Consider the following 71460-nt stretch of genomic DNA (forward strand, 5'->3'; position numbering starts at 1 on the left):
AAATGGGAAAGGGTCCCACATGTACAAAAATATTTATAGCAGCACTCTTTGTGGTGGTCAAGAACTGGAAATCAAGGGGATGTCCATCAATTGGGGAATGGCTGAATAAATTATGGTATATGAATGTAATGGAGTACTATTGTGCCATAAGAAATGATGAACAAGAAGACTTCAGAGAGGCCTGGAAGGACTTATATGACCTGATGCTGAGTGAAAGGAGCAGAACCAGGAGAACTTTGTGCACAGCAACGACCACAGTGTGCGAGAGTTTTTTCTGGTGGACTTGGAATTTCGTAATAACGCAAAAACTTCTTATAAAAAAAAAAATAATAATCCCAAAGGTGGTTCTCAGGGCAAAATGCCTTCCACACTCAGAGAAAGAAATATGGAAGTCATTCACAAAATGTAGCAGATTATGTTTGTGTATGTGTATGTGTTTGTGTATCATGTTTTGATTTGTTATATGATTTCTTCCATTTATTTTAGTTCAACTACATAACATGACTATAGTGAAAATGTACTCAATAGGAAAGTATATGTAGAACCTATACAGAATTGTATGCTGTCGTGGGGAGGGAGGGGGGTAGTGGGGGGTAGGTGTGGGGGGGATAAAATCTCAATTGTATGGCAGTGATTGTTAAACATTAAAAAATAATAATAATAATAAAAAAGAAAATCATAAGATTTATAACTGGAAGAGACCATAGAGATAGCCCATTCTGACCTCCTAATTTTACATATAGGAAAACTAAGGCCCCAAGACTATTAGTGCCCTTTCCAACATCAAACAATTACTAAGCGGCAAAGATAGAATTTGAACCTAGGTCCTCTGAGTACAAATCTACATCAAGCTGAACTGAAGCTGGAAAGGTAGAGTAAGCATATGGGAACCACATTGCGGAAAATACTGAATGCCAGGCAGAGAAGCTTGAATGTTACATCTTAGGTAATAGGGAGCCAATGAAGATTTTTGAGCAAAGGAACGATATGGAAAACGATTACTTTGGCTGATGATGAAAGATAGATTTGAGGAGGAAGACAATAAAGTCAGGAAGACCGTACCTGTCAGGATACTGTTGCAATGGTTAAGTAAGGCAGATGTAAGGATGGTGGCCCAAGTAATAAAGTTGTGGGGGGGAGGGCAGAGCCAATGGAGGAGATGTTGCAGAGAAGAAAGGTATGAGCCAAACCACAGTCAGTAACTCAAGAGCCAAGGTGAATTAGACTGGATGTCCTGAGAGCCAGGCTCACCTGGTCCAATTTTGATTTATTATATTCAACTTAGCAAACATTTATTAGTCATCTCCTACACAAGAGGCACAGTGGGGTCTCTTGAGAGATGCATCCCACGCTGCCAACAAGACCACCAGGCCCTCCTGGAATCCTGCTGGCACCAAAAGGAACTGAATTCCCCAAACCAGTTTTGCTATGGTGCTGTCTGGAGTCCTAGGCTCCATGACCTGATCTGGCTCTTGCTTGTAGTTTACCAGCAGCTCTTCCCAGTCCTGGCAGTAACTGGAGTTTCTCTTCAGGAGAAGCTGGGATCTTACCTAAAAACTGCCATTCTTGATTCTCTGACACTCACACTGGGTCTGTCAGCTTCCCTGACTCAGCTTCCCCCAGACATTGTGCAGGGCCCTGCCTTACCCAGAGATATTCTGAGGTCTGATTCTAGCACAAAGGCTGGGAAATATACCCCAAAGACTGATTTCATCAATCTGATCCCTCTGAGGGCTGACTGTTGAACCACAGATTGCCCAAGGCACAATAGACCTTAAAGGGCATGCAGACAACCCATACCTGGGCAAATCTTCTCCCTACAGTATTCCTGACCAGCTTCCACTTGAATACCTCCAAACGTAGTTCACTATCTACTCTACTTTCCAGCTACTGCTACCCCACCTCTTTCCTCTGGACCACCACCTGCCTCTCTGAGAATTAACTACCCAGAACTTTCCCTGGGCAGCTATGTGATGTGATGGTAGACATTCCAGATACATGAGGAATGAGGGCCAAGAATGAACTTGAATATGAGCCCATCTGCATGGATAGGTCCACACAGGTTCTAGATGAGGGAGGCCTACAAGCATGGACCTGTAGTGATATGAAAGCCAAGACTGCAGCATGACCTCTAGAGGTCTGTTTCCATCTAATTTGCCATTTGTTGAATAAGCAAGATGGTCTTTAAGGTCCTTCCAAACTCTAGCATTCTTTTCTGAGGGCCCTCTCAGTTCTGACATTTTGTGTTGTAAGGGCCCTCCCAACTCTGACATCCTGTGTTCTAAGTCCCCTCCAACTCTGACATGTATTCTAAGGCTCTCCCAGCTCTGACATCCTGTGCTCTAAGGCCCTCCTAGCTCTGACATCCTGTGTTCTAAGGCCCTCCCAGCTAAAACATTCTATGGACCACCACAATCTAAAGGACAAAAACAGTCTAATCACCTCGATGACCAATTGTCACTTCAAAGGACAGCAGGGAATGTGCTTCCCTCCTCTTGACAAAGAGATGATAGACAGTAGGTGTGAATGGAGGCCTACATCGTCAGGCAGGGCTAGCAGGTTGTTTTCCTTAACTAGGTCGATTTTAGGGGATGGCAAACAGGGTTAAGGGCAGGGAGGGAACGTCACTGGGAAACAACGGACAAAGAAATGAGTAAGACATTTAAAAAAGGAAAAAAATTGTTTACTCCAGCAGTTCTCCAGGTGAACTACTAACAAGGATCAGGCCTGCAGATCTCACTCTCATTAAGTATGGAGAGCAGGGAAATTCATAATTTGGCATCAGGCACTGAATGCAATGTTTGCCTTTTTGTCACAGTCAGAACCCAAGTGTCTGCTCACAGTGTAAGCAGGTCTACTTCTAACAAAGAAAACGAAGAAACTTCAGGGAGGCCTCTCCATACCCCAGGTGATCAGAAAGAATGAAGCAGTCTTTAAAACAACCACAAAGCACCTTAAGGTGAAAACCAGGGCGAAGGGGAATGTCCCTCCAGGGAAGGACATCCTGGAGCCCTGGGGCTTGGCAGCTCTAACCCATTCAGTAAGGGCCAGAAGAGGAGATGAGCAGAGTCTGGAGGGAGCTGTGTAAAGACCTGATAAAGCAGAGAGAACTGCTGGGCTACAAGCCCTTCTTGAGACTTGTGAAAGAAACCAAGACATAGTCCCGTGAACACAGAGGTCCCAGGGCAAAGCAGCTTCATACAGCTGCTTCATACAGACTGAATCTCTCTCTCTCTCTCTCTTTCTCCTCACATACACGCACGCACACGCACACACACGCACACACACACAGCAGAATCCAGGTCGTTATCCAGTGCAGTGTGAAAACAAATTATAAAACACCAAAGAAGCAAGTCTGAAAATCTGTTACCATTTATCCAACTTTTTATGTAAATTAATAATATTAATAGCACCGAGGCTGCCAGTTCTCCAAACAGACATATACAAACAGGAGAACATTTCATATGTACACGGTCATTAAGTTATTAATTAGGTTCTTTATAAAACTCTCTACATTAGTGTCTGGGGTCCCAGGACAGGGTAGTTGCTGGGTAGTTGCAGTCACAGCCCTGCTGGGGCTGATCAGTCTGGCTGGGGGGGCTCTCCTTCCTTTGGAGAGAGGGCCCAGCTTTGGGAGTGCCAATGAGGAGCGAGTGCATTCAGTAGTCTCTGTAGTGTGTTCACTCGTTGTCTTAGAGGCCCCTGGGGACGGAGAGACCAGATGACTCCCTAGGGTGGCCTAGTTACAGGTGGACCTGACTTTCGGCCCTGAGTTCATGCTCTTGGCCTGGGCCAGTCAGGTTCCTCAGTGAAGCCTAAGGAGCAGAATGTGGGCCTCCGGGCGGCATCTCATGTTCCTAGAGGATGCTGGCCAGTTCTGTAGAGTCCGTGTCAGAGCAGCCTGAACTTCCCGCTTCTTCCCTATATGGGCAGGATAGAACAATGAGGTGGGGGATCATAGAAAATGTTCCCAGTGCCCCCGGCCTCACCTCTCCTTCCAAGAGATATGTTCTTGACCGTAAAGAAGGGTTACCTACTACTCCCTAGGCTGACCTCAGACAGATGAGGCCACAGAAGGGATTGTCCTTGTTCCCAGGAGCCTGAGATTTAGCAAGTGTCTGTGTGTGTAGAGGATATAGGTGCCTTTATCGGGCACTGGAGGCCTGCTACAATCCCCCTCCAATCTAGGGTCATACTACTCTCCCTCTCTGTCTGCCAAGAAAACCAAAAATGGGGTCACAAAGGATTGGACATGACTGAAATGATCGAACCAAAACAACGGGGCTTCTCTTTCTGGTGAGGGATATATTCAAGGAATGGAGGTGATAGTAAAAAAAAGATACTGACAAAAATTAAAAAGAAATATTTGTTGAATTATTGGTGCTAATGGCAAAACAGAATGATTTTTAGCACAGGTGTGGGTAAGCTGTGGCCTTGAGGCCTCTAGGTCCTCAAACGTGGCCCTCTGACCAACCAAACTTTACAGGACAAATCCCCTTAATGAAAGGATTTGTTCTGTAAAACTTGGACTCAGTCAACAGGCCATACCCGAGGACCCAGAAGGTCACGTATCCTTGAGGCTGCAGGTTCTCCACCCCTGATTTAGGAGAAAGGACTTTAGAATTGGAATCAAGAGAACTGGATTTGACTCTTAAAAGCTATACAGGCAGGAACAAGTCATTTTCCCTTTTTTGAACCTCAATTTTCTCATCTGTAAAGTGGAGATAAGAATTGTTCTGACTATTAACCCAACAGGGATTTTTGGGAGGAAAGCAGCTTTGAAAACTTCAAGTGCAGAAGAGCGGATTGCTATTCTCTTTAGATTTGTCCTCTGGCCCCCCCTACCCTCCCTGCTCACCCAGCTGCCCATGGCTGCCCATGGTCCACCCACCAACCCAGTGTAGGCTCTTACCTGATCACCTGCAAGGCCTTCTTGTTCTCCCGGCGTTTCTCCTCGTCAATAGGATACAGCTTGAAGACAAACAGCCCCAAAAGGATGAGGCCGATGGGCACAACAGTCACCAAAATCTTCAGAGTGAACTTGACGGCCTGAGGCTGGGAACAGCCCCTGGTCAGATAGCCTGCGAAGCTGGAGAAAGATGGGAGGCAGAAAGGTAAATGCCGAGAGCTCTTCTGGCCTCATTCAGCCCCACCTGCAAACTCCTCTCCCCAAAGAAGGGAGCCTTAAGCCAGTCACCCCAGGGATTCACTCACTCACTCGAGGCTGAGAGTGGAGATGCCCAGGGAGATGCCAGAGGCAAATTTGGTGAAGAAGACATAGAAGGAAAAGAAAATGGGCTCATGTCCCCTGGCACTGGGCTGCTTGAGATGGAAATCATCAATCACATCAGGCAGCATGGACCTACAAGGACAAGGATGCTGGTGAGAACCACGATGATTCCTGCTTCGATAACAACGTGACGTTTACAAATAACTTTCTCTAGCAACAACGCTATAAAACCTCCATGCTACAGAGCACGGAATTTGAGGCCCAGGGAGTGACTTGGTCCAAGCTTACACAGCCAGTAAGTGGCATAGACTTCTTGAACTCAGGTCTCCAGAATTTGGAAATTTCACTGTATCTACTCCAGACCTTTTATTTTACAGAAAAGGAAAATGAGGCCTACAGAAGGAGAAAGTCCTTTTTTTGCGGGGGAGAAGTAGAGAGGGGAGTTGGAGGGGTACAGAATACTCCCTCTCTTTTCATATGCAGGTATTAGGTGTTACAAATTCACAGAATGTTAGATGTGGAAGTTTACATGTATATCACCTTACCGACCATCCAACCTAACAATACCTCCTACCTTCACAGGCTTCTCATTTTACATGTAAGGCAGTTAAGACTTGGGGGATCCTAGAGGACTATACTTTGAGAGTTAGAAGGGACCTCAGAGGGTTATGGGCCATGACTCTATCTCCTCCCTCCCATTTCACAGATAAGGGAGCAAAGGTTCATGGGGATCAAAAAACCAATCATTGACCTAAAGATTTAGAACTGGAAGTCTCCTTAGAGAACATCGAGTCTAAACTCCCATTTTATTGAAGTGGAAACTGAGACCCAGAGAGGTTCAGCAATTTGCCGAAGGCAAAAAAGAAAAAAAGTGTTCTTTCAAAGCATCCCTGAAATTCTAACTTACCAAGGCAGGAGGAAGGCAGCAGCCACACTGACGCCAGCAGCCACTGCTACCACATAGGTGACGATCAGGTTACTTTCCATCAGGGCAACCAAGATGAGGAAGGGAACAGCAGACTGGGGGTGGGAGTCCAGGGTCAGTGAGTATAGTCTGATCCCTTCCCCCCCATACTCCCAGCTCCCACCTACCTCCTCCCCACTTTAGCACATTCTGCTTCCCTGGTCTGCAAGGTCCTCTCTCCTGCCTCTTCCCCGCACTGAGATCCTCCGATCCTTTAAAGCCCAACTCAGCTGCCACCTCCCCAGGCAGCCCTTTTATACAATGGGGCCCTCCATCACTGCCCCCTCACTTACTGAGATACCAAGGTACACAGCCATCTTCTTCCCAAACCGAGTTAGGAACCATTGCCAAATGGGGATGGTAAGGGTGGCTGAGAGCTGGGGACAGGGGGAAAGACAAGTGCAGGGTGAGCTGAGGGGTGGCTCCAGAGCCAGAAGGCCATATATCTGACAGGCACACATGCGCTCTTGGGTAAGAAAGGAAAGGTTGGGAGAGAGCTGAGACCTCCAGCTGATTTGGGAGAAGTGGGGCAGGGTCCAGGCTAGTAATCTCAGTTCACTTTACTATAGCAGCACTTTATAGTTCAGAATCTCTTGTGTGACATAGGTACTGCAGGTCCCATTTTACAGATGAGAAGATGGAGGCCCAAATTGGGGAAGAGACTGGTCTAAAGCTACAGAGCCAGTCAGTATCACAGCTAGAATTCAAACCCAGGTCTTTCCTTACTGGACTATAGGCAGGACTCAGACCTGCCTATAAACCCCTTGAATAACCTGAATTTTACAGAGGAAACAGGGTGGGGTCAGGGGGAGGGAATAAAATCACCCACCATCACTGTATATTCTAGTAAATTAAGCCAAGAATATGCATTTATCCTGTGAACTCAGATATATTTGCCTGTAAACTTCCTCCCCATCAAGAAGATACATCTCCACACCCCCCAACAGTGTTGGGGCACAGTTCATGAATGCCTATGCCTGGGGGCATAGCCCTGGGGTGGTGAGACCTGGGCTATAGAAGCAGCTGAAATAAAACATTTCATAACATATTATAGAAACAAGAGTCATTATTTAGATACATCTGAGTGCCTATGCCTGGGTCTCCTCTACTCCTCCCAAATTATTGGTCCTAGGACCCAGATGAGTACAGATACACACACACACACACACACACACACACACACACACACACACACACACACACACACACACACACAGTGTGGTTTTCTCATTCCCACCTCTGCCTGCCTGCTAGAGGCAGGAATAAAGGATTCCCTGTTTTCCCTGTTTTCCCTGTTTTCTGATCCTCTGGGCCCCTGGCCCCCTCCCCCTGCAGGCCTGCCCACCAGTCACAGCCAGCTCTCCTCCTCCCTGCCCTCCTCCCCCAGAGTCCTGGCCTGGCTCTCCCTGCAGCACCCCTGTGTAGGACCCACCATGATAGCCAGGAGCAGATTCTGAAACTCATTCCGGAAGCCCAGGGTATAGGTGCAGAACAAAGCAAAGTTGCCTTCCACAAGCTGGTATGGGAGAGAAGGATACCCTGAGTAGCCAGTCCTTCATCTCCCAATGCTACCCCCTCCCACATGAAGCCCCACCCGCAGGGCTCTGAGTATCTTAAGCTCCAACTCTCCTTGTACTTCTGAGAGTTGCCCTGGGGGGGCCTTCCTTCTCTGGTCACTCCTCCCTTCCTCCCTCCATCCCTCCTCCCATAGTCTTACCATGAAGGCTAGGGAGGTAAACAAAAAACCTGCGATGAGCTTGATATAGGGGCCGTGGTTCATGACCAGCCGGAGCCCTTGGAAAAAAGAAGGGGGCTGCTCCTGCTGCTTCTCACAGGGCTCTGTAGTCCAAAAGGGGGATGGAAGAAAGTGGTAAGGGGGGGCGGGGGGTGCTAAACAACAAGCCCCAGGCCTCCATTCTCCACTTCCACAGTGCAAAGGCATCAGCCCCCATACAGGCAGCCCAGATGCTCCTCAGCCAAGGTCCTGGCAGCACCTGCCGAGCACCTCGAGGCCAAGGGTACGGGGCAGAGGCTTCTTTTCTCCTCTCTTGCTCCAGGCCAAAGGGAAGAGGCCAGCCAGGCCCCCTTTTCTCTGTACTTCTGCCTGTGTGTACCGACCCAGACCACCCAGGACAAAGGGAGGGCCTCAGGGGAGCCAGCTCTAAAGCTTTGATCTTCTCCCCAAGTTTTGGGGGCCTAGAAACCAAGGCCAGAGCACAGTCTCAATCCTTGGGAAAGGGGGAGAAATAAGAAGCTCTGCTGGATGCCAGGGGGTGAAGGAGGGCATCTCCTAAGATTCTGAAACTTTGGGCCTAGAACGATACTGAGATTTGGAGCTGATCTTAGATCATCTAATCTAATTGCCTCATTTTAGAAATGAGGAAACTGAAGCCCAAGGGAAAAAGAACTTGCCCAGGATCAGCAAGTTAACTCCAAAGTCAGGCCTGAATCTTAGATACCATCTAATCCAACTGCCTACGTTTGTAAGGAGTGAGACCAGAGACCAAGAGAAGGGAGGACACTAGCCCAAGGTCACAAAAGGATTAATGGTAGGGGCTGGGACTAGGTCATTAGTGTCATCTGGGTTCAATCCACAGGCTTCCAGAGGTCAAGGGCCCCAGGCACCACGTTTTCATTCCTTCATCCCTGACCCATGCCTCTTCCCCTCTGTCCACGGCCCAACCCCCTTACCTCTGTGCTCCTGCACACCCAAGGACAAGATGACAGCACAGAGGACATAGATGGAGGCGATGACCCCAGCAGCCAGCATATAGGCATTCTTCTGTAGAGGAGAGGAAACATGGGAGAGGAGGTGAGGCAAGCCCCTGAGCAGATCAGCCCTTTCCAAGCTATGCAAAGGATGATAAATTCTGGAAACAGAGCATGGAGAGAGGGGGAAGGGGAAAGTTGTATGGGGGGGGAGTTAGTGGGCCAGGAAATGCTGGAAGTACAAAAAAAATGAAAGATGGAGGGGGATATAGAGAGGGAGGAAAAAGAGATGAAGGGAGGGAAGGAGGGAAAGAAAAAGAGGAAGAAAGAAGGAGGGGGAGAGGGAGGAAGAAGGAGGGGAAGAGAAGAGAGGGACAAAGGGGAGGGGGAGGAAGGAAGAGGGGTAGATGAAGAGGGGAGAGGGAGAGAGAGAGAGAGAGGAAGCTGAGGGGGTGAATGAGGGAGAGGGAGGGAGAGAGGGATAGGAAAGAAGGAAAGGGAGAAAGAGAGAGAGAGGAAGAAGGAGAGAGAGAAGGAAGGGGAAAAGGAGGAAAAGGGAGTGAGGGAGAGGAAGAAGTAGGAGAATTAAAACAACGGTTTGAACAGTGGGCTGTTATTCCAGAAGAACCATAACACACTAGAACTAGAAGAAACCAAAGCATTGAAAGACATTTCAGGAATCCCCAACAGCAGTCTGATCAGGAATCCCCTCTCATCTGGAACAAGAGGCCATTCGAATCCTCTCTAAGCTCTGGTCAAAGTTCTCAGCCTGGAGTATGCCAGGCCATGCTGGCCCCCTTCTGCCTTGGGTGAACTCCTCCACCGTGGGGGGATCTCCACTGCGGTGAGGGATCCGGTCTGCTGAAGTCTTCATCCCCCTCTTCTCCCTTCCTGCCCCCCCCTCCCAGCTCCTGACTCTGCACTCCCAGACCTCACCACCATGTGCCTGTCTCCCCAGTACTTCCCAATGCTCTCCTGGTTTGTGTTCCCCTTAAATGGTAGTAAGCTCTTTGAGGGCAGGGACTGTCTTTGAGATAAGCTTCTCTTTCTAGCTGGCAGCAGGACTGTGTAGGAGAAGGAGCACTACATTTGGATTCAAAAGTCCTGGGTTCAAATTCCATCTCCTCTTTTTTGAATAATCACAGTTGGAAAGTTATTTAATATAGATAGATAGACAGATAGATATAGATATAACTGTGAGACCTTGGATAAGTCATGTGATCTCACTCGTCCCCTCTGAAGGATGATGGGGTTGGACTACATGATCTCTAAGGTCCCTTTTAGCTCTAAAGCCCATGATCCTATTATCCCAGCTGGTGATCTTGAGTAGGTAGCATTTCACTGCTCTAAGCCTGTTTCCTTATCTGTAAAATGGAAATGACAATCCTTTGCCACTACTACCCCTCCTCCCCAAGCTGGCTTTGTAACCATAAAGCAGTGTACTACAGGTAAGCTAGGGCATCTAGGTGACACAGTGGATAGAGTACTGGGCTTGGAATCAGGAAGACTCACCTTCTTGAGTTCAAATCTAGCCTCTGACACTCACTAGCTGTGTGACTCTGGACAAGTCACTGAACCCTGTTTGCCTCAGTTTCCTCATTTGCAAAAATGAGCTGGAGAAGGAAATGGCAAACCACTCCAGTATCTTTACCAAGAAAACCCCAAATGGTGTCATAGATAGTAGAACACTACTGAAGACTGAACAACAACACAGGTGAGCTATGATTATCGTCAGTTCCACTGAGGCCCCTAATACCTGGGGTCTCAAGCTAAGTCTTGGATCCTGGGAGAGCCTTGGGGGGTCTCACCGTATCACTCAGGGAGCTGGTAGCCTGTGTCTGATTCACCTCCTCCATGACTATATCAGGATCTTGAATACATGGAGTGTCTACTTTGCCCACAATCTGCCCCTGAATGGCAGTGCCCAGCACTGTACCAAGCACTTCCACAGTCATCCCTGGTGACAAAAAAAAAAAAAAAAAGCAGAGGTGGTTAATGAGGCCCATCCAGGAAAAGGGAACCCCACAGGGCAAAGGGCAAGAATAAAACTTTTCCTAGAGCTCATATTCCCTATCCCACCCTAGGGAAAGGCAAGGAACTGGATCAGATGGACTTGGGAGGGGCAGATCTGAGTCGTCTGTCCCCCACCCTCCTTTGGGTAAGGGGCACTGATTTACATGAACGGACCTTGAGCTTAGTGATATGAGATACAGCTAAAGACAGAAAGAACTTACGGTATGCTGTGGCTGAATCCCGTTCACTCTGTTCTGTGCTGATAAACATGGTAAGGGCTGAGTAGGGGACATGGAAACACTGAAAGAGAAAACCTGAGGTCAGTCAATTTCCACTGGGCATGGTAATGCCCACTGGCCCCAAACAGAGTAACTTTCTTCCAGGCAGGTAGGCTTCTGATAGCAATCACATGCCTTCTTGGGCTTTCTCTTATCCAGGCCATACAGCCCCAGTCTCTTGGGTGGGTCCTTGTATGGTATAGTACCAAGCACTCTCCTCCATTTGCTTCTCCTCTCATCAATACCCTTTCTAAAATATGGCTCAGGGAACTGATCCCAATGCACCCGATGTGATCCAGCTTCCCAGACAGATGTAGCCCAGTCGGGGACAACAGGAAGGCAGCAGCACCAGCTGGGGCAGCCTTCTTGCTTCTCTCCAGAGCTCCTTCATGCCAACATCTAAGGGAACTTCTCAAAAGAGGCCAACTGAAGACAGCTCAGGTAGCAGAAAGAGCACAGGCTTAGGAACCCCAACACCTGGGCTATCTCACCTCTGCTATGGGCTGATCTGTGTGATTGAGGGGCCATTTTCTCCTCTCCGGGCCTGTTTTCTCCTTTCCAAAAGGAAGGCTTTGGACCAGATGATCTTTAAGAGACCTGGTTTCAATACCCTGAGGCCAGCTAAGTGAGAGAATCCCGGAGGGCAGGGTGGTAGGGTGGTCTCTGGGATTCAGGTCACTTTGACTTACCGTCACCAACGTCTCAAAGAGGCAGTAGAAGACCAGGTACCACAAAGCCTGGTTCCTGGGAAAATCAGGCACAAACCAGATGAGAAAATAGGCAATCACAGCCAGTGGAGTGGAAAAGATTATCCTTGGGGGAGAAAGCAGGGAATTTGGTAAGGACAGTGAGTGAGGGAAGAGCAAAGTCCTTCTATTCCATCCACCTTCCTCACCACCCTATAAGCTTAGCACTGACGATACCCATCCCTCCCTCTGTCCCTAAAGAAAAGTCAGAGGTCTTCCCTCATGCACCCTAGGCTAGGGTGGAAGGGGATATATTTCTCTAAATCTGAACATCCCAGAGTACAAGTCGAGGAAGCCCTAAGTAATGGTACGAAGAACACCTGATTAGAAGAACAAGATCAAGGGTTGACACCACTTGGCTGTATGACCTTAGGAAACTCAGTTTACCAGTCTGGGCCTCAGTTTCCCTATCTGTAAAAAAGAGGAGGATTGAAGTAGCCAATCTCTAAGGTTCTTTCCAGCTCTAAATCCTCTTATGCACTTGGCTAGAGTATGGAATGGGGCTTAAGGCTAGATCATAATCCGGAGGGGGTGGAGAAGAATTTGGGTGTTAAAAAAACAAATTGCTGAATTTATATAGCGCTTGAAGGGTTACAAAGCTCTTTCCTCACAAAAACCCTGTGAAACTGTATAGTATAGGCTAGAGAGCCCTAGATTTGGGATCAGGAGATGGACACTGCTTCTTTCCTGGTTTTTCTTTGCCAACTCATCTAACTGTGATATCCCAGCCTGATCAGCCTTAGGCCCCTCACTGAAGAATCCCAGGGAATGTAGATTCTTTAAGCTGAGATGATAGGCAGTAGGGGAAGGCCCTGACAGGCTGATATTTTTAGGGAGGACTTTGGGAGAGAGATGCTACCTAGCAAAGGTGCAAATGGAAAACATGTCTTCCAAGTTGGGTCCTGCCCACTTGATTCCTCAGTTCCTATATGAACAATATTGCTAGGCCAGCACTGCTCTCCCCCAGGGAGCTAGAAAGGTGGGAGGGTAGCCGGCCTAGACCTCCTGGAGCAGGGAGACCAGGATGCAGCAGACTTGTCCCACAGGTAGCTCCTGCCTTTCTTACAATTCTCAAGAGTGTGGGATTAACTTTGCCCTTCTGGGGATAGGTGGGTCTTCTGAGGGGGGGTAAGGGGTGTCAGTTACCTCCTCACCACAGGGAAACCCCAACCAGTATGGTGGGAAGATAGCTGAGGTTGGGCACTTGGGCTAGGAGGAAGGCAGGTTAAGGGACTACCACTGTCTCAGTCTGCCTGCCAACCAAGGAAATTCAGCTGTAGACAGAACACCAGGGAATTGTGAGATCCTTAAGAATGTGCTCATTGACCATCAGTCTTCCAAGAATTTCAAAGGCCTGGAGTAAGGGTCTCAGGACAACTCTTTCCTATTCTAGAATTGTGACTGTGATAATAAATCACTTCTCTCTGAGCCTGTTTCCCCACCTGTCAAATCCTTGGCTTTAAAGATGGTAGGTAAGTGTTCCCTTTCTAGAGATACCTCCTCCTTGTGACTTCCTCTCCAGACTGGTGAATGCCTAGCTTGGACCAGTATTTCATGCTGGGGCCCCAACCACACTCAACTCACTGTCTATACTTCACCTCCTTGCCAGCTGGGTACCCTCCCCTTCCTTCCCACCTTCTGTGGTTTTCCCTTTTTAGAATCTAAGTTCCTAGAGTGCTTGGCACCTACTAAGCAATTACTGACTTTTTATATATCTCTTCCCTCCTTTCACTGATGAGGAGGCCCTGGGGGAAGGGTCTGGACTCAAGGTCACACAGGTGATAAATAGAGCAGAATTCAGACTCCAAACCTAGTGCTCTTTCAACGATCCTTTCCCCACTGCACTGGTCAGCCAAAAAATTAAGAACATATTAAGTACCTACTGTGTGCTTTATTGTTATATGACTATTACTACTACTGCCACCGTACTATCACTACCACCACCACTACTACTGCCACCACTACTACAACTAGTTACGCACTGTGCTAGGTGCTAAGGATACAAAAACAGAACGGAAAGAGGTCCTGTCCTCAGGGAGCTTCTATTCTATCTGGGAAGACATCGTGTACACAAAATCAACACAAGATCATTTGGGTGAAGGGAAGGGGCACCTCGCTGGGTGAGGGGCAGAGCAGGAAAGTCCTCTCCAAACCTGAAAGCGCTATAGAGTTGTCTTAGTGTGGGGAGGAGGGGAGAGGGTGACATGTGCCCAGGGAAGCATCAACAGAAAGGAGCTGGCCCATTCTTAGCACCAAGGGATACTTCTCAAGCCTTGCCAGGACAGAGCCCTGCAGGGTAATCCCGGGCTTCTTCCTGGGCATGGGCATGGGCATGGGCTGAGGCTGGCACTCACTCCCCTACACACCCTGCCCCTCCCCCCTTTGCAAGCATCCACCCAGACTCCTTCCAGGGATATGGAGAGAGCCCAGAGCAAGCAGGAACCTCTGGCTGGTTGGCACGGCTTCAAGCCTGGCCACAGTGGCAGAGGAGTTTAACTGGGAGTAACCCCTGACCTCGCCCAGCTTGGGGACCAGCCCCTGACACACCCAGCTTCACCATTGGCTGGGCTGGGTGGGGAGATGCCTAGGGGCTGAACCACACCTCCTTCTTACCGGCCCATCCTGAGTCATGGCCAACCCGGTTTAGAGCCGGCTTCCCAATCTCCCTCCACCAGTGCCCCCTCCCCAGCTCCTGCCCAGCCCTGGCTCTGGCCCAAACACAGCCTGGCCAAATCACGAGATCATGGGATTTCTTGAGCTAGAAGGGACAGATCACTGAGTACAACCCTTTCCTCTTAGACAGAAGTAAAGTAAGACTTTCACAAGGGAAGTGACTTGCCTAAGGTCCCACAGCTGGGAGGTGTTGGCGGTGAGATTTTTCAGCCTCAAAACAGATCTCCTGACTCCCCTTCCCAGCCACAGGCCAGGCCTGGCCAAAGCCTGGGAGGACAAGAAGTCAGGGAGGAGGGGGCAGCGGAAGCAGGTGAAGAATGACCAGTATAAGAAAAATAAACGCCCCCAAAGTGTGCTCATCCTGGGGGGGTCTGGATCAAAGACTCTTGTCCTCAGACCTGGCCCAGAGTTGGGGCAACTGCTTGGGAAAGGAAGCCAGGCCAGGGGCGGGAAGGGCTGGCCAGACTTTTGAAGGCAGGAGGGCTAGGTGGGGGGTCCCAAGAGCCGTCTGACCCAACCAAACAGGAGGCACACCCTGCACCGCCCCCCCAAGCTCCAGGCAGGATGTCCTGTAGAGAATCATGCCCCTCCTCCTCCAACCTGTCCAGCAGTCTGTTCATTCAAGGATCATAAGATTTTAGCATTTGAAAGGACAAAAATTTAACTTGGTCCAAACCCCTCTTTTTTAGAGAGAAGGAAACCAAGGTGGGGAGGGTGGGGGGGAACGTTTTGTCCAAGGTCACAAAGGTGGTAAATGTCAGAGATAAGATTTGAACCCACGACCTCTGATGCCAAATCTAGGGTTCCTTTCACTTTTCTAGGCTTATCCAGGTCACCTCCTGGTGCAGGACACCCACACCCTGTTCTTTGCCACCTCCCTCCTCCATTCCTCAACCAATCAGGCAATAGATTAAAGCTCTTTCAGAAAAATCCTGGGGGCTGCCCATCTGGTCCTTCACTCCCTGGCATCAACCCCAAGTGCCCAGGACTTTGTTGCATACTGGTCAATAAGCAAAAAAGGGCAAGTAGGGTCAGTTAGAAGGGGAAGAACCTGAGTAGAAAGGGACCTCTTCCCCCAGACTGAAGTCCTCCTAAGCCTATGAAGAGAGCTTAGCCAAGTAGGTCTCCCCCTCCCCTTCCACATATCACAGAGGGCCAGGGGACTCTGGGGAGAAAAAGACCAGAGCACTTGGGATCATCACTTTTGGGGCTCAGGAATGCCCCAGGAATAAGAACAGGAAGACTGAATCTAAATATTATTTGGACAGAGGAGAATGCCCCAGATAATGCTGGGGTACATGCCTGGAGGACAAGCCTTAGATTACTAGCCAAGTAAGTAAAAAAGGGAAATCAGTAGGGCCTAAGTCCCAGGCACCATGCCAAGTCTGCTTGGAAGAGGACATCCTGGCTGGACTCCTATGCCAACCACAGGGGAATGACCAGGAGCTCCTTGTGAACAAGCAGAGGGGAGGCCAGGGATTGGTATTACAGGTCCTAGACCAGGGTGACAACATCCCCTAGCTGCCTAGGTCAAGCTCAGGTCAGCCCCAGGACCAGCTCCTGCGTCACGTTTCCCCACAATGACACCTGTAACCTTGGAACTTGGTTCAGCAGCACAGGCAACAGGTACACAGGCTGTTCTATGAGATTAGAGCCAGTGGGGGAAAGGGCAACAACTTAAGCACTGGGGAGGAGGGCTGGGGGGGAAAGGAAGGGGCAGGGCTAGAGGGGACAGGGAAGAGCGCTGTCTAAGGTATTTCTTACCAGGGCATCAGGCGTCCCAGGCGACTCCAGGAAGATTTGCTGATGCAAAATCCTACCAAGGGGTCAGTGATGGCATCCCAGGCACGGCCCACAAACAGAATGATGGAAGCAGAGAAGGGGTCCACCTGAACAAGGTTGGGGGAGAGACCATGAGAAAGGAAAGAACTGAGGTCAAGTGACCACCCTAAGCCTCTGAAGGCAAGCACAGAAGGCTAGAAAGCATCTCAGAGAGGGCTCTCAACCCTTTTTATATTGTGACCTCTTTGGCAGTCTGGTAAAGCCTTTAGGTCCCTTTCAGAATTATGTTTTCAAATATATAAAATGCAAAATATAATAAGGAAACCAATTATACTGAAATATGATTTATCAATTTTTTTAAACAAGTTCACAGATTCCAGGTGAAGAGCCTCTGATCTATTCCGATACTCTCACTTTGGAGATAGGGAAACTGAGGACTAGCAGGGACAATGACATATTGAAAATCACAGTGGCAGTTCATTTACTACTTTGCCATCTCATAAAGATGTGCAACTCATCTGTCTTCTTTGGATGGCCCTGCCCTGAAGTGTCCACCAGCAGCAGGAACAGGGCCCATGGTAGAGGTTGTGGCTTAAGAGAAAAAGCCTTGGCCTGGTGTTCAGGAAAGCAGATTGGATTTCAAATATAAAGACCAGGGTTCTAAGTTCACTGACTCCTTGTATGACCTTGGGAAAGTCACATAATCCCTCCAAACCTCTGCTTTCCCGTCTAGAAAGCCCAAGAGCCCCTCTCTGTCTGGAAGGCCTAGGGATACAGACTTTCAAGTTGAGCACCAGTCCCAGGTCTATGTGATGCCAGACAACCAGCCAGACCAGCCCTCAGCCTAGAAATTTTAGCAGGTTTACCTTTCCCTATAGCCAGTCAAACTGGATCCCCTCCACATTCTGCCTCAGTAACATTACTCCTTTCTCTCCCTATTCCCACAGTCACCACTCTGGTCTAGGCCCCAATCGTAGACCACCATCTGAAGCCAAAGGTTCTGTCTGGAGTCCATGCATAGATTTCTGGGGGCCTGTGAACTAGGAATGAGAAATAAATATATATTTCTTTTCACTAACCTTTAACTTCAATTTAGCATTTCCTTCAATGATTTAAAAACATGATTCTGAGGAGAAGTCCATAGGCTTCACCACACTGGTGAAAGTGAAGTATCCCTGACCTAGATTGGTACAATTTGTGTTGTTACTGACTTGTTTCTGACTCTCTGAGACCCCATTTGGGGTTTTCTTGACAAAGATACTGGAGTGGATTGCCATTTCCTTCTCCAGCTCATTTTACAGATGAGGAAACTGAGGCAAGCAAGGTTAAGTGACTTGCCCAAGATCACATAGCTAGTAAGTATCTGTGGTCACCTTAGAACTCAGAGCATCAGACCTGGAGTCAGGAAGACCTACTACGCCTCCTATCTGCCCTACTAGTATGTTTCGTCCTTTGTTGCCAAAGAAGACCGTGCCATCAGAGAAATAATGACATGACTTGCACTTGGCTTTTGTTTTGAGTGAGGGAGGACTGTGCAGGTCACCAGGCTCACTTCTCCTCCAGAGCCATCTGAATCCAGTGACCAGATATTCATCAGGATGACTGGAGATGACCCAGGATGAGGCAGTTGGGGGTAAGTGACTTGCCCAAGGTCATACAGCTAGTGAGTGTCAAGTGTCTGAGGTGAGATTTGAACTTGGGTCCTCCTGACTCCTGCACTGGTGCTCTATCCACTGCACCACCTAGCTGCCCCCCCCCCCCCACTAGTACTACTACTAACAAGTAAAAATGATCGATTAATTGGTTGATTGATTAAGAATAGTAATCATAATAGGATTTAAATGTAGAATGGGAAGAGATCTTAAAGGTTTCCTCACCCACTCCCATAATTTTACAGCTGAGGCCCAGAGAGATAAAGTAACTTGCCTAATGTCACACAGGGATGAAGTGGTAGAGTTGGGTTTCAAACGCAGGTCCTATAACTCCAAATTCAACTGGGCCAGAAGCATTTTTTAAAGTGTCTACTATATGCCAGGCACTGTGTTGGGCATTCCAAAAAATGAAATAATTTCTGTCCGTGAAAAGATTATTCAAAGGAAATCTATCCTCTCTAGTACACATCATCACATTCAAGGGTGTGCTGATAAACGTTTAACAAGCAGTTGGGCGGGGCGCAACATACATGCAGGACATACTTTTAAGTTTAATTTGCTTTACTAACATTTTCTCCATCTTTCTTAAACCTAGACAATCAACAAGCTAATAAATCAAGTCCTGATTTGGGGCATTTATCAATTTCCAAAATATGAAAGCTCACCTTGGAAATTTAATAATCAGCTCTAAGAGACAGCTTAAGCTGGCTCTAGTACACCCCTGTTAGAAATCACCTTTACAGAACCTAAATCCCATTTGCTCCAAACAGCTTTATGTGTTAGGTCATGGAGAGAATGAACCTGGGGATGAGCTGGTTCAGGAAATTCCCACTGGAGAAACTTCCTATACTAATGCAAACAGGCTTGGGCTCTGCAAGTGATAATCCTAGGTAGTTACCTTGGAATGATTCAGTCTAAAACTGTTAGCATGGCTCTCTTTCCCTACTCTGCCATGTTGTATCAGCCCCAAACAAAATAGGCAGAACAAGTATTAGTATCCCCATTTTACAGAACTGGAAACTAAGGCTCCCAGTGTCAGAGACACCTGAAGTATACACATCCATTAAGGGAGGCTGGGTGGCATATAATGAGTAAAGTGCTGGATTTGCTGAGTTCAAATCTTGGTTTGGCCACTGACTCATTGTGTGACCCTAGGCAAGTCATTTCTGGAGCTCAGATATTCATCTGTAAAACTGGGGGGCTGGCTTCTGAGATTCCTTCTAGCTATAGATCTCTGGTTCTCTGGTCTGCTCACGCACCAACCTAATGAAGCTTTCTGACTCTCCTAACACCTTACGTATCATTACTAGAATGGCTCTATGGAATTTTATGGTTTGCAAAGCATTTTCCTTATACCAGCCAAGAGAGGTAGGTGGCATGAGGGGTAGCTATTTCTTTAGAGAGATGGGGGAAGTAGAGGGGAAGGGAAGAAATAAACGTTTATATGGTGCTTCTATGTGCTGAGTGTAGTGTAAGCCTTACTAGAAAAGAACTTACTAAAAAACCTTCAATAGCTCCCCACTGCCTGGTATTCAAGGTTCTCTATAACCTGGTCCCACTTTAGCTGTGTCCAAGGAGAATACAATGCACGAAGGGGTAGGGAACCTGAGGTCTCAAGGTCACATGTGGGATACAAATGATACCTTGTGCTCCAGCCAGGCTGACTGGTCCTCACTGTCTGAGTACATCCGTTCTCCCCCTTCCCCTCCCCCCATACTCCCTAACTCCAGGCTTTGGCTCTCTTCACTTAACCTCTTCTCTATCATCCTCTATGATCACATCTGCCTTCAAGTGCCTCCTTTTCCAAGAAACTTGCCCAGGAAGCTCCCAGTGATTTCCTCCTTCTCTGTCCTCTTATAGCCCTTATGTGGAAGACAGTCCTGGCCTGAAGTCATGATTTCAAGCCCGGGAGAGCTAGGTGAGCTTGGGTAAATCACTTCCTTCTGTGAGCCCAGTTTCTTCATCTGAAGAATGAAAGAAAACAATATTTCCAGCATCCCCTCCATTACAGGGCTGAAAACCTTAAAAAAATGAGTCCTTAAGAAAAACCCCACTACAGAAATGAGAGCTTTTACTGGCTATAATAACAGTCATTATGACCTGGTTTTCTCTTCCCACCTGGACTGTTCCTGTATGACAATAACCATTTCTTACACTTCATTGACAGCACCCAAGAACTCCTGATGTAGGAATTTTCTCCTTCCAACAGCCCCTCACCACTTCACTGACTGGGACAACAGAAGAAAATGAAGAAACTAGTTATGGCACTCAGAGGTTAAGAGACCTTCCTAAGATCACTCAGCTAGTGGGGGATGGAGGGGGATTTGAAATCAGGTCTTTATATTTGCAAAGGACCCATGATGAAAAATGTTATCTATCTCCAGAGAGAGCTGATGAACTCTGAATGTAGATTGAAGCCCATTTTTTCCACTTTATATTTCTCGGTTTTTTGTGTGTTATTTTTTTGCACCATGGCTAATATAGAATTAAGTTTTGCATGACTTCATATCACATTACTTGCCTTTGCAGTGTATGGGGAAGGAACAGGAGGGAGTCCTACCCTAAATAACCTTCTAGCCTTCTTCAGAGTTAGGTAGGACAGTGGGGCTAGATGGCTCAGTGGATAGAGCACTGGGCCTAGAGTGAGGAAGACTTCTCTTTTCGAGTTTAAATTTACTAATTTATCTTTCACTAGCTGTGTGACCTCAGTTCTTCATCTGTAAAATAAGCTGGAGAAGGAAATGGCTAACCATTCCAGGATCTTTACCAAGAGTTGGACACAACTGAACAACAACGCATAGAACAACTACAAAGATAGTACAATGAATGGAGCGCTAAACCTGGAATTAGGAAGACCTGAGTTCAAATGCTCCATTAGTTGTGTGATCTTCAGCCTCAGTAGAGGGTATATCCCCATTCTGTAATATGGGGATAATAATAGCAACTATGTCCCAGGGCTGTTGTGAGGATCAAATAAAATAATGTTTGTAAGATGTTTTTGCAAACCCTAAAGTACTGTTACTGTTTGCTGTCATTATTAAGATTATCATTATCTCGCACTCTTCAAAACTTAAGGTATCTCTGTCCCCTCTACAATTCCTACACTTTCCCATTTCTGTCCTCCCATAGATAGTCCCTAGGCTTGGAATTCCTTCTCCTGTCCTTTTCTGTCAGTCTTATCTGGGCTTTAAAGAGTTAGCTCCAAGCTTCCTGGAAGGAGATACAATTCAATATAATCCTCACTTTTCACCTTAAGAATCCTTCTGTTATTTTCAGTCATTTGTAACTCTACATGACCTCATTTAGGGTTTTCTTGGCAAAGATACTGGAGTGGTCTGCCATTTCCTTCTCCAGCTCATTTTACAAATGAGGAAACTGAGGCAAATTGGGTTAAGTGACTTGCCCAGGGTCACACATCTAGTTTTGAACTCAGGAAAATGAGTCTTCCTGACTCCAGGTCCCAGCGATCTATTACTATATGGTGGTGATGATGGTGATGGTGGTGGTGGTGGTGGTGGTGGTGGTGGTTTGTCCTTCCACTGCAACACCTAGCTGCCCAAAGAATGCTTAGTTTTTTCCAAAACTCATTTCCAATGCCACCAGGAGGTCTTCCCTGCTTTTCCCACCAGAGCTGGTGTCTCTCCCTTAAATTAGCTCGTATATATCTGGCATTTACTTTCTATCAAACTGGCTGCTTCCTCAGATAGGACGGAAATACTAGAGATCGAAGACTGCTTCTGTTTTGCTGCTGCATACCCAAGGCATAGCACAGTGCTGGCCTCTGAAGAAGGTGCTTAAATATTGATGAAGTCATAGTAGAAAGAGAAGCAGACTGGGAGGTAGAAATCCTGGGGGCTGGAGCTGGGGTGGGGGTTCATTCTGGATCTGCCCCTTACAGCTGCGTGACCCTCAGCCAAGTGTTTTTCCTCCCAGAATTTCAGCTTTCTTCACTTATAGAATTGAACTAATAATCTTATCCAACATCTATCAAGGAAAAGAAACCACTCTGCAAATGTTAAATCGCCACCCAAATGGAGTTGTCCTGAGCCCCTCCCTCTCCTAGCTCTTGGTGTAGAGTTCTCCGGTCAAGGCTCCCAGCCTGGCCTTTTCTCTAGAATCTGTAAACATCTGATTGCCACCTGATGTCTGAAATTGAATTGCTGGGCTCTGAACTCCCTGAGGACAGGACTTAATCTTTCAGTTTGTCCTCCCCTTAGGGGTTCAATAAATCCTTGCTGAACCCACTTCAGCTTGGCTTCTTCCTTCCTTCCTCTCTCTGCCTCAGTTTCCTATCTGAAACACAGGCCCAAGAGCCACTGAGAAGAAAGCACTTTTTAGAATAAGTTATCTGCCCCTTTAGCTGGGTTTCTGAAGTAGAGAGGTCCCTGTGGCTTCCTCTGCTTGAGAAAAAAGGGTCAGTCATCCCCCAAGCAACGTCCCATCATCTTCTGGGGAAATCAACTCAACTTCACATTCTGCCTTTCCTCAGAAGACTAAGCAAAGCATTCCCAGAAGAGGCAGTACCCCTGCCAGGAGCATGGAGGATGGGCTAGGTTGGGCCTGGCACCAAATGCAGCTTGGATGGGCTCCGGCACTACTGCCCTCTCAGAGTTTCAGTGCTCCAGTTCCCAGCCTCCTCTCCCCACTGGAGGTGGGGGGAAAGGGGTCAAACTCACCCTTCCCCATTGTGCTAACAGCCACTCCCTGAAAATCCCATGCCAAGGACCCTGCTTGCCCCTAAGCCAGGGACACAGTGTGCCCATCTCTTCTTGGAACAAACTGATCAACCGCTACCAACAAGCAGGTTTCCCTCTGCTGACCCCCTCCTCACCAGGCCCACACTTATCCCTACTCCCTTACACCCCCTGCTTCCTTTCACCAATGGCAATTGGAGGGAGGAACCATTTGTAGTCATCCCATCCTCTTTCCACCACCACTCCCATCTTCATCTGTGCTTGCCTTTAGAACAAGAATAACCAAGGGCCAGGAAGCCCTCTCTCACATTATTTTTGCGGGGATAGGGTCTTCCAATTGCCAAGCATCCAGGACTCAGAAAGACCTGAGTCTGAATCCTCCATCAGACACTAGCTATGAGATCCTAGGCAAGTCACTTAACCCTGCTCAGCCCATGTCTTTCTCTTTAAAATGGAGGTAATAGCAGCATCTACCTCCCAAGGTTGTTGTGAGAATCAAATGAGATGACACACATAGTACTTTACAGCCTTAAAGTGTTACAGACATTTTAAAATCAGCAGTTGAAAGAAGGCTCTGTCCCTGACTGGCTTTATGACTTTAGACAACTCCCTTACGGTCTCTGGGTCTCAATTCTCCATCTGTCAGTAGACCGTAACATCTTAAGACAACCTAGGTTCATGATCCCTCCTAGCTCTGACATTCTATGTTCTAAAGTCCTTGCCACCTCTAATATCCTGTGCTCTCATGAGCCTCCCAGCTCTCTGACCTTCAGAGAAAAGGAACAGGGAAAGGGAGGGCACAGGGCAGGCCCATCACTTTAGAGTCCATGGTACCCAGGACCACCCTAGAGCCAAGAGCACTCACCTGAGCCACATCCAGCAGGTAAATCTGGAGGAAGAAGCCCAGAGCACAGCCCGTGATCTGGTAGGGAGCGCCCCCCACAGCATAGCAGAGCTTACTGCAGACGGTCAACTTCTTGGCCCTATCCTTCTGTAAGGGAGAGGAAGCAGTTCAATGGGGTTTGTCCAGCAAGTACCCATCAGACCCTATGTTCCCTGCCCCCCTCCCCAGGGTCAGCAAGCTGCCTTTGCACAATCCCTCCCCCAGTCCAACAAGCTCTGGTTTTCCATCCCCTCCCTTCTCCCATTCACAGCCAGGACACTCCTCACTTTGAGGAGAGACAAGGAAAGAAATGTTCACTTCTAGAGATTGGGGGAAGGGAGAAGAGGAATGGTAAATAACAGGAAAAGAGGTAGGAAGGAAAGAGATGTGATTTTTACTTATCTCCACTCCTAAGCAGGGTCTTTAACTTTTGGGCTAACCTAAGGGTTCTTCTCCCCCCATACCCTATCCCCTAGGCCAAGAACAGGCGCTAGCCAGATGAACACACTCTATGGTATAAGGGAAACAGAGCAAGTTCCAGCAGCCCAACCAGTCCTTTGCCTAGCACTGTCACAACTTGAAAATGCTCTTCAAAGCATTTGGGACCTGGGCCCAACCCCACCCCCACCCACTAACCCAGGACCAGATCCCATTCACCATTATCTTAAATAGACCTGTCTATAAGGGCTGAGGGGAAGCCTGGCCCAGGGCCTCAGCCCTATAAGCCTAGGCTTACAGCTGCTTCCTTCCATCTGGTCAGTCAAGGTCTCTACAGCCCCTAGCAAGGGGTGGGGGTTGGGCTGGTGCCCAAGAACAAAAATCCACCCCAAGTCTCCAGGAACCTCTAGGGCCCAGGGACTTCGCAGGGAATGGGGGAGGGTGCAGAGTTCCCCAGAGTTGGAATGGATGATGTTCTCTAGTCTGTCGTAAGTGGTCATTAAGAACTGTTCCCAACACTAGGAGCCCTAGCTCAGCCCCTCAAGCTACCTTGAGATCTCCTGTTTAGGCTTCCCTGCTAGGATTTCTAGGAAGGCAAAGGCTTGGTCTCATCTAAACTACAGCTGTCCACTATCCTTAGTGGGAACTTAATAAATGCTTGTTGAACTGAATGACATTGGGCTCTTCCTGCTTCAACCTGCCCTCCCCCCCTCTCCTTCAGAGAGCTCAAACCTTGAATTTTGTAGCCAGGTCAGCCACCAGCTCTCACTCTAGTCTGTGGGTAGGTTACTTTCTATCCCTGGACTTCAGTTTCCACCTCTGCAAATGAACTGAATGGCCTCCAATTTGACTATATGAGGGCACGGATGGCTTGACTAAATTCTTTCCCAGGTTTTGGCGCACAGTAGGCACTTAAACTGAAACTATAAGGTCTTTTCCAACCCTGAGCTTTGAAAGGGGGTGGTGGGGGTGGTGATGGTGATGGAATGGCGTGTTGAGACGAGACCACAGGGGCAGAAAACTAGGATTACTCATCATGGGCGGATTAATAGCTGAGGTGGGAGCCCCTTCAGAGGAGTAATTAATAAAATTAGAAGGTAAAGACAGTCATCTCAGAATTCCAGTCCAACTTCCCTGCCAGCTCTCCCAAGCAGTTGGGGGTGGGAGGTGGCGAGCGGTCCTGCCCAAGACCCTCTGCCCCAGCAAACCTAGGCTCCAAGCAGCTCCTAGAAGGGAGGAGGGAAGGGGCTGGAGGGGGCCGCAGGGGGCAGACAAGAGACAGATGCCCGGCCTAGCCCAACCCAAGGCACAGTAGTCCGCTTCTAAAATTAATTCGAGAGCCCCAGGAATGGGCGGATACTGGGAGTGGTGGAGACACCACCCAGCCTCGGCAGGAGAGAGGGACGGGAGGTAGGACAAGGCAGCCTCAGGGTCTGAGCTGAGCGGCTGCGGGCTGTGCGTCCCAATCACCCGGACTGGATAGGACAGTGCGTCCCAACAGCCCAGACTCTGCAACCCCACAACTTTCCCAGGACACAGATATGAGCAGGCAGGAGCCAGAGCAGCCTCTGAGCATCCCCAGCCCCCTCCAGATGGAGTAGGGGAGCTAGTGGAGCTAAGCTAAGCCTTCCCCTCCATCTCTGCTCCATCCCTCCGTTGTTCTGCTACGCTCGGCACGACTCAGCCTTGTCCCCTTTAAGAACGGCGCCTCTGTTCTTCTTATGAATGAACTCGGCTGAGAAGGGAAGGCCGAATCCCAGGTCCTGGAATCTCGATTCTGGGTCCTATATGCCCAATTGGTGGCTACAGGGCTTCGAGAGCCGGGATGTGAGTCACTCACCACCACATGGAGCTGGAAGCCGGCCGGCCACGTTACTCCAGAAAAGAGAGGAAGAAGGAGTGGGGTGGAGTTGTTCTCCTGCTCCAGCCCCCTGCCTCCCCCAGCTGGAACGAAACCAGGACCCCCAACCTGACGCCACCGTATCTGCCCCCTCTTCCCCCGGTACCCCACTCAACCCTGAGCCTCCGGAGAGTAGACAGGCCCCCTCTGGTTCCTTCTACTAATCATTCTTCCTTTTGGGTAGCTCTGTGCTCACTCTGCCAGCCACGTCCGACCTCTTCCCTAAGCAGTCCACCGAAAAGCTGAGGACTCTTTCTACATCCTTGGCCCCGAGATGGAACCTGCCCTCCTCCCCATCCTGCTCTAAGAATCATGCTCTCGCCTCTCTAACTCTGTGCCCCCTCCCCGAGACCTCCTCCAGCCCTTTAGTGTCCCATAATTCTATCCCCCCACACCTCCTTATCATCCCTATCTCCAGACTTATGCTTTCCACCTGTACTCCCCCTTCCACCGCAGCCCCTTAAGCTGAAGCTGATCCCTTTTCCCTGAACCCTTCCCCTCTTGTTCTTATCGACCCTAAATTTATTCTGCCCCGCTCCATATATTCTTCCCCAGGTCCACAGCCACCACCACCTGCTCCCCTTTCTCCTAACGAAAATCTCTGCCCCTTTCTCGCTGTGCTGTACGTCTCCAATTCTCTCAGCTCTGTGTCCCGTGATTCTGTCCCCCAGATACGGGGCTCCCCATCCTCCAGCTTCGGGCCTCCAGGCTCCCCTAGACTTCTACCCTTTCCATCGTCTGTTCCTCGTATGTCCCCCCCCTTCCGCAACGTGTCCCTCACAACTGCCACCACATGCCACTCTATCCCTCCAGCTATTTGCCACCCCCGAACCTGTGATCCTCTAACCCTGAGCCGCCGTCATCCTTGCCTCAGTCACTCAACACCATCCTCCATCCCTACTGTGCCCTCCTCACCTGAGTCCGGCCATTCTCCTCGCCCCGGAGGATGCCCGGGGGTAGCAGCCCGGTGGCTGAACCGCTCTCTGCGCCCTTGCCTTTGGCCATGGCCAGGATCAAGCAGCGCTGAGGCTCCTGGGGCCGCGCTCGGCTTTGAATGAAACGCAAGGGGAAGCAAAGCGCCAGGCGGCGGAGCCGGCAAAGAGCTCTCTGCCGCCGGCTTTCTTTCTTTCTTTTTCCCCCGCCTGCTTATGAGTGAATGTGTGTGTGCGTGTGCGTCCGCGTGTGTGCTTCCCTACCCCGCCTCCCCTTGGTCTTTTCCCGACTTTCCCTCCTCCGCCTCCTTCTCCCTTCTTAAGGACCTGGCTCTCAGGTCCGCCCCCCTGCCAATCATCGAGTCCTGCCTCCGGCTCCGCCCCGGGCACTGGCCCGACCTGGCTCGCGGATCCCGGATCTCTTACGATGCCCGCAGCTCCTGGGCAGATTCTTAGCACACTTCCTGGCTCCTTTTGTCCTTCCTTCACCTGGTGCCTGAGGGAGCTTGCACCCAACGCTGAGGAGCCGTCCAGTGCCGGGTGCGAGAGCTGCACCACAGTTCTATTATTCTTCCCTGGGAGAAAAAGGACCTTGGTGTCCGAGTTCTGAGAATCCCATTCGCAGTCTTGAGGCCAAAGGAAGGGCCCCCTTCAGAGCCCAGGCTGCTCCCTAGGGCAGCTGCCACGATCCTCGGGCATCTCCTGGAACAGCGGGTCACTCACCCTCCATTTGAGCTTCCTAGGCCTGATCTCCTCAGCCCCGCGGAGCCACTCTCCAAGCTTTTACAGCATTAAGTGTCTGCTAAATAAGATCTGAGCTGAAATTCGGCCTCAGACACTTACAGTGTGACCCTGGGCAAGTCCTGTAACTCCTATTTGCCTCAACTCCTCTTCTGTAAAATGGGGACACTGGAGAATGAAATGGCAAACAAATCCAAGGGGTCACTGAGAGTCAGACGGGGCTGAACAACCCCAAAAAACAAGTGCTAGGCCCCACGAAGACCAGAGGAAAACTAGCCCTTGCCCTCTGGAGTTAATAGAATACATACATTCTATTGGGGGATACTATATGGAAATAGGCTTATACATGATAATGTGAGAGGGAGTGAAAGAGCCCCTGCCCCAGGAGTTTAAATCCTGCGGAGGGATACTCTATGGAAATTAGAGATAATGGGGAAGTGAGAGGGCAATTATAGCTCTGTGGAACTAGAAGACTGAACTTATTAAAGAACTGGTACAAAGCCATCTTAATTAGCATGTTTATAAAATCAAATCCCTGGTCTGAAACAACCATCCCCAAACTGGAGATTGAGAGAGAGATTTGAAGTCGGAACGAAGAGACTTCTGGGTGCTTTTGCTGCCTCAGAGTCTAATCAAATGTTCAACCATACTGATAAAAACAATCACATCTTTGTTATAAGCAGGGGACATCTAGGCAACGTCAAACAACCGATATCGATAGAGATCTGTTTTGAAAATCAATAACCTCTAGAATTAATGTAGTGATTTCGTTTTAAAAGAAATGTACATAGATTGTCTCATTTGAGCCTCACAACAGTCTGAGGATGTAAGGACTACTTTGCCAGTCCCTGAATAAGCAGCTCTGTACCTCCTGTAACGGCTCCCAGGAGCGCCCCTAAAGACTGGCGCAGCTGAGCTGAGGTAACTCTGCACGGATCACTCACACTCAGGTTGGCCCATTTTTAGCCCCACTTAGCCCCGTTGTCTACTCCAAAAGGAAACAGTTGCTGGTATGGCAGCTGCGTCCTTCGTCATCATGTAGTAGGGATCGAGACACCTGGGAACAGCAATCCTGGGGGTCAAGGGGCCTAAGTTTGAGTCTAAGCTCTGCCACTTTCCAGTCCTGTGGTATTTGGCAATGCCTCCCCTATTCGAGCCTCAGTTTTCTTCTTTCGTGTGTTTGCTTTTTGTTTTTTTTTTCATTAATTTATTTGTTTTCAGTTTTCAACAATCACTTGAGCCTCAGTTTTCTAATCTGAAAAATGAAGGGGGGGAGGGAGGAGTGTGCCTAAGTCTCTTTCTGTTCTAAATCCTATGATTCCATGACCATTTTGGATTTTCCCAGTTTCCTCAAATGCATTATCCTCCAGGAAAACTCCCGGAAACGCCCTCTGTTAAGAGCTTTACTCCTTCCACCTAATTTGCACTTGGTTAGAAACTCCCTACTACGCTCTCTAATGATAGAAACCTTAGACAAACCTCCCCCAACATGATCCCCTGCTTATAGCCAGTGCTTGGTAAATATTTGTGGAATGTGCAAAGGTATGAAAAAATGAATGAGTGAATCTGTGAAATGGGAGTAATTCTCAAACCGCTTTCCTTACAGATTGTGTTCAAAGTGGGTTTTTTAAAAAATCTGTTAAATACCATCAAAATAGGAACTAATGCTAAATACTAAGCCTTCTTCCTTCTCTGTCTCCTCTGCAGCCAGCACAGAAGCTTTTACTAATTAGTACATCTTGAGAAGAACTCAGAAGGGAGTGGGATCAGAAGACGTGTTCTAGTTCTGGTAGCTATGTAACTTTGAGTAACTTATTTCTCTTCTCTAGATCTGTTTCCTTATCTGGAAAATGAAGGGGTTGGACAATATGATATCAAAGGTTCCTTTCAGCTCTGGCATGCTATGCCTTAATGTTCTTTGCTAGTTCTGACATTCTGTGTTATCAAGTCTTCCCTAGCTCCAGCTCTGCCATGCTCTGTTCTAAGCTTCATTCCAGCTCTGACATTCTATGTTCTGAGCTCCTTCCCAGGGTCCAAAATTCTGCGTTCTGAGGTTTCCTTGTTTTTTAACATTCTAAGACCTTTGCAGCACTGAGAGTCTATGTAACAAGGTCCCTCTCACATCTGATGTTTTGTGTCCCAAGGTCCCTCTCAGCTCTAATGTTTTGTGTTCTGAGGAACTTCTCAGTTCTGATGTTCTGTATTCTAAGGTCCCTTCCAGCTCTGACATTATGTCTTAAAGGCCCTTCCAATTTCACCATTCTATTTTTTGTTCTCCAGAACCCTTTGAGCTCCTGGTGGCAATTTATTGCCCCCAGAAGAGTAAACATGGAAGACCTTCAAATTTCCTAACGTAAAAAGTAATCCATTTTGTACATTGCTAAAAGACACTCACCCCTCCTCACCTCTCCCCAAAAGGGAAGAAAGCCCTACATACTATAAGATTATAATAAAAATGAGCTTCATTTCTTCAAGTTTTTATCTTTAAAAATTATGACAGTTCTCCCTTCCCCTGACCTTAACTTCTCCTTCCTCTTCCCTTCTAGATACCTGACAGTGGTGTCCACCTGCCTTTGAGTACTCAGGACAGCTGCTACAATTTCTTGGCTCTGGAGGGGTCTCATTCCTTCTCACCTAATCCCCAGCCCTGCCCATTAGGACACTGGAAGAAACACTGACTGTGAGAACAGAGCCTTATGAGTTCAACCAAGGAGAATTTATTATATCCCAGCCATATCCCTCTATGTTCCATGCATGATGCTAGGCCCAGGGCAGACAGAAACAAAAGTGTAACAAAGTAAACGTAAGACTAAGCCAGATAAATACAAAGTGATTGGGGGAAGGGTGAAGAAAAGGGTCCTTGGAAGAAAAGGGTGTTTTTGAGTGGAGTTTTTAAAGGGTCAAGGGGTTCCAAGAGGTAAGAGGAAGGAACATTCCAGGAATGTGGGACACAGGCAGTAGTCAATCAGGCCAAAAGCATCTACTATATGCCAAGTGCCCGGGATGCAAAGAGAGGCAAAAGACAGTCCCTGCCTTTGTCAAGGGGCTTACAATCTAAGGGAGAGGGGAAAGGACAACATGCAAATATATACAAAATGAGCTATATACAGGATAAATAGGAAATCATTAAGAGAGGGAAGGAGTTGGAATTAAGAGAGGTTGAGGAAATCTTTATTTAGAAGGTGGGATTTTCATTGGAACTTAAAGGAAGCCAGAGAGGTTGGTAGGTGGAGTGTAGAAGGAAGTATTTCAGGCCGGAGGGATATACAAGGAAAACGCCTTTGGTGGAAAGATGGAGTGTCCCATTCATGGATCAGTGTCACTGGATCCAATTCACTTGCATGTGATGGCATCACTTCCCTAATGTCACGGTCCTCTTCAAGAAGGAAGGACAAACAATGGGTAAGAAGACTGGCAAAGATGGAGGGGGCTAGGTTAGGAAGGTCTTTGAATGCCAAACAGGATTTTGTATTTTCTACTGGGGACAAGAGGGAGCCACTGGACTTTATTGAGTAGGCCTGTGTGTGACATAATCAGACTGTGCTTTAGGAAAATCACTTTGGTGGGTTGAATAGGGGTATGTGTGTGACATGTTCAGATGTGTTTTAGGGAAATCACCTTGTTGGCTGAATGGAGAATGGACTACAGTGAGAAGCTTGAGGCAGGCAGAGCCAATATCAGGTTATTGTTACTGCAATAATCTAGGTGTGAGGTGATGAGGGCTTGCTCTGGGATGGTGGCAGTGTCGGAGGAGAGAAGAAGAGAGGCATATATATTAAAGTGAGGCTGCAAAGGTGAAATCAACGGGCTTTAGCAACAGCTTAAATATGGGGATAGAGGGTTGAGACACAGTAGGGAGTCCAGGATGACTCCTAGGTTGGGAGCCCAAGGGCCTGGGAAGGTGTTGCCCTCTATAATTATAAAGGAAGTAGGAAAGGAAATGTTTAGGGGAAAAATAAATTCTATTTTACTTATGCAGTTGCAGATGTAAGATTGGAGGTCAGCAGAGAGCTTGGGGTGGGATTGATAGATTTGAAAATCATCGGCATAGAGATAGTAATTAAGGGAGCTGATGAAATTCACCCTAGGATAAATGCAGAAGAGAAGAAGGCCTTGGACAAAACCCTGAGATTTAGAGATTTAGATCCTCCTATTGGAGGATTTGGTGAAGGAGGTAGAGAAGAAACAGTTAGATGAATAGGAGAACCAGGAGAGCGTAGTATCCTGGAAACCTAAAGAGAAGAGAGTAGTGAGGAGGACAGTGATCAGCAGAGAGGACGAAGGAGAATGAGGACTGAGGAAAGCTTGAGGGGAGACACACTGCAAACAATTAGGTAGAAACAAGATGAAAGCAGAATAAATTAGAGATAGACCTCCAAGGGAAGGTACCAACATTGAGTGCAATCAGGAAAGGCTTCTTGAAATGGGGAGAATTTCAGCTGAGTCTTAAAGGAAGGCAGGGACAGCAGAATGCAGAGATGAGGAAGGAGAGCATTCCAGGCCTAGAGGAGAGCAGGGGAAACTCTTAAGATCAGGAAATGGAGTTTTATGTGCAAGGGCCAACAAGGAGGCCAGTATTAGTGAGTCAACAGAGTATGTTCTCGATGAGAGCTGGGGGGAGAGAGAAGAAAGGTAGAAGAAGAAGACTTGGAAAGCGGCCAGGTCATAAAGGGCTTTAAAAGTCAAATAGTGGGTTTTGTTTTTGATTCTATTTTGATAAGGAGTCACTGGAGTTTATTGACTAGGAGAGTAACATGGTCAGAATTGTGATTTAGGAAGGTCAATTTGACAGCTAAGTGGAGAATGAACTAAAGCGAGGAGAGACTTGAGGGGGGAAACCAACCAACAGGATATTGTAATAATCCAAATATGAGGTAGATGAGGATTTAGACCTGGGTAGAGAGAAGGGGATATATACATGAGAAGTTATGAAAATAGAAATAGTAGGACTTGGCAAATTATTAGTTATTGGGGAAAGAGAAAGAGAGGGGAGGGAGAGAGAGAGAGGGAGAGAGAGAGAGAGGAGAGAGAGAGAGAGAGAGAGAGAGAGAGAGAGAGAGAGAGAGAGAGAGAGAGATCAAGAATGACACCTAGGTTGAGAGCCTAGGAGGATGGTAGTATCCTCAACAGAAACAGGAACTTGGGAAGAGAGGAGGTTTTGGGGAAAAGATAATGAGTTCAGATTTAAACATGTTGAGTTTAAAATGCTTACAACATATCCAGTTCAAACTGTCCAATAAACAGTTGGAGAGTACCATTGCTGTTTATCCTTCACAGTTGGAAATTAGAGACTGGAAGTCAAGAAAAGAGGTAAGGGCTGGAAAAATAGATCCGAGAATCATCAGTTTAGAGTTAAAATTGAATTCATGGAAACTGATAAGGTTACCAAGTGAAATAGTATGCAGGGGTGGGAACCTGTGGCCTTGAGGCCACATGTGGACCTCTAGGTCCTCAAGTGTGGCCCTTTGACTGAATCCAAACTTCACAGAATAAATTCCCTTAATAAATTATTTGTTCTGTAAACTTGAACTTGATCAAAGCGTGCTAGAAGGCCACACGTGGTCTTGAGGCTAAAGGTTTCCCATTCCTGGGAGGCAGATGAGAAGAATATGCAGGACATAGCCTATGGGCATAACCTGAGGGAAGATCCAGCAAAGTGGACTGAAGAATCAGATGGTTAGGAGGAGGACCAGGAGGGAGCAGTGTCACCAAAACCTAGAGAGACAAAAGTAATAAAGAGAGAGGGCGATCAACAGTGTCAAAGAGAGCAGAGTTCCAGAAGGGGGAGGATCGAGAAAAGGCCCTTGGAGAATGGTAATTCAGAGATCGTTGGGAACTTTGGAGAAAGTAGTTTCAGGTGAATGATGAGGTCAGAGCCCAGACTGCAGAGGATCTCACTGGAAGCAAGGAAGTGGAAGCATCCATTGGGAATATCTTTAAATGACAGGGGAATTTATGTTTTATCTTAGAGGCAAGGAGGGGCTACTTCTTGGAACAGGAGGAATAGCACGAAAGAGTGACATGAGCCATACCTTGTGCTTTAGGAATATCAATTTGAAAGCTTTGTGGAGGATGGATTGGAAAAGCAGGGAAACTAATTCCAGGGCTATTGAAATAATGCAGGCCGGAGCCGAATACGGCCTGGACCAGTGTGGTTATTGGTATGAATGGAAAGAAGGCTACAAAAGAGAATCAACAAGGTTTAGATATATGGGATGGGGGTGGGGGTGGGGACAGAGTTGAGGGTGAGGGAGATTATAAATCTGGGTGGCTAGAACAATGATAATCACTCAATAAAAATGGAGGAGGGGGTTGATTTAAGGGAAAAGACAATAAGTTTGTCTTTTGGAAATGCTGAAAATAAGATACCTATGGGACACCCAGATGGAGATATCTAGGAGGCAGTGGGAGATAGGGACCTGAAGGTTCAGGAAAGAGTGCTAGATATGCACGTTTGGGAATCATCTGCATAGACATGCATTGAATTGATGGAAATTGATGAGATTCTCCAAGGAGAGTAGAGTGAGAGAAGAGGACCCAATCCCAGCTGTAAGGCACCTCCTGATATAAGGAAATGGGCAAGGAGTTGTCAGGAATCCTTTGTGTATCTGCACCTTCAGTGAGGATCCTAACATCTCAGAAGTGGAAAGGACCCGAGAGAGGGTTTACCTGCATGTTGTCCACAAGGTCTCTGACAGATGGATGTCCTCCGAGTCTCTGCTTGAAGCCGTCCAGTCCTAGTGAGATGGCCATTTCATAATATTCTGCTGTGGGACTCATAGGATTTTCATCAAGCACTACTACGTGCCAGGCATGGGGTAGAAAGAAAGGATATGTGTGTGTATGCATGCATACATGTGTGTACACACATATATACACATGTGCATATGTACAGGTATATATCTGTGTATATACATATGCATATGTATTTGTCTTCTTCATACATAGTTGTTCGCATGTTGTCTCCTCCACTAGACTGGGAGTTCCTTGAGAGCAAGGACTGTCTGTCTATCATACACACACACACACACACACACACACACACACACACACACACACACACACACACGTTCTGTTTTTGCCAAGTTGTTTTAATCATGTCCAACTCTTTGTTCTTCTTGACCCCAATTGGGGTTTTCTTAGCAAAGATACTAGAGTGGTTTGCCATTTCCTTCTCCAGCTAATTTTGCAATGAGGAAGCTGAGGCAAATGGGGCTAAGTGACTTACCTGGGATCACACAGCTATTAAGTGTCTGAAGCTGTATTTGAACTCATGACAATGAGTCTTCCTGATCCAGGCTCAGCATTCTGTCCACTGTGCCAGCTACCATATATATGTGTGTATATATGTGTATATATACATATATATGTATATATATATGTAGGTATGTATATGCCTATGTGTGTATACACACATACATATATATCTATATATCCTCATCTATACACGCATATACATATATCTATATCTATACACACATACATGCACACCATATCATGCTGCCTCCCTTGTTGTGAGGCTGAAATAAGAGAATATATGCAAAGTATTCTGTAAACTTTAAAGAGATATATAAATGTCAGTCGTTGTTATTAAGTTGCTTTGTTGATGATGAAAGAAGCTAGATCAGGAAGTTCAAATCCAGCCCCAGACATTTACTAGTTATGTAAGGCAAGTATCTGGGCAAGATACTTAACCTCTGCCTGCCTCAATTTCCTCATCTATAAAAAGGAAATAATAAAAGCACCTACCTCCCAGGGTTGTTGTGAGGATACAGTGAGATACTATTTGCAAAGCCCTTTCCACGCCTTAAAGTGCCATATAATCGGTAGTGATTATTATTGTGCAAACCACGTAAGGCATACTTCCTCACAGGAGAAGGCTATAAGAAGCCATGTGCTTCTGCTCCACTGCCAACCTCCCAGAAACACTAACTCAGTCTTCGAGGCTCCCAGAAGGTGAGCTATCAGTGAGATGGGGCAACTCAGCTTCATACTCAAAGCAAGAGAGGTCCTAGTGCAATTGCATCAGCCCCAAGTAGGTCAGTTGAGGCTAAACACAGAGGTTGGGAGAATTTCCCTGAATTCCCTGGCTGCACTCGAGGTTATTCATCAGTCAGACTGGGCTCCTTCTACATGCACAGGTTCCAAAGAGTCTTGGCCACCTAGCCTGCATCACTTTCCTCAACTGGACCATGAGCCATATAGGAGCATGACTCTGTTTTACCTAAATTACGTGTGTCAGTCCATGCTTCATATCCTACCCACCCACCCACCCCTCCCTCCCTCCCTCTATCCATCCATCCACCCATCCATACCTCCATCCATCTACCCATCCATCCACTCATCCACCTCTCCATCCATCCATTCACCCCTCCACCCATCCACTCCTCCCTCCATCCATCCATTCATCCACTCATCCACCTCTCCACCCTTCCATTCATCCATCCATCCACCCACCCATCCATCCATACATCCATACATCCAGACCTGCTCAGATCAGGTATTTTGCCATGTGACACATGCCTTGCTGCTACTCATTCTCTCCCCTTCCCCCTTTCGCCTCTCACTCTAGAAACAATAATAAAATCTATACTCCCAAAGCTGCTGGAAAAGTCATGACAATTGATTACTTTATAACCCTCTTTATAATCTCTGTGAGCATATGAGTGCCTAGACCAAAGCTCCTTTCCCTGGCCACCACACTATATTTGTGTTGTATCTCCTTATTAGAACATCATTTTCTTGAGAGTAGAGATTATAGTTCACTTTCTTATTTCTATTCTCAGTGCCTGGCACACAGTAGGTGCTTAACAAAAGCTGATTGGAAGATCTGTTGTCTCCTCAGTGGCTAGTACAGCATCCTGCACACCGCAGGTGCTTAATGCCCTCTTTGTTAAATTATATTGAATTGAATGCATCCCAGTCATTCCCTCTAGATTATCCTTTCATTCATTCAACAAATATTCAGGGAACCTACTATGCGCAAAGGTCCTCTGGATGTGAGGCCACAGAAGGATGAATAAGACCCAGTCTTCGTCTGTCCCCAGGGAGCCCACATTTCAGTAGGGGAGATGAGACATAAATAACACCAGATGATCCTGGGCCAGGAAGGACCCATAAGAGAAATAGAAACTGAGTGCCGAAGAAAATGGTTGTAGTGTTGGCCCAAGAACCCTAGATTCAGACTCAGAAACCCTGGGTTCCCATTTTGGTTGGGTTACTTTGTGACCTGAGAAACTGTGGTCAAGTCCCTTTTCTCTGTCTCTGGATCTCAGTTTCTTCCTTTGTAGAGCTGAATTAGATGACCTCTAATTTGAAGTCTTATGCGCTGCTGTGTTGTCTCTCCCTGGGATGGATTGGGGGGGGGGGGAGGTGGAGGGGGGAGAAGGAGATAACTGAAGTCTTCTACCAGAAGGGAAAGGATCCCGGAAGAAAGTGTGAAGAGTTAGAAAAGTGACAAAGACTACATTACAGCCTTGGGTTAATCCTTCCTCACATTTGCATGCTTTAAAGTTGTCCAGGCACCTTTTATGAAGGTCTTCTTTGAGGCTAGTGCAGCAGATATTATTATGCCCATTTTACAGATGAGTACCCTGAGGCTCAATAAGGTTTGGTCACTTGCCCAGGGTCATACAGTCAGTAATCAATCTTCCATATAATCTGCATATATCTACAAGGTGTTTTTTCCCTATTGGAATATAATCTCTGTATCCTCAGTACCTGTTACATGTTGTTGTTGAGCTGCTTTCGATTCTTCGTGACCCTCCACGAGATTTTCTTGGCAAAGATACTGGAGTGGTCTGCCATTTTCTTCTCTAATGTGTCCCCATTTTACAGATGAGAAACTGAGGCAAATAAAGGTTAAGTGACTTGCCCAGGGTCATATAGCTAGTACATGTCTGAGATTGGATGTGAACTCAGATCTTCCAGACTCCCGGCCTAGTGCTTTATCCACTGTACCAACTAGCTGACCTCACCTGGCACAGGGTAAATAAGTACTTGTTGGTTGATATAGTCAAAAAGTGGTAGAAGCAACATCGAAACCCAGCTAGCTGCTTCCTTAGTTCTAATTATGTTTAATAGTTAAGTTCTAATAGTTTTAAAATGTACTAAGACTTTTGGGACATCCCTTATTGTCTCATTTATCCTCACAACTACCCTGGGAGCTAGGTACTATTATTATCCCTGTTTTACAAGTGGGGAGACTGAGGTAGAGAGAGCATAAGTGACTTGCCCAGGGTTACACAGCTAATAAGGGTCTGAGGCTGAGGCTAGGAGCCCCTCACTCTATCCACTGCACCATTCTCCTCTCCAGACAGGTTTTCCCTTTTTTTGAGCCCAAATCCATCTTCCCCTTATGCCTACCCATTGTTTCTATTTCTGCTACCCACGACTAAACAAAACTAGAATAATCCCTTTTTTCTACAAGAGCTCTTCAGACACCTGAAGACATCATTCTTTCTTTCCTTATGGAGACTTCCCTTTTCTAAGGCTAAACCTGCTCCAATCCTTCGGGCTCCAATCCTCGGATGGCGTGGTCTCCAGTCCCCTCCCCATCCTCGTCACTCTCCTCTGGACTCCAGCTCTGGCTTGTCAGTGACCCTGGACACATTATTCCAGATAGGGCCTGACCATAGCGAAACACAATGGGCCCATTATTCCCTGGGGTCTGGACAGTAGGCTTTTCATGAATACTGCCTAAGGTTCACTGAGCTGTTTTGGCTGCTGGGGTCACACTGTTGGCTCAGAGTGTCTTTGTGGTCATTAACTGCAAACCCCTTATTCCCATGCACTGCTGGCCAGCATTATCTCAACAGCCCACCCCCACCCTGAACAGCATCGAATGTCTAAACCTAGGCTCAGGAGAGATACAGCTGTGGCTTGGGGGAGGAGGGCAGTCTCTAAGGTTGGGTCTCCCAACAGAATACAGAAAATAGGAAAAAAGGAGGAGCTGAGGCCTGAGGCAACATTACGCACAACTAGAGATTTAAACCTGATTACAATAAGCTGCTAAAAATAAAATAAAACAAAATAAAAATGAATAAACAAAGGAAAAAGAATCTGGTATATTATAGGTATATTATAGATAACTACTTGGTCCAAATTTAGAGAAAAATAGGTTTAAAAAAGTCACTTGTATCCCAAAGTCAAATGGTCATAAGCCTAAAAAGAGTTCTTAGAAGAACTTAAAAAGGAATTCAAAAATCAAGTAAGAAAGATCAAGAAAAAATTAGGGGAAAAAATATAAGCAACCTAAGAAATTATGAAAAAAAAAAGTTAACTAACTGACCAGAAATTATAATAAGTATCCCAGGTTGGAATGGTTTTAGAGATGGGCTAAGTGACAGATTTACACCTGTCACCTGAACCTGAGGCCAGGAATGCTTGTTCTCACAAGGTCGACTGCCAGGAAATGTTTTTTTCAACCACAGCAACTCATGGACATCTGTCCAGAGATGACAGCAGGGTCTTTGACTTAGCTGCCCTGGTTAAGGTAGCTAGGTGGCCTAGTAGATAGAGTGATAGACCTGAAGTCAGAAAAATCTGAGTTCAAATCCAGCCTCAGATCCTTATGAGCTGGGTAACCCTGGGAAAGTCACTTATGCTCTCTCTACCTCAGTTTCCTCATATGTAAAAATAGAGATGATAACATCACCTGTCTCTCAGAGGATGAAATGAGACAATAAAGGGTGTCCCCAAAAGCATTAGTAGTTTTAAGCATTTAACATTTTTAAACTATTAAACTTTACAAGCCTTAAAGTATTCTATGAATGCTAGCTATAATGATCATTATTGCTTCTCCCACAGGGAACAAATCAGAGATGCTTGAAGTTTTTCAGCACATGGCATCTCAATGGTTTTGGCCCCATATTTCCAACCTGTTTTGACCACTCTTTCTCTTTATTCTGTTTTTCAGCTTGTTGGCTCTCCTTTCTGGACATCACGTCATTGACATGTTTGATAAACATATTCTTTGCATCACAATCCAATTCACTGACAAAAAAACATTCAAAGTCAAGCCCTGTGGCTGACCTCTAGAAACCTCCCCAACAGGCTTGGAGATGGGGCATTAATCAAGACATTTTGGGGCAGGATTTGGCAGTCCACTCATTTATTCACCACAAATTTTGTCTAGCACATATTAGATGTGACCGGAACTGTGCAATCACTATTGCCTTCACAAAGTTTCTGTTCTGTTGGCAGAAAACAACACACATGCATATACATAAGTAAGCATAAAATCTATACAACATAAATTCAAAGTCATTTTTGGGGAAGGGCACTAGCAAGTGGGGGATTAAGAAAGGTAAAAACTAGTAGGGGGCCCTTGAAGTGAGATTTAAAGGAAGCTAGGGATTCTAAGCTAGGTGGCACAGTGGAATCAGGAAGACTGGGCTTCTTGAGTTCAATCTGGCACAAGACCCTTACTAGCTATGTGACCCTGGGCAAATCACTTCACTCTGTTTGCCTCAGTTTCCTCTTCTGTAAAATAAGCTAGAAAAAAATGGCAAACCACCCCAGTATCTTTGCCAAGAAAACCCCCAGCGGGGGAGGAGTCAAACATGACTGAACAATAACTGGACACCAGATTTGGTGGTGACGAGGGTATATTCTAGGGAGATAGGAGATGAAGTGTTGTGTATAAGCAAGTTAGACTAGACTGTAGTCTTAGCTAGACTATAGCATGGATGTGTAGTGTACCAGAGTCTCAAAAAGGAAGCTCGAGCCAAGTTGTCAAGAACTTTAAATGCTCAACTAGAGAATTTATATTTTGTTCTGGAAACCACGGGAAGCCATCAAAGCTTATTTAGTGACTTGATATAGTCCCATAGATCTAAGCTTTAGGTATATCAATTTAGCATCTGTGTGCATGACAGATTGGACAGGAGAGAGTTTGGAGGCAGAGGGACCAATGAGGAGGCTCCTGCAAGAGTCTAAGCAGAGATAATAAGGTCCTGAAGAAAAGCTGTGGCCCTGGGAGAGGAGACAAATCAGTTGGATAGATGCAAGTAGCACTCAATAAATGCATATTGATTGACTGACTGAAAGGGATATAGGAGGTAAAATCAACACAATTTGGTAACTGATTGAATAGGGAGAGTGAAAGAGAATGGAAAACAGGCTAACTCTAAGGTTTTGAACCTCCACCCAGGTTCAAACACCAGGGCATCTAACTGGATGATGGTGTCCTTGCTGGAAATAGGAAAGTTAGGAAGAGGAGGTAGATTTAGGGCAAAAGAAAATGAGCTCCATAGTATTGTGCTATAGGAAATGATGAGCAGGAGGATTTCAGAAAAACCTGGATTTACATGACCTGATGCTGAGTGAAGTGAGCAGAACCAGAAGAACATTGTACACAGTAACGGCAACATTGTGCAATGATTAACTTTGATTGACTTAGCTCTTCTCAGCAATACAATGATCTAAGACAATTCCAAAAGACTCACGATGGAAAATGCTGTCTACATACAGAGAAAGAGCTATGGAGTCTGAATGCAGATTGAAACATACTATTTTCACTTTTTTTGATGCTTTTTCTTCCTCGAGGTTTTCCCCTTCTGTTCTGATTCTTCTTTCACAACATGAATAATTCAGAAATATGATCAATATGATTGTACATATATAATCTATATCAGATTGCTTGCTATCTTGGGAAGGGAGAGGGGAGGGACAGAGGAAGAAAAAAATGGAACTCAAAATCTTATAAAAGTGAATGTTGGGAGGGGCGGAGCAAAGATGGCAGAGTAGAAAGACACACATACACATAGCTCCGAACCCACAACACACAGAACGGCTAGAGGGGACCAACTCACGGTGAATTCTGCACCCAGAGGCCACGGAATATTGGAGCGAGGGAGATTTCTGTTCCGGAGAGACCTGCAAACCTCTCGTGGGGGGTCCTTCGCTCTGCGGACTGGGCGCTGGGACTGGGAGCAGAGGGCAGCCCTGCAGTGGCCGTGACACCGTGAGGAAAAGATCCGAGCGGGCTACGGGGACGGGATCTCCAGCGGCCACGTGGGTCCCTCCACCCACAGAGGGACCTGCAAACCTCTCGCAAAAGGTCCATCGCGCTGCAGACACAGAGCCCAGCCCAGACCTGCGGTGGCCACGCCTCCGAAAGGTACAGATCCGAGCAGGCTTCAGGGACGGGATCTCCAGTGGCGGCACAAGCCCCTCCACCCACAGGTGACGGGGGTCAGTGAGAGAGTCTCTTTGGCGGGTCGAGAGGGGAGTGGGGTGCCCCCATGGCTCGGGCCCCCCCGGGAGATAGAAGCTGAGAGGCGGCGGCAGATAGGGTCTCCCCAAACGGGCGGGAGCCTGGATCCATTGTGGAAGGTCTGTACATAAACCCCCTGAGGGAACGGAGCCTGAGAGGCGGCCCTGCCCCAACCTGACCACCTGAACTTAATTCTCACACTGAATAGCAGCCCTGCCCCCGCCAAAAGCCCTAAGGCGGGAAGCAGCATTTGAATCTCAGTCCCCAAACGCTGGCTGGGAGGACCAGGAGGCGAGGTGGGTGTGAGGAGAATATTCAGAGGTCAAGTCACTGGCTGGGGAGAATGCCCAGAAAAGGGAAAAGAAATAAAACTATTTGAAGGCTACTTTCTTGGAGAACAGACATTTCCTCCCTTCCTTTCTGATGAGGAAGAACAATGCTTACCATCAGGCAAAGACACAGAAATCAAGGATTCTGTGTCCCAGCCCACCCAATGGGCTCAGGCCATGGAAGAGCTCAAAAAGAATTTTGAAAATCAAGTTAGAGAGGTGGAGGAAAAACTGGGAAGAGAAATGAGAGGGATGAAAGAGAAGCATGAAAAGCAGATCAGCTCCCTGCTAAAGGAGACCCAAAAAAATGTTGAAGAAATTAACACCTTGAAAACTAGCCTAACTCAATTGGCAAAAGAGGTTCAAAAAGCCAATGAGGAGAAGAATGCTTTCAAAAGCAGAATTAGCCAAATGGAAAAGGAGATTCAAAAGCTCACTGAAGAAAATAGTTCTTTCAAAACTAGAATGGCACAGATGGACGCTAGGGACTTTGTGAGAAAGACAGATATCACAGAACATAGCGAGAAGATTGGAAAAATGGAAGATAATGTGAAATATCTTATTGGAAAAACAACTGACCTGGAAAATAGATTCAGGAGAGACAATGTAAAAATTCTGGGACTACCTGAAAACCATGATCAAAAGAAGAGTCTAGACATCATCTTCCATGAAATTATCAAGGAAAACTGCCCTGAGATTCTAGAACCAGAGGGCAAAATAAATATTCAAGGAATCCACAGAACACTGCCTGAAAGAGATCCAAAAAGAGAAACTCCTAGGAACATTGTGGCCAAATTCCAGAATTCCCAGGTGAAAGAGAAAATATTGTAAGCAGCTAGAAAGAAACAATTCAAGTATTGTGGAAATACAATCAGGATAACACAAGATCTATCACCCTCTACATTAAGGGATCGAAGGGAATGGAATAGGATATTCCAGAAGTCAAAGGAACTAGGACTAAAACCAAGAATCACCTACCCAGCAAAACTGAGTATAATACTTCAGGAGAAAAAATGGTCTTTCAATGAAATAGAGGATTTTCAAATTTTCTTGATGAAAAGACCAGAGCTGAAAAGAAAATTTGACTTTCAAACACAAGAATGAAGAGAACCATGAAAAGGTGAACAGCAAAGAGAAGTCATAAGGGACTTACTAAAGTTGAACTGTTTACATTCCTACATGGAAAGACAATATTTGTAACTCTTGAAACTTTTCAGTATCTGGGTACTGGGTGGGAGTACACACACACACACATGCACACACGCACACATACATAGAGACAGAGTGCACAGAGTGAATTGAAGAGGATGGGATCATATCTTAAAAAAAAAATGAAATCAAGCAGTGAGAGAGAAATATTGGGAGGAGAAAGGGAGAAATTGAATGGGGCAAATTATCTCTCATAAAAGAGGCAAGCAAAAGACTTATTAGTGGAGGGATAAAGAGGGGAGGCGAGAGAAAAACATGAGGTCTACTCTCATCACATTCCACTGAAGGAAAGAATAAAATGCACACTGATTTTGATAGGAAAACCTATCTCACAATACAGGAGAGTGGGGGACAAGGGCACAAGCAGGGTGGGGGGGAGGATAGAGGGGAGGACATGGGGAGGAGAATGCAATCCGAGGTCGACACTCATGGGGAGGGAAAGGATCATAAGAGAATAGAAGTAATGGGGGACAGGATAGGATGGAGGGAAATATAGTTAGTCCTATACAACACAACTAGTATGGAAATCATTTGCAAAACTACACAGATTTGGCCTATATTGAATTGCTTGTCTTCCAAAGGGAAGGGGTGGAGAGGGAGGGAGCTAAAGAAGTTGGAACTCAAAGTGTTAGGATCAACTGTAATGTTCTTACCACTAGGAAATAAGAAATACAGGTTAAGGGGTAAAGAAAGCTATCTGGCCCTACAGGACAAAAGAGAAGACGGAGACAAGGGCAGAGAGGGAGGATAGAAGAGAGAGTAGATTGGTCACAGGGGCAATTAGAATGCTTGGGTTTGGGGGGGGGGAGGGGATAAAAGGGGAGAAAATTTGTAACCCAAAATTTTGTGAAAATAAATGTTAAAAGTTAAATTAAAAAAAAATAAAAGTGAATGTTGGAAACTATCTTCACATGTAATTAGAAAAAAATGAAATACTCTTAAGTAGAAAAAAAGAAAATTAGTTCCATTGTATATATTTTGAGTTTGAGATATTTTTGTTGCTTAGTTGTATCTGACCCTTCATGATCCTGTTTGGAATTTTCCTGGCAAAGATATTGCCATTTCCTTCTCCAGTTCATTTTACAGATGAGGAAACTGAGGCAAATAGGGGTAATGACTTGCCCAGAGTTACACAACTAGTAAGTGTCTGCAGCCAGATCTGAATTCAGAAAGATGAATCTTCCTAACTTCAGCTCTGAACTCTGTTCATTGTGCCAACCTAGATGCTTGACTTATTCTGTAGAGAGTTGGAAGCTGGGATTTGAGCTTGAGGAAAAAGTAGGGCCAGATATATAGATCTAGGAGTCATCTGTAAAAAGATGAAAAACATTGAGGCATTCTTATCTAGTACACATCACTCTCTTTTCCAGAATGATCAATCATGAACAGTGGTATGCTGGTGAATGTTTAAAAACCAGCTTTCTGGAGAAGGAAGGGGGTGGCAGTGTATGCACAACACAAATTTGTTTAATCTGCATTATTAACATATCTTCTACCAATTTCTTAAGCCTAGACAAGCAACAAAACCCTAAAACAAGCCCTGATTTGTAGTGTTTGCTGATTTGCTCTCACAGAACATTTAACAATTGGCTGTCAAGAAGCAATTAGAACCACCTCCGGCACACCCCTGAGAGACTTCATCAAATACCTTGATAAAATCAAGATATGTGAATGTGGCTGCTTCTATGCCAAACAGAAATTTTCCATAACCCTCTAGTGTATTTAATCCTGAGAATTCTTTTCTGAAAAAACAAGAGTGGGAGAATTACAGCATGTGTGAGATGGAAGGAATTCCAAAGTCAGCTTGTCCAACTTTGACCTCAACAGAAACCCCTTTTATAACGTCTCTAACACATGCACATCCATCTAGTCTCCCCTCGAAGAACTACCATGATGGAGAATTACACCCTGAGGTAACCTATTCCACTTTTGGAAAGTTTTGATTGTTTGGAAGGGTTTCCTTAAATAGATTTCAATCTGCCTCGTATGATTAGAGGATTTACAGTTGGAAGAGCCTTAGAGATTATATAATCCAGAGGTTCTTAAAGGGTATGCTTCAGCCAGTCCTAAACTGTCTAATACTAGCACATGTAACCCTGTGGAAGTTTCCTAACTCTCCCAAAAGGTGTCATGATTCCTCATAGCAAAGAATAACATTGTGCTTTGGTTGGTTACAGAAAGTCCTTTCTAATTCAATTCCAGCCTCCTTTTGGAGCATGGATTACACGTTACTTCCCTACACGCTCTACTATCTCACCAAACTGACTCACTTAAACTTAACAGTTCATCTATCAGGGAAAGAAGTGAATAGAATGACCAATCTAGTTCCTAGGACCTTTCCAAGAGTTTGGATTCTTGAGTCATAGAACCATATAGTCCCTGAGTCCCCAGGAAGGGGTTTGAGAATATCCATTTTTAGAGTTGGCAGAGGTCTGAGAACATAGGATATTAGAACGCAGAATATGGAATGTTAAAACTTAGAACATAGAACTTAGAATGTTAGTGATAGAAGGGATCTTAGAACCCAAAATATTCGAGCCAAAAGAGTCTTAGAAATCATTATACCCAAACTCCTTTTTTTTAGAGTCAAGAAAACTGGTGGGGAAACCAAAGTTCAGGGAAAAGGAGAACTTGCCCAAGCTCACACAGAGTAACAGAATTGTTTGCCATCTTTCAAGGCAGTCTGATCTTTAACTCTTATCACCATACCTCACCTCATCTGTCCCCACCTCCAGCTACCTGTGATCACCACTGATACAGGACCATTGTCTGTAGTTCATTGCCATCACCTTTGCTTCCTCCAAGGACACCTAGACCTTAGAGACGGTAGCCCTGGGGAAGCTTCTTGGAGCAATCTTTGATCTGAGCCTATCTTTCCCATCTTTTCTTTCAAAGTGAATCAGTAAGGATGTGGATGAGGAAACAGGGCTGCTTAGCCTAGAGTTGGATTTGTGGAGCTCTGTAGGTATGTGAAAGAGCATGAATATACATGCAAGATAAGTAAGACAGTTCCTGACTCCAAGGAACTTACATTATAGTGAGGGGGAGGAGGGGAGAGGGGAACAACACTTAAAAGACATAAAAGGGGTATGCTCAGGGGTCTGGTGTGGAGATGGCTGAGAAATGTCATGAATGACTGGTGCTCGGCGTTAGAAGGAGAAAGCTAACTTATCAGAACCCAGTGTCCCATAGGCAAAGTCCAAGGTTCAGGTGGGGTGTGGGGAAAGCTAAGGAGGGTAACAAAGATGGTGGAAGTACATATGGCAGGGTTTGCACAAGGGTAGGAAGTCAGAAGGAAAGGGAGCCCTTTACCCCCAGTGTCTGGCAGGTCTTTGGCTCCTTATATATACCTGTAAGTGTCTGTCTGAAGGAGTCTGGCCATAGGTCCTGCTCAGAGTTATGTTCTTTAGACCAATACAATCAGATGCCTTCAGGGAACTCTGCCTTAGGAGGTTGTGAATCAGTCAGTTGACCAAGTACTTATTAGGCATCTATTTTTTTTTTTTATTTTTTTTTTTTATTATTTTTTTAATGTTTAACAATCACTGCCATACAATTGCGATTTTATCCCTCCCCACCCACCCCCCACTACCTCCCTCCCTCCCCACGACTGCATACAATTCTGTATAGATTCTACATATACTTTCTTATTGAGTATATTTTCACTATAGTCATGCTATGTAGTCAGACTAAGATAAACGAAAGAATCCGTATAACAAATCAGAACATGATACACAAACAGGTACACATACACAAACATGATCTGCTACATTATGTGAATGACTTCCATATTTCTCTCTCTGAGTGTGGAAGGCATTTTGCCTTGAGGTCCACCATTGGGATTTTTTTTTTTTCAGAAGTTCTTGTGTTATTACAAAAATCTAAGTCTACCAGAAAAAACTCTCACACACTGTGGTTGTTGCTGTGCATAAAGTTCTCCTGGTTCTGCTCCTTTCACTCAGCATCAGGTCATATAAGTCCTTCCAGGCCTCTCTGAAGTCTTCTTGTTCATCATTTCTTATGGCACAATAGTACTCCATTACATTCATATACCATAATTTATTCAGCCATTCCCCAATTGATGGACATCCCCCTGACTTCCAGTTTTTGGCAACTACATAGAGTGCTGCTATAAATATTTTTGTACATGTGGGACCCTTTCCCATTTTTATGATCTCTTGGGGATATAGTCCTAGTAGCGATATTGCTGGGTCAAAGGGTATGCACATTTTTGTAGCCCTTTGGGCATAGTTCCAAATTGCTCTCCAGAATGGTTGGATGCACTCACAGCTCCACCAACAATGAATTTAGGCATCAATTTTATGCCAAAAATTGTGCTAGGACTTGGGGATGCTGACATAAAAGTGAATTTGAGCTGTCTCAATATTCAAACACTCAAATGTATCTGTGATGCTATCAAGTTGGGAATTGCTTCCAATGAGGCAGGTCATGCAGATCACAACTCTACCCATGTCTGCCCATTCTGTGTGACTCTTATCTATCTCCTCCCATCAGTTTGCCACAGGAGATCCATCCAACGTGGTCCATCCAACGTGCTCCAGGTTTTCCTCATTTCCCCTGGCCATCTTGAAGGTATCAGTGGAATGTTCTGATGGTCCACCTACCACCTCTCACCCTCTATGAGGAATGCAAGTCTATAAAAAATAAATACAAACTAATTGGGGGGGAGGGGGAAGATCAGGAAAGGTTCCATGTAGACAATGGTACTTAGATTGAGTTTTGAAGAGAAAGAAGGATTTCAAGAGGTGAAAGTGAAAAGAGAGTGGATTCCAGGCATGGGGGATACTCAGTACGAAGGCTTGGAGAGGGAAGTCCATGGAAGATGGAACAGCAAGAAGGCCAGTCTGGCTGGACACCAGTGAGGTCCTCATTAATGTTTAAGCCAGACTTGGATACTATCCTTTGAGTAGGAACTCGGTCTTATTTTAGAGGATCACCGGATTTGGAGTTGGAAGGGACCATGGAAGCTATCTAGCGCAGGCCCTGATTTTATAAATGAAGAAACTGAGGCACAGAGTAACAGAGCTGGGATTTAAGTCCAGGTTCTCTGACTCCAAATCCAGGGTTTTTTCCATGTCAACACCCTCCTATCTCCCACAAGCTGAGCACAAGACCTTGGGCAGAGAAGGAAGTGATATAGAGGGGAAAGCCTTGGACAAAGAGTTCAGGAGATCTGAGCTCAAGCCCACACTTTGCATCTGCATGACCTTGGTTGGGCAAGTCTGTCTCTTCTCCTCTCAGGGCTTCAGTTTCATCATTTGTAAAAACAAAGGGGTTGGACTAAATGATTTCCAAGGTCTTTCCAGCTCTAAAAACCATACGGTCTTTATATACTTTGAGCTTCTCAGTAATCTTCTGAGGTCTGTTGTACAAATACCATTATTCCTATTTTACAAGTAAGAAAAGGGAGACAGAAAAGTGAAATGACTTTTCCAGAGTCACACAGCAAGTAAATTGTGAAATCAGATTTAAACCCAGATCTTCTGACTCCAAATCTAGTGGCCTTTCCACCATATAGTTCTCAGTACCTGACACCTAGTAGGTACCTAATAAATGCTTGTTGACTGTTGACTGACTAGGCTTCAGTTACTTAAAAAATGTTAGTTGAATTGAAGGCAGAGGAAAAGGAGAAGGGGAAAAGAGAGAAGATGGAGATTAAAAGTTGAGAAAAAAGAGGGAAAGAGGGATGATGGGGAAACTTCTGGAGAGAAGGAAGTTGAAATGGGTAAAGAAGGAATTGATAGGAGAGGTGGCTATTAATAAGTGACCTAGAAGAGTCCTTACATGGGAAGTGCTGCCTCCTGAGGGCTCTCCATAGTTCCAGCTTGGAGGTTAGGAAATCCTGGGATAGAGGACCCTTCAGCTTACAAACATCCTCCCTGAGAAGCCCAAGGAGTCAAAAAGACCTTCCCGAGGAGTCGGTACAAAGCTGGCTGGGAGATCTTTGACTAAGTCAGGCCCAGTGCCCTCAGGCCCTTCTGGGTTGGGCTGGGCAGAGCCCTGGCAGGCTCAGGAATAACCCATGGAAGATGGCTCTCATCTCCTCCTAAACAAGAACTGCAAAAGCTGGCACTGCCTTCATAGCTGAGCCACAGCGTCTCCAGGTTGGCCTCTAGAGATTCCAATACCCTGACCACATCAGATGCAACTCTGGAGAATGGCTCAAGACAAATCCCTGCTGGGAGCTGAGAAGGCACCATGGCCAGCTGGCCCAGTTCAGCCTTGGCTCTAGCCTTTGGCCAAGAGAGCTCTAGCTTGGGGTAGGCCATTTGGCAGGAAAGTGAAAAGGTTAGGATGGGTCAGACTCTCCCTGGACAGTCCTGAGAACAAGGCTACCAGTCATTGCCTAAATACCCCCAAGAGGCTCGGCTCAGATCCTTGATGAGATCTAGGCAGGGGAGCAGAGAGAAAAAAAGGGCAGGGAGGTTTCTTCTCTGACCCCTTGCAGTTTCTCCCTTCCCTAAGATCTTCTGAGAGTGGGAAGAAGCCTGTCTCTTTTCCCTTCCCATCTGAGACATCTTGCTTGTTTCCGTAGTCTGTCCCCAAGACCTGAGATTTCCTGGGGTTTTTTTAGTTCTTGTCACCTCCAAGTAAAATTCCTTCATTCACTAAATCATTTCTTAGGAATGATATAAAGAAGACTAAATTTGGAGTCACAGAGTCTGAGCTCAAATCCCAACACTGCTATTTGTTGGCTATGGAGTCTCCAAGTAGCCCCATCTTCCTGTTACGGCTTAGCTTCCCTATCTGTAATATGGGGGAATTAGGCTAACTGGACCTTTGCCCTTCAAAAATCCCATCATTGTTCACTTGCTCAGTTATTCATTTGATACAAATTTTTTAAAAATTTATTAAGCACCTACTGTGTGCTGGGACCTTGTACACAGAGCCTTGAAAAACACAAGGTTTAAGATCAGTCAATCAATAAGCATTTTAAGTGTAGATATTAAGTGGCAGCATTGTGCTAAGTGTTGAGGATGCAAAGACAGAAGTGGACAAAAGTTTCTGCTCTCAAAGAGTTTCTATTCCAATGAGGGAGACAATGTATAAGTATATTCAGAATATATGCCAGATGAATATATAAGGTCCTTTTCAGAGGACACAGTAGCTGGGGATATGGTCCCTGTTCCTAATCTTGAGAAGCCCCCAGTCTAATCCTAGCATTTCATGGAAGTCTAGATCCTTAGAGTTGGGAGGGACCTCAGAGGTCATGCAGTCCACCCTTCCAAGAATTCTTTACAACATAATCATAGCCTATAAAGACTTCCAGTGAGGTGGAACCCACTACTTCCCAAAGGAATACACTCTACTTTGGGACAGTTGATTGTTAGGAAGTTGATTGCTAGGAGAAATTTGCCTGTTGGTAGCATCCAATCAATTCAAATTTATTAAGCACCTACTCTGTGCAAGGCACTGAGGATGGAGAGACAAAAAAACTGAATAGTCTGCGCTTACACGTTCCATCCATTGCTCCTAGTTCTGACTTCTGGAGACATACAGAAGACTCTTTCCCTATATATTAGCCTTCTAAATACTTGAAGATGATTGTCCTGCTTCCCCTCCCCAATACACACACACACACACACACACACACACACACACACACACACACACACACTTTCAGTCTTCTTTCCTCTAACCTAAATCTTTAATTTTTTCCACTGATCCTCTTGTGACATGAAATGAAGGCCCTTCCCCATCCTGGTCAGCCTTCTCTGCAGAACACCTTCCAGCTTCTCAGTATTCTCTTCCTAAACTGTAGAGTCCAGTACTGAGCACCATTCTCCAGTCTGTCATCTCAGCAAAGAGGTAGGACTACTACCTTACCCTTTCTTCTGATGTCCACATATAGTTTTGTAAGTTGGCTGATCCTCTTCAGCCTTGGTGGACATTTTTCTCTCCTCCGAAGTGGATTTGTTTCTCCTTCCAGACAAATTATATGCTTGAGTGAATATCCACTCTTCCTACGCTGACTTTCCCTGTAGAATTTTCTTCCAATGGAATTCCAACTATCCTTTATCTGAACCCTTGAAATGAATTCCCCCCAGGTTTAGGGTGCATATCACACCATACCTGACTTTCCTCTCCTTCTGTATCACAAAATCTAAGATGGAGCCAGCATTCCCCTATTTCCTCCTCAAAGTTCCAATCACTCTCCCCCACCTCCCACCTCCATCCCACAGTGTCAATCACTCCCCCTCACCTCCCATCTCCATCCCAAGGCTCTAATCACTTCCACTACAACAACCTACTCTACTCTGTTGGTGAGAATCACACCCAAAATAGAATTTACCTTTGTTGGTTCCTCCACTTTTATTTTTTTTACTCAACCTATGATTTCAGTTGTCATTGGGAGGTCCCAGTGAGGAACTCTCTTTACTAATGCCAATCAGCACCTTCCCCAAAGCTCTTGGAGAGTTGCCTAGAAGATTGAGAAGTTAGGGTTCTTACCTAGGGTCACTTACATATTAGAGGCAGCATTTGAACTCAGGTCTATCTGGCTCCAAAACCTAGCTCTGTGTCCACTATGCCATGTGGATGCCTTCCTATACCTTTAAAAGGATGACATCATCAAAGAAAGCCAAGAATTTCTCTGATTTGGAGGTAATGAATGCAGGAGGAATTACCAAGATTGAACAGACAAGAGTTGGTAACTGATTAGGAAAGGCAGTGGAAAGAGGAATCAAATAACCAGAATTTTGGCCACAAGAGGCTGAGCAAATGGCGAAACCATTGATTGGGGCAGAAAAAGTCAATGGGGCTGCTCAGTTGCTCAGTGGATCAAGTGCCAGGCCTGGAGTCAGGAAGACTCATCCTCCTGTGTTCAAATCTGGCCTCAGATATTTACTAGCTATATGATCCTGGGCAAGTCACTTACCCCTATTTACTTCAGTTTTCTCTTCTGTAAAGTGAGCTGGAGAAGGAAATGGCAAACCACTCCAGTATCTTTTACAAAGAACCACCCCCCCAATAGGGGGGTCATAAAATGTCTGCCATGACTGAAAACATCCAAACAATCACAATAAGAACATGCCTACAATTCCACATCTCTTGCCAGGCTTGGATCTGTTTTCTGAACTATGACTGTAGTTAACAATGACATTTTCACTTCCATCTCTGCCTCTGGTATTCTTCACCCAAATGCCCTCTACCTGGCTTTCTCTCTGGTTCTGGATTAGCTCACCTGAGTGAACTGTATACTGTATATGCTACCCTGCTCCACCCTCTTTTACCTCTCTTATTCCCCTTAGATAAAGCCTATTCCCCCGCACCATGCCAGATTCCACTTGTGTCTTATCCCATCATGTTAAAGCAGTATCTGTTGGATGGAATTTCCTTCCTCCTGTCAGGATTTCAACCTCTAGCTTAGCTGGCTTATTTCCCACACCTCATAAATTTATGCATAGACATTGAAGGATCTACATTTTATTACCGACTCCTCTCTTTATTGCTGAATTTGTTTCCTGTTAATTTCCGAGTACCTCACCACTATTCTTTCTACAGTGTCTGATGGTCTCTATGGTGTCTGTCTAGCTGGATACACTTGAGCAGTTTGCTTCCTTCCCTTTCCTTTTCCATTTAAAGCTCTTTTGAGTAAATTTGTGTGATACAAAGCAAATACACTTTTACTAGTCTTTTTTTTTTGCTTTAAAGAATTTAAATTTTTCTCTATTACATGTAAAAGCATTTTTATATACAATTTTTGTGTTCCAAGCTCCCTCCATCCCCTTTCCTGTCCTTAAGAAGGCAAGCACTTAGCAAAGATTATACATGTTCAGTCATGCAACACTTATTTTCATCTTAGCCATGTTGCAGAAGAGAACACAGACAAAAAACAAGAAAAATAAAGAAAGCAAAAAACTTGTTTTGATCTGCGTTCAGACTCCATCAGTTCTTTCTCTGGAGATGGATAGCAGTTTTCATCATAAGTCCTTCAGAATTGTCATGATCATTGAATAGCTAAGTCATTCACAGCTGATCATCCTTACAACATTGCTGCTACTACGTACAATGATCTCCTGGCTCTGTTTACTTCACTTTGCATTTGTGTAAGTCTTCTCAGGTTTTTCTGAAATGATTCTGCCTCTCATTTCTTACAGCACAATAGTATTCCATTACATTCATATACCACAACATGTTCAGACATTCCTCAATTGATGGATATCCTCTCTATCTCCAGTTCTTTGCCACCAAAAAAAAAAAAAGAACTGCTATAAATATTTTTGTACATATGGGTCATTTTTCCTTTTCTTTATTCTCTTTGGGATATAGCTCAAGTACTGGTATTGCTGGGTCAAAGGGTACGTACAGTTTTATAGCCCTTTGGGCATAGTTCCAAATTACTCTCCAGAATGGTTGGATCAGTTCACAATTCCACCAGCAGTGCATTACTGTCATTTCCCACATCCACTCCAAAATCCAACATTTTCCTTTTTTTTTGTTATATTAGCCACTCTAATAGGTATGAGCTGGTACTTCAGAGTTGTTTTAATTTTCATTTCTCTAATCAATAGTGATTAAGAGCATTTTTATATGATTATAGATAGCTTTGATTTCTTCTTCTGAAAACTGCCTATTCACATCCTTTGACCATTTATCAATTGGGGAATGTTCTTAGTCCTTCTTCGATGCAGCTATTTAACTGAGGTATTCCTGGCTCTCATGACAAGCACCCATCCACTTTTCATGCTACCTCAACTTCAATCACACAAGTGATGAGAATATCACTGGTATTCCTATTCACATGGAGGAAGAAAGCAAAGAAGGGCATTCCCAGTATAGGCAATATCTTCGGTAAAAACCAGGAAGCAAGTCAATACAAAACATGTTGCGGGACACCAGGTAGTTGAGTTTGGACAGAACACAGAGTATGAATTCTATGTGTCCAAGCTCAGCATTCTCTCTCCTTTCTTCCTACCTCTGCATAACCTATCCCCCACATCCAGAATGTTCTTCCTTTTTACTTCCATCTCATAGAATCCTTTCTTCCTTCAAGACTTAGCATGTCCTCATAAAGACTTCCCTGATTTTTCTTCCTCTTCAAATTATTTCGTATGTACATATTTGCACACACTTCATATCACTGACACATGTGTGGGAGAATACAAGTTTCTGGGTGAGGGTGAAGAGAGACGTTCCTTTTTTTTTCTTTGTATGTCCAATGCACAGCATAGTATCTTGGACAGCTAAGTGGCACAGTGGACAGAGCGGTAGGCCTGTAGTCAGAAAGACCAGAGTTCAAATCCTGCCTCAAATTCTCACAAGTTTCATGACCCTGAGCAAGTCTGACTCAGTTTCCTCAGTGGCAAAAGAGAAATAATAATAGCATCTGCCTCCTAGGATTGTTGCAAGGATCAACTGAGAAAATATTTACAAAACGTTTTGTACAATGCTTTCCACATAGTAGACACTTAATAAATGCTTGTTCTCTCCTCCCTTGGACTTAGGAGGCATTTAATAAAGGTTTACTACATTGAAAAGCATGGTACCTTTGTTGTCCATTGCCTAAAAGACCTTGATCAAGTTACTCAATTTCTCTGGGCTTCAGTTTCCTCATCTGTAAAATGAGGAAGCTGGTTTCAATAGCCTCTGACCATTCCTTGTAGCTCCATGAACCTGTAAAATGAATTAAATAGTATGAGATAAGGCTGGAAAAGTAGAACAGTCCCAGTTTGTGCCAGTAGTACTATATATCTCTACTTTTTCCCTCTGGAGGGCTTCATATTGCAAAGGTAGTAAGGTACCATTGAAGATTTCTTAAGAGAAAACTGATAGGACATAAGGAAGATAATGTATAAAGTAGAGGCAGTAAAACCTATATAAAGAAACTCTTGAAATAATCCATTTGGGTGGCAATTAAGAGCCCATACTAGTTTGAAGGCTGTGAGATTAAAGACGAAGGAATGAATGCTAGGGGGATTGCAGAGGTAGAATGCACAAGACTTAGTAACTGATTGGATAGAAAAGGTGGTGAAAAGGATAAAAAAAAAATCAACTGAATTTGGGAGCCTGGTTAAATGGCAAGAATGCCACAGGAGGAAAAGTTTGGGTGGGTGGGTGGGGATAATTTGCTTAGTTTGGAGTGTATTGAATTTGAGATCTTTGTGGGACATCCAAGTAAAGATGTCTATAAAATGAGGGGGTTGGCTAAGATGACCCCCAAGGTCCCTTGCAGCTCCATCATCTTTTGACAGGTGGTTAGAGATGTGTCTGGAGCTTAGGAGAAGGGTCCCTGTTATCTGCAGAGAGGTGTGAGAGCTAGGGAGCTTGCTGCCTAAGGGAGCAAGATTGCTAAAGGAGATAGTAGAGATGGAACAGAAGGCAGGACCAAGGACAGAACCTTGGAGAAGGCCAGCAGTCATGGAGAGAGAAAAGGTGGCAAGCTGCTCTTTCAGCCACTTAGCTAATTTCTCAAGTCAATTTGATATATATTTATTAAGCACCTATTATATACATGGTACCATACTTGGTGTCTGGGATACAAAGCTATGCAGCCCCTGTTCTCAAGGAGCTTCCAGATGCATGGAGGGTACTTGCCTGGAGCACAAGAGATACCAAAGAATCCGAGCTCCAGAGCTAGAAAAACCTCAAAGATCTTATAGTCCATCTCTCTCTCTCCCTCACACCCCCTGCCAGCCTTATTTTGCAGATGAGGAAACTGAGGCCAAGGAAGATGGAAGTGACTTAGCCAGGGTCATAAACTATAAGTGTCAGAGGCAAAATTCAAGTCCCAATATTTAAGACTCCAAGTCTAGCTATCTCTCCACTCCAACATCCTACCTAGCAGAAGGTGATTGAAAAGGAGGAGAGGAAACAACTATAAGCAATTTGACGGGGAGAAGAGGATTAGAGGAAGCTTCATAGAGGAGGTAGCACCTGAACTGAATCTTATTGGAGAAAGAGAAGGAATTCACCAGGTAGAGATTAGGAGAGCAAATTCTGGCCAGGGCAGATGAGAGCCAGCAGACTGTGTGAATTCACAGAGGCAGAGAAGATAAGACAAAATCAGAGAACAGCCAGTAATTTCATTTGGCTGGAACACACAGTGCATGAAATGGAGTAAAGCAAAATTCTTCTGGAAAGATCGGTTAGAGCCAAGTGGTAGAGGGCCTTAAATACTCAGTCTTGGAATGTATGTTTTGTCCTCTGGCCAACAAGCCACCCAAGGTTGTGAAAAGGTCAGACATGCTTTAGGGAGATTATTGAGGGGAGGGGGTGGCACATGCTAATAATTTCCTGCTGGGGTGGCTAAGGCTGGTGGATCATTTGAGCTGGGAAGTTCTGAGCCTCAGTAGGGCTAAAGCTGATTTGGGCTCTGTACTGTGTAGCACCCAGAAGGGAAATCCCCCAGCGTGGGCCACCAGTCTGTCTGAGGAGTGAACCAACACAGGTCAGTGGGAAACAGAGCAGACCAAAGTTTCAGTGCAGATCAGCATGGGGATCGGGACATGAGTAGCTATTGAATTTCTAGCCTGGGTGGGACCACCTCCAGTTGCCAAAGAAGGAAAGGTTATTTTAGCACTTGTGAAGAAAAATGGATTGGAAAGAAGAGGAGAAATTTGAGGCAGGAAGACCAATTTAGGAGCAATTACAATTAGCCAAGTAAGAGATGATCAGGGTTTGGAATGGGATAGGAGCGGCATAAGGATAAAGGTGGGAATGAATCACAGCAATAGAGAAGGGAGCATTGGCAGGACTTAGTCAATCATTCACTTACTCATTCCATCCATTCATTCATTCCCTCACTCCCTCATTCCTTCACTTGCTCACTTTCACACCCATCCATTGTGTTCATTCATTGGCTCATTCATTCATTTCCTGGCTCAGCCGGTTGGTCAAGTCAGTCCTTTACTGAGTCAATCAGTCACTGGACTGTATCCTGTGTAGCCAGAGAACAAGCCCCTTCCTGCAAGAACAGTTCTTTACTATGTAGGACAGGCCTACAGAGTAATCTCTAGGGGTAAGTGGGCTGGGGGCGTGGATTGATGCTGACTTAAACCTTAGAGTTCACTTTACTCCATGCTGTTGAGGGCACTGATTCCCCTGGGAGGGAGCCTGAAATAAATGGTAGTGAGGAATTTTGGGGGTGGGGAGCACTAGTAAAATTCTGAGGTTCACGTATGTCCCATTTACCCATTCCTTCCATCCTGCCCTTGGGATTCCCTAAAGGTTCACTCTGGGAGGATGATTTCATCTTTGGGGGTAAGACTCCAAGTATGGCTCACCAGAGCTCCTAGATGCCAAATTCCTCAGGGATGGTCTTAAGCCAGGTACTTTCAGGAACAGTCCTACAAGAGGGTCAGTGGAGATGGGGGTAGATTTAGGTTAGACCAAAGAGTGAATTTCCTGAAAGCACAGTGACCCTATAGCCTTTCCCTGGCAGGGGCAATGCTCATTCACAAAAGCTGTTCAGGAGATGGCAGTTGAGCACTACGGAACTCTTCACATCCCAGTGGAGGAGAAGTTGGGGTGGGAAGAGTCTGGAGGTCATCACCTAAGAACGGAATCATTGATGCATAGCTGAAAGGGACCAGAAGAATCATCTAGTTTGACCTCCCTAGTTAACAGGGGCAGTCAAACCAGTTCTTTACTGAGTTACTCAGTCACTGTATGATGAGGAAACTGAGACTTGGAAAAGTGATTTCCAAAAGATCACAGAAGTAGGAAGGAGCCGAGCTCAAATTTGAACTCTGGTCTCTGACCCAGGGCTCTTCCCATTGAACACTGTTTTGACTAATCATGGTTATTCTTCTGTAGCTAGTAGACTGATGGGCACGATGACTTCCAAGACCAGAAAGGGTAGCATTATGAGGAGTGCTGTAATCAGTTACCCCAGCAGGGATACGAAACCCAGTTGGGGTACAGATCCCAGCAGCAATGTGTGTTTGGTGGGGGTAGGGATCAGCAGGGCAGACAACTATGGCATGAGAGGCAGCAATTCAGCCTGAAAATATCAGCCAGTTGTGGAATGGAAAAGAGACCCTGGGGCCAGCACCTGCCTTGGTGAAATCGGAGACCAAGAGAGTGGGAGTGAGTGGGCTACTTTTTTGTCCCAGCTCCAGGAACCCCACTGACATTTGTGACAATTGGTAACGTTGGCCACCAAGGTCAATGGGTATGGGTGTGGGTGGGGGAGTGGGAGGTGGGTGGGTATGGGGGGAAGGATTGGGGCAGGCTGGTGGTGGAGTTAGAGCCCAGATCTCCTTAAATAGCTGCTGCTTCCAGGTGAATGAGCCACAAGGCAAGCCCAGGCGATCCCACGGCAGGGACATCTGGAGGCACAAGGAATGCCCCATCCCCCTGACCGCTACCCCTCAGGAGGTCCTCAGACCTAACTGAATAACCCAAGCCTTGCCCTTGGAGTTACTGAGCAAGCCTTTGAAAGTCTCTTCATTATGTATTTTTGTAAGGCAATAAAGGCACCTAACTATATTATGAATCATGAATGTTTTTTTTGAGTCAGATCAGATAAGACTCCTTCCTAAACTACCTTCCATCCTAAGAATGAAGCTGGACAGAGATCTTTGAGACTCGTCTAACCAAGAAGAGGTCAGTGAAAATTGGACAACTGAACAAGCTACATCCTGGTCTCAAAGGAATTTTTTTTAACCTGGGGCAAAAACACTCAGAAGGATAGAATGATTCTAATAATAAAAATGCAAAGAACAGTATAACGTAGTCAAATGCCAAGTAACTATAATAATCATTTTTGGCCCCTGGGAAGAGATGAGGAAATGAGGAAATAGGAGACCACAGGTGTAGAATGTTTAAATGCGTTGTTGGGTTCATTGGTTTTGCTTAATGGGGGGTGAGGTAGAGGAGACAGGAGGGGAGAAGTATATCCAGAAATGACTGTGATATTAAAAAAAAGCATCAATAAACAGTTGGGGGATGGAATATGGAGGTGGCCCAGACTAATAATATCTAGCATTTATAAAGCCCTTTATAGACATTATTTCATTTGATCATCACAATGCTGGGAAGTAGGTGTTATTATTCCCATTTTATAGATGAGGAAACAGAGAAAGTTAAATTTTCTTGCCCAAGGCCATATGATCAATGAGTATCTGAGACAGGATTTGAACTCCAGTCTTCCCAACTTCAGATCTAGTGCTCTATCCACTGCGCCACCCAGTTACCTAAGACAGTTCTTATGTGGACACAATTATACCAGGAGAGGGAGGCCCCTAACCCTGGTCCCCAGAAGGTACAGAACAGTGGAGAGCCTTGAGTCAAGGCTCAGGAACAGTAGTCTGAATGGGAAGGAAATACAACCTTCTGGAGATAAAGGAAGCACATCGCTCTGGATGTCACTCCCCTATGGCAAAGTCTTACTGGCTCCATGTTCAGGCTGGTTTGCCCAATTGGGGCAAATCTCCACTCCTGATCCATGCCAGCTGTGTTTGTGGATGTGGCAGGGAGTGGGGTGGGAACCCATTCCTAAGTGTCCAAAGTAGAGCCTGGGGCTGGACACTAGAGATAGCCAGAGGGAAACAGGCAAGTTCCCTGCCCTAGTTGGGAGCTTCTTTGATGGTGGAGACCCTGCACTTAAGGTACTCCCAGTCAGAAGGGAGATGCAGCCCCTTTAGGGTACAAAGATATGCAAAGGCAAAATAACTAAAGGACAGAAAGAGGTGGTGGCAAAGTAGAGACAGTGTGGAGAGCAGAGAAAAAGTGCATGGAAGAAATAACTGGATCATGTACTTCAGACTCCTTTCTTTCTGACTATTCCTTCTCTGGTTCCCCTTCCCTTTTGTCCTCTTCTCTTTCCTCTCTCCTTCCTCCCTCTTCTCTTCCTTTTCCTGTTCTCTCTCTCTCTCCCCTCTTTTCCTTCCTGCCCTTTCTCCTTCTTCTCTTTCCCTCTCTCTTCTTTCTCCCCTCCTGTTTTCTCTTCTCTCTCTCTCTCTCTTCCTCTCTCCCTACCTTTCCTTCCTTCTCCCCCTCCCTCTCTTCCCTTCCTTCAGAGAGAGACTTCATCCATTCTCAAGGCTTCAGTTTTCACCTAGAATCACAAAATCTTAGAACCTAAAATTCCAGCTCTCTCATTTTACAGGTAGAGAAACAGGCCAGAAGAATGGAGGAAACCATGGTTTTGGAAGAATGGAGGAAACCATGGTTTTGGCATGAGCACCCCCATTTGCCTGCCTCGTTTCCCTGCATCCAGGCAATAGATGAGGAAGAAAGGTTCTCTCCTGAGTATCTCTAGCTGGCTCCAGCCCATGCTTTACCTCCATTCCCCACTCCACTTCCTACTTCTTGCTCTGAGAATGGTAATCAGATCAATCCTACCTACCCCTGCTTCGGTAAAGAGTGTAAGAACAGGCTGCCCTAGGTCCCCACTTGGAACTCCCCAGCACAAAACCTCTTCCCCGCCACCACTGGCTACCTATGTATTGTCTCCTCCTATTAGAACACAAACATCTTGAGGGCACTTTATATTTTAATGTGTTAAGCATATAGTAGGCATTTAATAAATGCTTTTAGAAAAATCCATTCACTCATCCTATCCAATGAATACTTGAACAGGAATCCCCACTATAACATCTTAGTCCAGGGGTCATCCAGCATCTGCCTCAAGAACTCCAGAAACAGGGAGCTCACTGTCTTTGAAAACCCTTCATACAGATGACTCCCAAATCTCTATCTTTAGGTCTGACCTCTCTCCTCAGTGCCAGTCCAGTAGGCCACTAGGGTGTTTCAGCTGGGATATTTCACCTGTCTTCATATCCAACAGATTTTAAACCAAACTCACCTTCCTCCTTCCTATACCAACTCTATTTCCTGATTTCCCTGTTTCTGTAGATGACTCCAGTGTCCTCTCCATCACCTACCCAGGGTCCAAAACCTCTGACTCCTTTTTGGTTAAGTCTCCTCTTTCTCCTTTTTACTACCTTTCTGCCAATTGGTCCCTGGATCATCTCTAAGCTTCTTTTGTCATCTGTCTTGTGTTCCTTCTTGCCATTTCTACCACCCTACCCTAAGTGGGTCTGTTTCAGTGAAAAGCACTTGATTGATTGTTGGGGGGTCTGCCAACTTAGGAGACGTAAGTACTGCTCTTCAGTCTGCCCTTAAATAATTGTGTGGAGTAAGCAAATGACTCTCTGGAAGTCATTTAGAAAATAATGGCATGGGACTAAGCTCTTACATCTCAATCCAATGATTCCTCTCTGGACCTCAGTTTCCTCATCAGTCAAATGAAATAGTTGTGGTGTAGATTTCAAAATTCCCTTCTGGTCTTGACAATCTAGAACCCTGGATCTGCCCTTCATTTCATTTTACCTGACCCATAGCGACAATCTCAGAGGCAGCTTGACAGGCCTTGGCATCAAGATTACTTTGGTCCCTGTATCCTCTTTGACTCAGCCTGGTTGTTCTGCCCTGGGTAGATAGTTGACTTCATATCTCAGTGCCCCAAAGAACACTTCAAGATCACAAATGCAATAAATATTAGTATTGATTCTCATTGATGAAGTTGTCTCACTGAGAATTCCCTATGCTAATAAAATCATAGATTCAACTGGAAAGAAAAAAATTGAACAGCTTAGTATCCCAGATGTAGAGTTAGAAGGTATATTAGAGGTCATTGAGTCCAACTGATTTGCTCTGCATTCCACAGCTAGCAAGTATGAAAGACTGGACTCTAGTCTGTCCTGACTATAGACTCAGGGCCTTACACACTACGCCCCCATTGTAGCTGTACAGCTGGAGGGGACTTAAGAGATAGTCTAGTCTTTTTGTGCCTGAGACACAAGCAGTTAAAACAATCTGACTGCCAAGTTAACACTCTTTGTACTTCATAACCTGTCTCTGTCTTTATTTTCTCTCTCCTTCAATCTGTCCTAGATAGGTTGCCTCTTCCTAGGCATGGAAACACAGTAGGAAAGGCATTATAGGGATGCTTGAAGGCAGGAGAACTGGAGTTGAATCCCAGCTTCACTCACCTATTAGTTGTGTGACCCTGGGCAACTCACCTCTCCCTGGGGTTCTAGACTTGTGATCTGTAAAATGGAGACAATAATTATGTACCATAGTGGATTATTAAGAGGAAAAGTAACTTGTGAACTTTAATGTGCTATAGGAATGGGGCATCCAGCCCATTCCCTGCTATTGAAACAGATCTCAAGGTCTGAAAGTCAGGAAGTCCTGTGTTCAAATCCAGCCTTAGACACCTACTATCTTGCTCCTTACCTTAGTCATCTCAACAATAAAATGGGATAATAGTAGCAGCTATCTTCCAGGCTTGCTGTGAGGATCAAATAAGATAATATTTGTAAAGCATTTAGCATAGTGCATCACACATAGCTTGTTGAGGGCCAGGATAGAGTGTGATTGACAAGTTCAGGATAGATCTTCAGGGAAACTGTTCTTTGAGACTGTGCTCATGATCATCCGGAATGGCTCTCCATGCCCCCTGGATGTTACTATCTCCATGAGATAAACAAGATAACTACAGAATACAAGGGATATGTAAAATAGATGCCTTCTAGGCTAACAGTATTTAAGACAATAAGACTGGCCAAACCACTAGGACAGGAGATGAGCAGAATGTCACATAGACTTGCAGTTTCTGTCTATAAATACCCTGTCCCTGGATCAATAAACGGAATTGCCCTGTCTTCTTTCACTTGCCTGTTTCTTTCTTCTTCACCACATCATGGAGCCACGTGGGGATGTAGATCATCCACCACAATAGCTGGTGTAATATGAATGCTAACTATTATTACTTCTCATTATTTTTATTATTACTTATCCAGGTCAGCCTTATGGAATGAAAAGTCAGTAGATTCCAGTCTCTTCCCGAAAAGAGAAAGAAGTAGCAGAGTGTAGGGATTCTCCCACATTCCATGTGATGCCAATCAACACTACTGCACTGGGTTCTAGGAATTTGTTGTTCAGTCATTTCAGTTGTGTTCGACTTTTCACGAGCCCTTTTGGGGCTAGATTAGTTTGCCCTTTCCTTTCCCAGTTTATGGTACAGATGAGAAACTTGGACCCATCAGGGTTAAGTGACTTGCCCAGGGTCATACAGCTAGGTTTGAGGCTGAATTGAACTCAGGTTTTTCTGATTTCTGGACCCAGTACACTGCACCACCTAGCAGACCCCTGGGTGCTAGAGATGACAAAGGCAGAAAAAGAAGCAATCCCTGTCCTCAAGAAACTTACATTCTGGGGGTCAGGCAAGGTAACAAGAGGGAGTATCAGGTGCATAAATTCATAGACACAAAACAAACATAAGGTAATCCTCTCTGGAACTCTGGCCTTCCTTTGGTCTCCACCCCCAATCAGGGACAGCCCTAAGTGGCACCAAGTAAGGCTCCTCTCGGGGAGAGTTCAGCCCAAGGCAGCCCTCAGGAAGGTAGATCAGGTGCGATGAATCAGGTGAGATCAATGCCTAGGGCCTTGGAACCCGATGTTACTGAGGACCCAGGACATACAACCTTCTCCAGACTGGAGACTTCTCTACTTCACAAACCAAACTGAGGCCTTAGCCAAATCGGGCTTCCAGCCGACTGGTCAGCAAGCTGCAGTCTGTTCTGGCGAGGGAGGTCCTGGCCGCCCAGATCAGAGCGGACTCTGCAGAAGGTGTGAGTTAGCCTAGGAAGGACTTAGGTGTCCTCTAGCCAACGCTGTGGATTTTACTGTGGCCAGGTCACTTACCCTCCAGGTGGTCCAGGCAGGCAGAAATTGCAGGCACTCACTTGCCCTGGCAGAGAGAGTCCCTTCACTGGGGTTCCTCTTTCAAATGAAATAATAGATCCATCCCAGCCCTTGCTTCTGCAAATTCTAACTTGGGATCACAGATGTAGACCTGGCAGAAAACTTAGAGACCATCTGATCCAACCCCTTCATTCTACTTCTAAGGAAACTGAGGTGTAGAGAAATGAAGTGACTTAGCCCAAATCACACAGGAGAGGGCAAAGCCAGGATGTGAAAGTAGCTCCTCTGACTACAAACGCAGTGCCCTTTCCGCTTAACCTATCTCACCGCCTGAGGCCCAGAGAGCGTCAGGGATTTGCTCCAAGCTGTCTCCACATTTGCTGGCAGGTTCTTCTGCCTTTGACTCCCCAGAAATGCCCTCCACTCCTCCCCAACATACACATAAGCTAGACTGTAGAGTTGATAGAGTGCCGTAGAACCTGGAACCTCAGTCAGAGTTGAGTTCAAATCCTCTCTCAGACCTTTACTAACTCTGCAAGTGACTTAGCTTCCTAGCCTTAGTTTCTTCAGCAGCAAATCAGGGATAATGAATGAGATAGAGGGGCAGGGAGATGATGAAATGGGTAGAGCACTGGGCCTGGAGTCAGGGAGCCTTGGGTTCAGATTTGGCCTCAGATACTTACTAGCAATGTGACCCTGGGCAAGTCACTTAACCTTATTTGCCTCAGTTTCCTTATCTGTAAATTTCCTCACCATTACCTTTGCCAAAAAAAAAAAACAAAACAAAACCCCAAATGGGATCATGAAGAGTCAAATACAACTGAAACGAGTGAACATCAACAAAAATGAGATCCAGTGCTCTATAGATGTTAGGTATTATAATTGTTACTCAACGTCCCTAGATAAAGTTTTCCTCCCTGGGAAAGCTGGAGAAAGCCCTTTGTTTCATATGTAGCTAGGAAACACAACCGTATGGGCAGGAAGAGGTTAAATTTTCTTTTCTTTTAAAAAAATACACCCCAAGCCCGGTGGGAACGGGGCCTCCAACGATTGGCTTTTCCCTGAGAAAGCCCGCCCGGGGGCGGGCCAGGGCTTCCATGCAGTCCGCACTTGGGCGCAGAATTGGGTTTTGTCGGTGTGGGGAGGACCCCGAGAACATTAGAGCAGGAAAGGATGTGAGAGATCATCTAGCCCCCCCTTTGTACAGATGGAGAAACTGAGCCCCAGAGAGAACAACAGGCTTGGCCAGCTTCATCCAGCCCCGGGCTTGTCAGCCCTTTGGGGCCGCCATCCCTTCCCGCTACCTGGCCCCACTATAGCTCACTTGTCCTTCCAAGACTCTCGGCTCCCCCCTCCCCTTGAGAGGATTCTGTCCTCACCCACGATCCTCCAGGCCCCCCGGCCCTCCCTAAGGAATTCCTTTGTCCCTGGTTGCTAGGAGCTCAGACTTGGAATCTCTCTCCCTCACTTAGCTTCTCTTCTCCCCTCCCCTTTCTCCCTCCCGCCCCCCGCCCCAGGGCCTCCGAGACTGTGGGGTCTGGACTCCTTAGCAAGGTCAGCCACAGAAATCCAGGGCTGAAAGATGAATTAACTCGGTGAGATGGTGAATGTAAATCACGTTGTTAAGCTGGACGCAGCCAGCGAATTAGAGCGGCCGAGAGGTTCCCCGGTCTGGTGTCAGGAACCCCTGGGGTGCGTCTGCAGCCGCACTTCAGAACTATGTGGTTCTGGAAGCTTACTTCCCTCTCTCAGTCTGTTTCCTTGTCGAAGAGAATCAGTGGGTCACCCGCCCCCCCCAGAATACACACACACACACACACACACGCTCAGGTTGGAGGGGTTCAGTCAGTCAGCAAGCATTTCAGACTGTACTCATTTTCATACAGGAGTCAGACGGACCATGAGTTCACTGTGAACCTCGGAGTTCATCCTGAACCCTTATGTGACTTGTTTCCTCTATACAAGGTCTCTAAGACCCTCCTTCGGCTCTGACCCCTCTAATGATTCTACAAAGAAATGTCCAAGCTATTTCTCCCTGAAGCTTCCCACCCCTCCAGTGAGAATGAGGCACATAGGCTCCTCACTCCTTTAACCATAGCTTTGGGAAGAAAAAGGAAGAGGAAAGGTCAGGAAGGAGATTGGGGTATGGGTAGGAATATTGGTTGACCTCTCACTCAAACCTCGGGAAGGATAAGTGGGAGATTTACCTTCCCAAGCCAGCAACCTCTAGGGTGCCAGAAATTTGGTTCTGTGCCCACCTCCAACCACCGATCTGATCTACCGCTCTGAGATGGGTAGAAGGGGGAAGTGTCCTCTCCAAGGTAAGCTGGGGCCTGCTTACAGAGAACTCTAGAATTCTAGGACTTGGAGTCTGGAGACCTGAGTTCAAATCCATTTTCTGGCAGAGATGAGCTCTGCAAGTCACTTCTCCTTCTGGGCCTCAGCTTCCCCATCTGTAATGATAATTATCCCATTTAACAGGGCTGTTGTGAAGAATGTTTTGTCAGTCTTTGGGTGCTGCAGAAACAGTAGCTTATTATTAAGGTTCTTTGCCACCTTAAAACAAGGGGCATCCTGAACTAAGGTATTGACTTGAACAGTGGAAAGAATATCAAATCACACCTCTGAGGAGCCCCTGTGTGATCCTGGGCAAGCTATTTGTCTAGCTTCTCTGGACCTCAGTTTCCTCATCTGTAAAATGAGAGGGTTGGGGACTCAATGGCCTCTACAGTCCCAACACTAAAGCTTTAATCCCATAAATACCTCATGGATGCCTGTGCAGCATTAGGCCTATTACCCAACTGGATGGCACAGCGGATAGAGCATTAGACCTGGAGTCAGGAAGAGATTTAAACTTGAGTTCAAATCTCACCTCAGATACTCACTAGTTGTATAAGCCTGAGCAAGTTTGCTTCAGTTTCCTCATCTGCAAAATAGGAATTACATTAGCACCTACTTCCCATGATTGTTGTAAGGATCAAGAAGGATAATAATTGTGAAGTTCTTAGCACAGTGCCTAGCACCTAGTAGTAAGTGCTTAATAAATGCCTGCTTTCATCTCCCCTTTTTGACATCATAACCTACCCTCTTCTTTTACCATTCATTCATTTCCTTGGTATATCTCATATTCTCTTTGAATTCTTCCCCAACCTTTAAAGCCTAATCCAAATGTCCCCTCCAGCAACGCTTCCTTAACCCCTCTGGTCTGCTGGTGATGGCCTCCTGGCCTCAGAGGCTGCCAGATCATCGAAGTGTTCTCAGGACTTGGCACCGAAGGGATGTTGCAGAGTATCTCCTGACTTCAATATTATTCTTAAGGATGACAACAGGATACATTCAGAGAGTGTTTTCAGATTTGCAAAGTACTTTGCAGATATTATCTATTTAATCCTCATAGCATCCCTAGGTTTTTGTTGTTGTTGTTCAGTTGTATCCAACTCTTCCTGCCCCATTTGGGGCTTTCTCGGCAAAGATCCTTGAGTAGTTTGCCACTTCCTTCTCCAGCTCATTTTACAGATGGGGAAACTGAGGCAAAGAGGGTGAAATGACTTGCCCAGGGTCTCTCAGCTAGGAAATGTCTGAGGTCAGATTTGAACTCAGGAAGATGAGTCTTCCCTAGGAGGTAGGTGCTATTATGATCTTCATTTTTAAGATGAGGAAACTGAGACAGAGATTAAGTGACTTGCCCAGGGTCATGAAGCTATGAGTTGTGGCTGGATCTGAATTCAGCTCTTTCTAACTCCTTGCTGCCTAGCTGTGAGAACTGAGTCCAGAGAAAGGGAAGGGACTTGCTGAAGTTTACCTCCCACCCAAATGGTTAATACATAGCAGAGTAAGACAAAGACTGGGGGACCCATTTGTGAGGAGCTTGCCAATTTGGAAATGGTCAGGACTTCCCAGGCAGACTTTCAGTAGTTTTGTGGAGGGAGTCCAATGTATCCTAGGTGCTCCGGCTTCCTAAGCCTTTTGTTGGAGTCTTGTTCACACCCCATTCCTGAAACCATTCCTTCCATGTTCCATGTCACCAGCTCCCCTCCCCCCACCCACATCTTCTGACCTAGGCTTTCCACAGGGAGTGGGGGAAGGGTAGCAGCACTGATCTGGTCCTAGATACTAGGGCAGAAACTAGGGGAGGCCCCAGGTCAGGGTAACACAGAAGGAGCTGTCAATATCAGAAGACAGGTGGTGATGAGAGAGAGACAGAGAAAATATATCAGCATGCCAACATGTCAAAGTCCATCCAGGTTGTCACAAAAGAGAAACCTTTCCAAAGAGCAGAGGTCAAAGGCAAAGCTTCCAACTTGTAGGTCTGGAAAGGTCTTGGAGAGCCTGTAGTGAACAGAACACACCCCACTCAAGCCCCCAGGATCCCCTTGGCTGATGGGAGGAAGTATTCTATACACTAATTTGGTTCAAATCCAGTCACTTCCTCTCCTTGGGCCTCAGTTTCCTCATCTGTAAACTGAAGTTGTTGGACTAGATGACCTCTAGGGTCCATTCCAGCGTGAGATCCATGATCCCTCCCCAAAGCCTGTCCCTTCCTAGGGCCTTCAGAAGAAGTGGGGGTGGGGGTGGAGAAGCAGACTCAGAGGGAGAGAAAACAGTAGAAAAATCTCAGGCTCTGGACGCAAAGAGCCTGGGTTCAAATCCCACCATTGACACCTGTGGAACCTTGGACAGATCCCTTGTTATCTATATGCCTCAGTTTCATCTATAAAATGAAGTGGTTAAACTATATGATTTCTGAGGTTCCTTCTAGCTAGAAATCTAGGATCTTAAGACTTGGGTACAAATCTCAGACCTTTACTTGCCACATGAGCTTAGGCAAATCACTTCAATCTCTCTGAGCCTCAGTTTACCCTCCTGTAAAGTCAGGAGAAATTAATGCATGTACTGCTTCTCTTATGAGACTGTTGTGGGAAGGGTGCAATTCAAATGAGAGCTGTTATTTTGATTTGTCACCTAGCACTTTGAACCTCTTGAATATTCTTATCAGGTAATGTTATGTATACTCAACATGTGAGCACAGCAGGGATAGGGGTAATAAGGGGAATGGGGCACTTCCCATGGAGCTGGATGTGTGCTTTAACCCCTTGTTCCATGCGGAGAAGATACAAGAAATTTCTAATTGGTCCTCAGTGACTTGACTTGTATTCCCCAGTATGCTGGCAAATGTTGAACAACCAGCTGGGACAGGAGAAGGGGAATGTACACATGATACACTTTTATGTTTAATATGCATCATCAATATTTTCTTCATCACTTTCTTATGCCTACACAATAAAGAAACAAATAATAAATCAAGTCCTGGTTGGTAGCATTTACACCATCTCAGAGGAGTAAATAAATGCTCTCCTTGAAAATTTAACAATTGAAAGCCAGTCAGAGCTGGCTCCAGCACAAAGAATAGAAATTTAGTAGCAGGAGAACATACACCTGTCAAGGAATTTCTTCCCTGAATCCTCACCTGCCAATCACCGTCCACCCAACTCCAGTCCCTGGGGACCCATTAAGAATGTCCTGTGTCATCCAGGCAAGATGTATGTATGTCCCTCAACAAGGGGCCAGAGCTCATGCCCATGGGAGGGTCCCTAGTTCAACAAATCATCAGATCCTCTGGTCCTCCCTCCTACATGTATTTCTATCATCTTACTACTAGACTGCGAGGTACATGACATGCTGGTACACATTCTTCTCCAAGACCTGACAACCCAATAGCGAAGTGTACATTATAGAGCTATGAGGCAAGATGAGAACAAGGGAGAGGTCCTTTGCAGGACTCGTTTGAGAAGTTGGAGGGGAGAAGATTCCAGATCACTATCATTCAGGGAGATTAGAGGAAATGATATCTTGAAGGATGGGAAGGAATTCAGCAATGAGATAGGAGGGATATGCAAGGTGTTTGGGTGTGGGAGGAAGGCGGAACTCTGTGTTGTTCTACACAAAGCAAAGGAAGATTGGGATGGACAGTTACTTCACTTGGGACCCATGAGCTATTTTTTCTTCAGAGCAGAGGTTCTTCACTTGGGATCCATGAGCTATTTTTTCTTCTTATTTTGATATAACTGGTTTCCTTTGTTATCCTATGAATTTATTTTATGCATTTAAAAATGTGATCCTAAGAAGGTGTCCACAGGCTTTACCAGACTGCTCAAGAGGTCCATTACCCAAAAGTGGCTAAGAACCACTGGGCTAGAGAATGTGGAGTACATGAGGGACGGTTGTAGAGACACTTCCACACAGACACCTGGGTGTCGTTGGGCGCTTCTCCAGGGAGCAAATAGTAAGTGGAATGCAAACTTAATAAAAGTCAACAGTGCAAGTTCACTTCACTTCACTTCACTTCTTCACTACTTCAACTGTAGCCCAAAACTTGAATGTAAAAGGAGCAGAGTGTTCTGAACAAATGAGGTGAAAGTCCCAAAGTACTTTGCCCTGGTGTACAATTCCAGGCACTGAATTTTCAATTGGGCACTGACCTGTAGAATGTTCAGAGGAAACTGGTAACGATGCAGAGGGATCTAAAGACTTTAGGAGGACCACATGAAGGAACTGGGCATTTTAATCCAAAATAGAGAAGCTAAGCTATGAGTAGCCAAGTGGCATAGTGTATAGAGCTCCAGGCCTAGATTCAGGAAGACTCCTCTTCATCGATTCAAATCTGACTTCAGACTATCTGTGACCCTGGGCAAATCTCTTCACCCTGCCTGCCTCAGTTTCCTCATATGTAAAATGGGTTGGAGAAGGAAATGGAAAGCCAATGCAGCGCCTTTGCCAAGAAAACCTCAAATGGAGTCCCAAAGAGTTGGACATCTGGGCCCTCAGACACTTATTAGCTGTGTAACCCTGGACAAGTCAGTTAACTCCTCTATAAGCAAAGCAGAACTGAAGTAGCTCGAAAGGAACAAGAAATATGAGAATTTAGAGAATCCACCTCAGATGTTCACATGGACCATTTGTGCTGGACCTGTGATAAAGCATTCCAAGCTCTTATTGATCAACCACAGTCAGACACCCTGATGCTAACAGAGTGATGATGTCATCTTGGTCCTCTTTGGGAATGAAAGACAACCAACCAGCCAACAATAATGCTCCTAAAAAGGAGATTCTACCACGTCATCCCCCTCCTTGGCAAATCTTCTGTGACTTCTATTGCTTTCTCAACCTCCCCCCACCCCCTGGCACTGCCCCACCTTTCCACTTTTATTCCATATTCCTCCCCTTGTACATTCTATATTCCAGTCAAAGCAGTCTACTTGCCCTTCCCAGAACTTAACATTTCTTTTCCAGTCTCCATATCATTGCCTTTTCCCAGGCCTACCCTTTGCCTAGAATACACTCCCTTCTTATCTCTAAGCTTAGGGGAATCACATCAGGAGCCATTTCTCTA

General features: G+C 45.8%; 1 protein-coding gene and 1 long non-coding RNA gene across 3 annotated transcripts; one reads left to right on the forward strand and one right to left on the reverse strand.

Annotated features, from left to right (window-relative positions):
• Positions 1 to 3366: 3366 nt before the first annotated feature.
• MFSD2A (MFSD2 lysolipid transporter A, lysophospholipid) lies at positions 3367 to 27190 on the reverse strand. 2 transcript variants are annotated; one of them, XM_072609936.1, is made up of 14 exons: positions 26878 to 27190; positions 23607 to 23732; positions 16378 to 16502; positions 11884 to 12007; positions 11138 to 11216; positions 10712 to 10860; positions 8886 to 8976; positions 7912 to 8033; positions 7627 to 7710; positions 6488 to 6571; positions 6138 to 6250; positions 5219 to 5362; positions 4913 to 5089; positions 3367 to 3921 (listed from the first exon to the last, which is right to left on the reverse strand). In XM_072609936.1, the coding sequence occupies exons 1-14, from the start codon at positions 26965 to 26967 to the stop codon at positions 3858 to 3860; spliced, it is 1572 nt and encodes a 523-aa protein (XP_072466037.1). In that variant the 5' UTR covers positions 26968 to 27190; the 3' UTR covers positions 3367 to 3857. The 2 variants fall into 2 exon arrangements, with proteins under 2 accessions (XP_072466037.1, XP_072466038.1); XM_072609937.1 differs by lacking the exon at positions 3367 to 3921 and having other exon boundaries at positions 4999 to 5089; positions 5215 to 5362.
• Positions 27191 to 57285: 30095 nt separating this feature from the next.
• LOC140504670 (uncharacterized) lies at positions 57286 to 58844 on the forward strand. Its single transcript, XR_011967188.1, has 3 exons — positions 57286 to 57372; positions 58311 to 58501; positions 58638 to 58844. It is a non-coding gene; the product is annotated as an uncharacterized lncRNA (long non-coding RNA).
• The last annotated feature ends 12616 nt before the right edge of the window (positions 58845 to 71460 follow it).

Source organism: Notamacropus eugenii, chromosome 5 (assembly GCF_028372415.1).
Source record: "Notamacropus eugenii isolate mMacEug1 chromosome 5, mMacEug1.pri_v2, whole genome shotgun sequence".
Classification (NCBI taxonomy): Eukaryota; Metazoa; Chordata; class Mammalia; order Diprotodontia; family Macropodidae; genus Notamacropus; species Notamacropus eugenii.

Coding starts and splice junctions, on each gene's coding strand:
- MFSD2A (XM_072609936.1), bottom strand. CDS start 26,967: ATGGCCAAAGGCAAGGGCGCAGAGAGCGGTTCAGCCACCGGGCTGCTA. Junction 8,977..10,711: donor CCAGCTCCCTGAGTGATACG/GTGAGACCCCCC, acceptor TCTCCTCTACAG/AAGAATGCCTATATGCTGGC. Junction 5,090..5,218: donor ATCTCCACTCTCAGCCTCGA/GTGAGTGAGTGA, acceptor ATCTTTCTCCAG/CTTCGCAGGCTATCTGACCA.